This window comes from Pan troglodytes, chromosome 12 (genome assembly GCF_028858775.2).
Source record: "Pan troglodytes isolate AG18354 chromosome 12, NHGRI_mPanTro3-v2.0_pri, whole genome shotgun sequence".
Classification (NCBI taxonomy): Eukaryota; Metazoa; Chordata; class Mammalia; order Primates; family Hominidae; genus Pan; species Pan troglodytes.
In genome coordinates this window covers 112,862,338-112,925,677 of record NC_072410.2, presented here as the reverse complement: position 1 = coordinate 112,925,677, position 63,340 = coordinate 112,862,338, and the positions used below count along the sequence as shown (strand labels likewise).

The following is a 63,340-nucleotide window of genomic DNA, read 5'->3' as shown; positions in this document are numbered from 1 at the left end:
TCTATGTATATACCAGGCACCAGGAACATAAAAATGAAGGTGGTACAACCTCTGCCCTCTCTGGAAAAGCTCACACTTGGTGGAGACAGACACAAACAGGAAAGCCCATAAGACAAACATGGTGATGGGCAATGCAGAAGGCGCTGTGGATCCCACAGGACACCTTGTCCAGCCTAGAGGGTTGGGAAGGCCACCTGGAGGAAATGAGCCAGGCTGGAAGTTGAGTGGAGTGGGCCAAGCATGGAGGGAAGGAGCAGGGAATGGGGGGACGGTGCTTGGGAGTGAGCAGTAAGGGAAGTGCTGGGCCGCCAAGGGGAGGCTGAGCTCAGGAGTGTGGACTTTATGGTGAGTATAACTGAGTGACAAGAAATCTGTGTTTTATAAAGGCCACTCCAGTGGCAGTGTGGAGCCGGGTCAGAGGAAATAGAAGAAAGGCAGGTAGAGGGACACTGTTCCCAAGTCAGTCCCTTTGGCACCACCCTGATGACTTGTACCCTATTTGGGACCATCTGTGCTGTTATTGACTAGCATTTTTCTTAAATTAGCGTGCTTAGAAAACATAATTGATTTGGCAGGGCGCGGTGACTCATGCCTGTAATCCCAGCACTTTGAGAGGACGAGGCGGGCAGATCGCCTGAGGTCAGGAGTTTGAGACCTGCCTGGCCAATTTAGTGAAACCCCATCTCTACTAAAAATAGAAAAATTAGCCGAGCGTGGTGGTGGGCGCCTGTGATCCTAGCTACTTGGGAGGCTGAGGCAGGAGAATCGCTTGAACCCAGGAGGCAGAGGTTGCAGTAAGCTGAGATCACGGCACTGCACTCCAGCCTGGGCAACAGAGGGAGATTCTGCCTCAAAAAAAAAAAAAAAAAAAAAAGGAAAAGAAAAAAATAATAATTGATTTAAACAGGAAACTAGTGATAAGAACAAACAACAGGCTGCATGGATCCTGTGCTGGGCCCGGGGTCAGAGGACAGAAACTGCGAAGGGCGGTCTCAAGTGAGGCTGCCGATTCCGGTCCCTGAAGGCCTTGGACCAGGGCACAGAGGAGGGGCTGCTGGCTGCAGGAGGGCCCTGTGACCTCATGCTGCTCCTCACTTCACCTCCTTCCCTTGGCTTCCACGCTTCCATTGCTTCCGACCTCGGTGTCCCCGTCTTCTGTCTCCTCCACTGGCTCTTCTTCCCAGCCTTTCTGTGTCGGAGGCTCCTGGATCCAGCATGGGTCCCATCCTCTTTCCTTCCTGCCTTCTCATGGCTTTAAATGGCCTCTAGACGTGGGCGGCGCCCAGATGTGAGCTTCAGCCCAGACTTCTCCCTTGCACTCCAGCCTCGTACCCAGGAGCCCACCTGATTCATGGATTTTTATCTCCCATACATCTTGAGCTTAGCACGTCCAAAACAGACTCTTGTTCTCCCCCAAATCTTCTATGCCCCAGGTCTTCCGTATCCCAGGGGATGGCAAATCATTCCTCCAGTTGCCCAGCTGGAAACGCTGTAGTCATCCTTGATTCTCTCTTTCTCTCACACCCCATATCCAATTTTCAGACAATCCTGCTGGTCCCACCTTCAAAGCATATCCAGAATTCGGCCACTTCCCACCACCTCACTCTATTGCCCTCGGCCTGCATCATGGCAATGGCCTCCTACCTGGTCCCCACCACGCAGCAGCAGAGAACTATTTTAAAATGTGAGACCCTGTCACTACCCTGCTCCAAGCCCCTCCAAGGCGTCCCCACCTAGCCCAGAGGCAAAGCCACAGTCCTTACGGAAGCCGGCAAGGCCCTGCTCAATCCGCTCCCCTGCGCCCACTATCTCTGACCGCAGCTCCCGCCTCCCTGTGCCCCTCCAGCCACCCGGGTCTCCTCAAGGGTCACAAAACACACCAGGGTCCCTGCCTCAGGTACAGTCCCACCTTCGTGGCCCCTCATCTCCTTCAAGCCTGAAAGCCTCGCTCCTCCCCGCCTCCCCAGGGCCTGCCTGCTTTACCTTCCAACCAGCCACACCATTTACTTGTTTTTGTATTGCCCGTTACCCCAACTAGGAAGGCGAGGAGTTGTGTCTGTTCTGTTGACTGCCCTGTCCCCGGCGTCTGGGGTCGCGCCTGTCCGAGGGTCAGGTCCGACGCTGGGCATGTGGGGACTCAGTGAGCAGACCCTGGGAAAGACGGCAGCTCGGGAAGGACAAGTGGGGGCCGTCGCGGTGGAGTGGTGCCCGGAGCCGGCCCGGGGCGCGCGACTGCACGGGCAGCGTGGGGCGGCCGCGCGGGGAAGTGGCGCCCGGGAGGCTGCGGGGCACAGACATCGCGGAACCCCAGGGACTGCCGCCGAGGGGACCGCGGGAGCTGCGAGGGCAAGAAATCCTAAAAGCGCGCGGCCGCGGTGGGCCAGGAGAAGGGACATTCCGGAGACGGCTCTCGGGGGAAGCCACGGGACTCGGGCGTGACAGCCTGCGAGAACCGAGAGGTGAGACGCGCGACCGGGGAGCGCGGCGACCGGCAGAGGCGCCCCCGCCGGGCGAGCGCAGTGGCAGCGCGGGGCGCTGGGGCCGGAACAGCGGGCAATGTGGGCACGGGGCGCGGAGGCCTGAGTGAGCGAAGAAGGAGGCGGCTGTACGGCCGGGGCTCGTCGCGGAGGGGATGGCCGGGGACGGCGGGGGCGGTGGCGGGGCGCGAGCGGGGGCGCTCTCGGTGCGCGCGGAGGTTGGCGGGTGCGCGCCGCAGCCGCAGCGCTCCCTCTCCAGTCAGGGCAGGCGCGTACGGCCGCGAGCCGGGCGCGCAGTCCCGGGAGCGCAGTCCCGGGCGCAACCTCGCGGAACGCGCGGCCCCCGCCCCCCGCCCCTCGCCGCTCGTCCCCGTCAGCCCCGCCCCGGCGCTCTTCTCGCCGACCAATCAGGAGGCGCGACCGGCCTCCCAGCCCCGAGGCCTCGCCCCCAGCCGGCGCATCGCCAGCCAATGAGCGGCCGAGCCCGGCGCCCAGTGCGCGCAGCCCGCGCGGAGCCGGCTCAGAGCGAGAAAAGCAAACCCAACCCGTCGGGGCCGCCGCTCCGGACCCGCAGCCGCCGCCGCCGCCGCCGCCTCCTCCCCCCGGATCGGGTGTACTGTCCCAACCCGAAAGTCCAGTTCTGCGGCCCGGCAGCGGCGAGCGGGCGCGATGACACAGGAGTACGACAAGTGAGTGAGGCGCAGGAGTCCGGCCGCCGCGGGGGGGCCGCGCTGAGGGGCCGCACCTGCAGCGAGCGAGCCGGGCGCAGACCCGAGGCCGCGCGGGCGGGCGGGCGCGGGGCGCGAGCCGGGGGCCGCTGTCCACTCCACGCCGCCACGGCCTCTGCCCCTTAGCCCTGCCCGGCTCTTTGTTCGGTCGGAGCCTCGGGAGGAGAGACCCTGTCCTAGGGGAAACTCGACACCGGAGGGGCCACCCTCCTCCCCGGCCAGGTTGGGTCCCCTCGGGCGCGCACCTTGGGGTCCGGGCCCCCGGCGCGGTCGGGTGCGGCGCGAGGTCGGGGCGCAGCCAACGCCCCCGGGCCTCCCCGCCCCCCTCTCCTGCCCGGTCGGCCTCGGGAGCCTGGTGGGGCTCGCGCCGCGTCGGGACAGGTGGACTTCTCCAGGTAATCTGTGGTCTCAGGCTCGTCACTCGGCGACCTGCTGGAACCTCCAAAACAGAAATGTAGGGAAAGGTTGAAGTGCCCCGATGTCCGGGCGTTTTCTTTTCCCTGGCTGGCGGCATGAGTGGGAAAACGGCTGTAGGAGTTATTTTGCCACTTGCATCATTGATGGTAATTACAGATTACCGTGTTTTTAGTGCTCGAGAGAATCAAGAGGATGAAACTTTGAAATCCGGGTGTTAAACGAGAAAGTACTGTACAAGCTAACATGCTTTTTAGAGTGTGTGATTTAAAAGCGTATTTCGACAAATGTGAGGTGGTAGTGTAATAAGGCATGGGGGATTAACTGGGCGAGGGAGTTTTCTGTATTTTCTTTGCAGCTTTTCTGAAAATATAAAATTGTCCTAAAAATTTTAAAAACTTACTAAAGAAAAAAAGGGAAATCGCACCAGGCCAGTCAGTATATTTCAGATCAGTAAGTTTAAGGCAGATAGGTACCCCTCCCAGTTTCTTAGTTATTTGTGAAGGATCGGTTTTTGTCAGTGTGTTCTTTTTCTGGATGAGATAGATATTTTGTATGGAGTATCTTAAATGGATTACTCTTGTGTTGTAGAATATGCAGTTAAATTATTGCCTGAAACATATTTCAGAAGTCTGGGAGATCGCAGACGCGGAGTTTAAGGCTCACCTGAAAGTGATGATGAGCCTTCGGCGACTGAAGCCTACTTCCTGACTGTCATGAGGAAGTAGACTAAGAAAGGCAACTGGTTTTGTGTTTATTTCTTGACGTATAGTTTAGATAAGGCAAATTTTCCAAAGCTAACATTTTGGCCTTAGGCAGGCTTTGGAAATATGAAACACCTTCAGGGTGATTCCAAACATAAAGCCATTTCTTTCTCTGTTTTCTATTGCTTGTACAAATTTGGGATGTGGGTGGGAGAAGAAGGGAAGTTGAAAACTAGCATTAAGGGAATTGAACAGCCAAGTGCTGTCATAGTCTTCTGGAAGTAGCTATTACGCTATTAATTATAGCTTAGCAGTACATCAGTCAATCAGTCCATGGCACCAGCCGTTCAGTAGCTGTTGTACTCTGGTCCTGATGGCTCAGGGAATGCCACTTTGTATATTTCTTTATTTTCTTCAAAGTTGAGATTTGTGTAAGCAATCTTCTCCATTTTTAGACAAATGATCTGCTGGCTTTGAACAGTCTTTTATGTTTGTTTTGTGTTAAAATAGTATACCATGTCAAGACTTTCTTACCAAATGTAACATTTATGCCAAAACGTGAGTAAAAACATTGGCTTTCAAATAACACTTCATTTTGACTGAGGATACATTGTTGGATTTTTGTCCCCGTTTTTGAAGATGCTCTCCTTTTTCTAAATCTGTATCTGTTCTTAAAGGCCCTGGGTGACTCCCAAACGCTAACCTTTGTTGATTACTTGAAAAGATAATCAGTCTTTCTACATTCACTTTTAAAATAGGTAGGTCACCTTTAGGCCATTTACATATTTCATTTGTGTGTTGCAATGAGAGCCAGTCCTTCAATTTGCTTGTTAGAATTGTAATAATTCAGAGGAGTTCCAAACATTTAAAATTTATTTTTCTCCTTGAAAATAAACTGCTTTGTTTTGCTAGAGTCAGTGTTCCATTTTTTCTCTTTATTGACTTATTAAATAGTACCAACCGAACAGTTGTTGAGACTGTTTACATTTCAAGTTTTTGGAATTAGTAATGTTTGCTTTAATCTTTTAAATTAAATCTTCTGTAAGGTTTCACTAAGATCGCCATTGATTTTTTTGGATTTTTCCCACCAAACTACAGTGTTAAAATGAAACAGTTCTTGTGCAATGTGGAAAACTAGCAAAGATTTTTTAAAAGCCAGATTTTCCCACCTATTTTTTTTTAAACTTTTTGTTCAGTGGCTTCATTTATTGTTGGATATCCTTAAGTGTTTATCTCTAAGATAAACAGTTAACTCCCATGCCAGAAAATTATGCCTCTTTATTGATTTACAGTCCCCTTTGGCCACATTCCATGCTCAATCTGCTGGTAATCAGTAGAATATTCTGGCTTTCTCATATACCCTGGAGGATTGCGTGAAGGATCCCTTTTTCTTTCTGCTGCTTCTCCCCTCCCCACTCTGTTCAGGTAGGAATTTTTAAGGCATGGCAGCCACAGTAGAAAGAGGGAATAACATGTAGCAGTGTGATGAACGGCACACGCTCTTCTCAAGAGGGGACAGTCCTGATTGTGTGTTGGAAGAGAACAAGTATTCTCTTTTCTTTACTGTGTCCTTGTGTTTGTTTATGGAAAGTATTTGAATAGCCTGGCATTTTCTCGGGGATGGTTTTGTTTCGCTTTTTTGCCAAATAGTATACCCTGGGTTCCACGTGTAGGTGAACTGCCAGTTCTCTGGCTGCCTAGATACTTTATGTCTTACTGTGGGACCCATTGGTCTGCACTTACGTGGTTTGTCTTCTGGTCTTGTCTTAATTTGACTTCCTAGGGTCATTGATGGAACAATAGGCTATTTTATAGGAATGTCAAGGAATTGGTAGCTTATGATGCCTTGCAGTAGAAAAGTGTGTGTTTTTGTTTTTGTTTTTAATTTCTCTGAAGCAAACGGCCAGTGTTGGTTCTTCAGAATGAAGCACTTTATCCACAGCGGCGGTCCTACACTAGTGAGGATGAGGCCTGGAAATCCTTCCTGGAAAACCCTCTCACTGCAGCGACCAAAGCGATGATGAGCATCAATGGAGACGAAGACAGCGCCGCTGCGCTGGGCCTGCTCTATGACTACTACAAGGTGGGTTTGCCTGCCTTTAAAACCCTTAACAGCAGTCTCCAATGCACTTGATTCAGCAGCATAGAAACAGACATTTGCTGGTAGAATGCCATGCAAGTTGCTTCTGTAGTGACTATAAATAATTTAATGAGTACTTTGACTTACTGTGATTCAAAGCTAAAAATCTGTGATTGTAGAATCAAAGGGTTGTTTTTAAAACTTGCAAAGCGGTCAGCTGCTGTGGCTCTATCCAGAAGGTGAAGCTGCCGTAAAAGAAGATGCTAGATGTGCCTTCTTGGGTTTGAGCATCTCACTGAAGGTGGTTCTTAGTGCCATGGAAAGTGGGCAGGGGTCATTTACCTTTTCACCTTTGTTCCTGGGTAGTCAGGATGATTTCCTTTCCCTAAATGATACTACAGAGCCTTTGAAATCATATTCTGTAGTCTAGGACTGTCCAGTTCCAAGATCAGGATATGTTTTGTTGCCTGTTTCTAGAGATTTGGAGTACTCTTAATTAAATATAATCTATACTCTGCATGGAATTTTACATGATTTTCATTATCTGGAAGTGACACTACTGATTTGTCTCATCATCATTGTCCTGATAACACTAGCTGCCACTATTATGCTAGACATGTTACCAGCCTGTGTGTGACTTCTCACTCAGAGGTCACAGCTAGGATGTGTGCATCTGGGGCCCTAGTCTGGTCCATGGCCGAGGCCACTGTCTTTCTAATGCAGCGTGCATACTGCTCTCCTTCTGGATTCACCTCTCCATTCTTCCTTCTGACCAGAAACACACATTTGGGGGTGGCTACGTCTTTAGGGTGCTACTTAAAACAGCAGACTGAGTTGAAGCACAGCTTTGCCACAGGGCCTTTGTCTCATTGTCACTCTGTGTGACTAACTTGTGTAATCATTGTGTTGTCATCAGTACCTGTATAAAAACAGGATCTGTTTGGGATTACCAGAAGCTTCTTAATGACAGTGTCTTCTCATGAATGTAGTGTATTTTTTTTACAGTTTATTTTTGCTATCTTTTTGTTTTAAAAACTTTCAAACCTACATAAAACTTAAAATAAGAGGATAATTAATTCCTGAATACCTTTACCCAGAATCGCCAGTTGCTAGCCATTGGCTACATTCTGGCACTGTATTCTTTCCTTAATATAAGAAATACAGAGGTGAAAGAAGCCTAGGAGATAGTTTTATTATTAAAATTAGGGTGATTAGCCTGAGCAACATGACGAGACCCTGTCTCTACCAAAAATAAATAAATAAATAAATACAGAAATTAGCCGGTTAGTACACATGCCTATAGTCTCAGCTACTTAGGAGGCTGAGGTGGGAGGATCACTTAAGCCTGGGAGTTGGAGGCTGCAGTGAGCTGAGATCATGCCATATCACTACACTCCAGCCTGGGTGACAGAGACAGACCCTATCTCAAAAAAAAAATGGGGTGATTATTTCCTAGTATGAGGCCATGTGTCTAACTAAGTTGGGGCTGAGGGATTGAGGTAAGCTCTTTTTTCTTTGAATATGAGCAGAAACTTGTGTAATAACTAATGATGCTAGAAGAAACCCTTACCAGGGAAACATAGCCGTGAAGAGTTCCTTTGAAGTGGAAATTATTATATATCTGTTCTTATAGCTTGTTTTATTGACTTATTATAAATTAAGTTCCTAAAACATTAATTATGAAGTTATATATTTTTAACTGAAACTTTTGAGAATGGGAGAAACTCGTTGGTACAAGTTTTGTGCCAGAAAGGCCCGTGTGATAACACTAGGTGTACTACTCCTGCGTCTCAGAAGCATATAAATCCTCATGTCTGTCCATGAAGGGTGATGATTTTAGTGGTACTTACTTGTCAGACTTCTTGTGATAGGTGTAAATTTATTTTCTTCTTCTTCTTTTTTTTTTTTTTTTTTTTTTTAATAGAAGCAGAGTCTCACTCTTGCCCACGCTGGAATGTGGTGGTGCAGTCATAGCTCACTGCAACCTCAACCTCCTGGGGTTGACTGATTCTCCTGCCTCAGCTTCCTGAGTAACTAGGATTATAGGTCATGCCTGGCTAATTTTAAAATTTTTTGTAGAGATGGAGTCTCACTATGTTGCCCAGGCTGGTCTCAAATTCCTGGCCTCAGGTAATCTTCCTGCCTTAGCCTCCCAAAGTATTAGGATTACGGACGTGAGCCACTGTGCCTGGCCTATTTTCTTTTTCAAATAAACTGAATTATTTGTTTCAGGTCTTTGGCTGTATAAGCATCAGTCATTATTACATAATAATTTTGATAAAGCTTGAAAAGCATATTGTTAATACATGAAGCAGTATTTTTTTTTTTATATACAGAGTCTCGCTCTGTTGCCCAGGCTGGAGTGCAGTGGCGCAGTCTCAACTTACTGCAGCCTCTGCCTCCTGGGTTCAAGCAATTCTCCTGCCTCAGCCTCCCGAGTAGCTAGGACTACAGGCGTGTGCCACCATGCCCGGCTAATTTTTTGTGTTTTTAGTAGAGACGGGGTTTTAACAGGATGGCCTCGATCTCTTGACCTTGTGATCCACCCGCCTCGGCCTCCCAAAGTGCTGGGATTACAGGCATGAGCCACCGCGCCTGGCCAGCAGTGTTTTGTCTTTAATGGTGAAAACAAGGATGCAGGAATAGAATTTTCACGCTGAAAGCCATTTTTAAGCACCTTAGCCATTTTGGAGTGCGCAATGGGGTTAAATCTCAGTTGAGTTATTTCTACAGGACACTCACTAACATTTGCCTACTTTTCACTTCCCTTGCAAAGAAAAGAACCAAAAAAGGAATAGAACACTGAGTTAGACTTGTCCTTTGGGTGATGGACGTATGAATCCCAGCGTATCTAAAGACAGTGATCATATGAAGCCCTCATTTGGATCTTAGAAGAAATGAACGGTTAACATGGCTGTTCCTTCTGCTTTTGCATTTGATCTGAATGGAGGGTGGTAGGAAAGAGCACTGAGAAAGTTGGAAGAGCTCCGTTGTGTTTTCAGTAGCTTCTTCTCTAATGTTGTGTAGATAAACGAGTAAAACCAGGGCAGAGGTATTTCTTTTTTTCTTTTTTTTTTTTTTTTTTGAGTCAGGAAGGGTCTTGCTCTATCGCCCAGGCCAGAGTGCAGTGGCGCAATCTCTGCTCACTGTAGCCTCTGCCTCCGGGCTGAAGCGATCTTCTCACCGCAGTCTCTCTTGTGTAGCTGAGACTACAGGCACATGCTACCACGCCTGGCTAATTTTAAAAATTTTTTTGTAGAAATGAGTTTCACTGTGTTGCCCAGGCTGGTCTTGAACTCCTGGGCTCAAACAGTCCTCCCACCTTGGCCTCCCAAAGTGGCTGGGATTACAGACATGAGCCACCAGCTTTGGCCAGCGGAGGTATTTTTTTTTAAGAGATGAGACCCAAACTCCATGACAAAATAAATTTATCATGCCCTGAGTTTATTTGGCACCTCAATAACAGTTGCTTTTTACATATCAACCAGATGGGTGACTAGATTTTAAGCTCGTTGAGGGCAGATATTATTCTTTGTGTGTCCCCATAGCCTGGTGTTTGCTAGGCAACCAGTAGATAAATGAATGATTGAATTTACTGAAAAATAAAAGGCTGTATCTTTGGGTAAACTGCACTTCACTGGATAAGAGCTAAATTCTTTTCATGTGTGCTAATATCAGGTTCCAAGAGAGAGAAGGTCATCAACAGCAAAGCCAGAGGTGGAGCACCCCGAGCCAGATCACAGCAAAAGGTAACATTCAGTGCCTAACAGCATAAAGAGTGCAGGGGGGAAATGCCACGTTTCTGTAACAGCAAAATGGGAGTTTGTTTAAATGAACAACCACTAGTGAAAGAGATAGGTAAGTTGGACTCTTACTATCTAAATTCAGATTTCATCACTGATTTGCCTCTGTTGCTCTGAAATTTCCTTTTTTCTTTGGGCGTAGTAGTTGCCTTTTCTAGGATGAAAGCACTAACATTCTCCTCCTCCAAAGGGATAGTTTTAGTAATAACTTCAGTATTTGCTTATTTGTTTTTGAGGTTTTCTTCAGAAGGATGTGGCAGTGGTCTGTTAGAAAAATTAAGCACCAGTGACTCTTGAACAACTGCCTGAGTAAAATTGAATAAAGCAAGTTAAATTGTATTCAAATTCCTGTTGAAATTATTTGTGAAATATTTTAGATTAAAACTTTCAGAAAATTTAATTAACGTTTGGCTAGCCATGAAAAACTTTAAAAAGACACCTTTTAAATTGTCTTGTGTTTTATTATCAATCAAGGAATGAAACATATTTAAAGGAAGAATGATCATCACCCAGTATCCCATTATCGTGATGATTGCTTTATTCATTGTTTTGATGTGTATGCAAATTTTATGTAGCGTAGTTGTGTTCACAGATAGGATTTGGTAGTGTACTTTCTTCTACTTAGTTTGTTTCATAAACATTTTCTCTGTGTTTTAATCTTCATAATTATCCTTTGGAAGAGGACTTGTGGCTTTTATCTTTTACTTTTCATTATGGGCATTTTCAAACATAATAAAAATAGAAAAACAGTATAAGCCCACATGTATCCATGACCAGCCTCAACAGTTATCAACACAATTCCTCTTGTTTGGTTTGTTCTTCCCTCTTCTTCAACTTTGAGATTAATTCCTGGTTTTATTTTATTTATTTTTGCTGGAACATTCTGAAGCAAACTAAATATCCTTATAATTGCTGCTATATCTAGTTTTCACTATTATGAAGTCTTAAGGAACAACTTTCTAGACTTTTTCCGTTTTAGGATAAATTCCTGGGAGTGAATTTATGGTTCAGGGTTCAAACAGTTTTATTGATCTTGAAATGTACAGAATTCTCAATTTGCCTGTTTCTTGAAGCTTCAGCCTATATGATTTCTGGGGGCTTTGAAAATTCATTCATTTTACCCACTGGAAATCATCTTGTATTGCTCAAATTATTTATCAAACCAAAATTTAATTTTATAAAAAGCAGATGTGTCTACTGATACAATGTAACAATAGGTTTTCTTTGGTGAAAGAGAAAGCCAGGCCCGGCACAGTGGCTCACGCCTGTAATCGCAGTGCTTTGGGAGGCTGAGGCAGGTGGATCACCTGAGGTCAGGAGTTCGAGACCGGCCTGGCCAACATGGTAAAACCCAGTCTCTACTAAAAATACAAAAATTAGCCAAGTGTGGTGGCGCGCACCTGTAATCCCAGCTACTCGGGAGGCTGAGGTGGGAGAATCGCTTGAACCCGGGAGGCGGAGGTTGCAGTGAGCCTAGATCACGCCATTGCACACCAGCCTGGGCCATAAGGGCAAGACTCTGTCTCAAAAAAATAAAAAATTTAAAAAAAAAAAAGGAGAAAGCCAAATGGCATAGGTGGTAGGAAAAGTGGTGACCAAGTAATAATAGCTCATACTTCTTGAAGACTGTGTGTCAGGCATTATTATACACCTTTTAGTGTATCATCTCATCTCAACCTGATGAGAATGGATGCCATTATTGTCCCCATTTTACAGATGAGGATTCAGTTACTAAGAGATGAAGTAACTTGCTCAGGTGACACAGAACTTGAACCCAGGCAATTTGACCCTGGCGTCTATGCTGTAACCCCAGTTGATCAGATCACATAGCTTCAGGTTTCTAGTAAAACACAGTAATTGTTTTTAGGATTATGGAAAGTAAAGCTTGTTAGAGGAGAGCTCTGAGCCCTTAGTATTTCGAATGAAATTTTACTTAATATGTTTGGATTTTATTTGACCGATAACCAGAAAGCCTTTTTCCCTTTATCTAGTAATGGGTAGTTTCGATGTTTTCTGTTTATTCTGTCAAGTGTTATTGCACAGGACCCAACAGCCCAATGCCATTAGGAAAATAAAAATTGTCAAAGAACTACATCAGCATCGTGTTTGAAAGCAGTTTTCTTTTCTTAAAGAAACAGCATACCAGTTGTGACAGAGCAGCCCCTCATCTCTGCTGGAGAAAACAGAGTGCAAGTACTGAAAAATGTGCCGTTTAACATTGTCCTTCCCCATGGCAACCAGCTGGGCATTGATAAGAGAGGCCATCTGACAGCTCCAGATACGACAGTCACTGTCTCCATAGCAACGATGCCTACCCACTCCATCAAGACAGAAACCCAGCCACATGGCTTCGCTGTGGGAATCCCCCCAGCAGTGTATCATCCTGAGCCCACTGAGCGGGTGGTGGTTTTCGATCGGAATCTCAGTACTGACCAGTTCAGCTCTGGTGCTCAAGCCCCAAATGCTCAAAGGCGAACTCCAGACTCGACCTTCTCAGAGACCTTCAAGGAAGGCGTTCAGGAGGTAAGGAAACAAAAACATCTTCCTAAGACGCCTGCGTGTTTGTATAAGTATTGGGTTCCACCTTTTCCTTGTTACGTAAGCGTGAAACTCAGCCTGAAATGAATGGATTAGGAATAAAAGATTTTTTTTTTTAAGAGAAAAGGCCCATGGGTATAATTTGTAAACTAAACCTATACAACCAGAAGTTATTATCAAGGGTGCGAGGCTAATCTTACCAGCAGCTGAGTTAACAATTATGATTTCAGCTAAGGGATTTGCTGGAGAAAGAGAACCCCATACATAATCTTCTGTTGACCACAGGTAGATTCTCCTAGTCTGTTTTCAGCACTTCTCCCAGTGCCAAACAAGCTCCCTGGAGCTCATATAAAATGAGTTATTATGTCTTTGCTTGGTGTTTCTTGGTTGGTAATATAGTCAGGGAGAGCACAAATGCATTGTGTGAGGTTTACAAATTAATTCCAAATAATTCTGGGGGTTTTATGGTGATGAATACCTCACTCAGCTAAAAGTTAGGGACTAAAGGACTAAAGAAACCATACTTAGTGACTTGGTGGGGTAAAGAGCATCCATCTCTGTGTATGGAGTTAGGGGCAGAATGTTAGCCTTTCCTGAGAAAATGCACCACATCTCTTCAGCTGTGGTGTGAACTTGATGCTGTCTCTTAACTTGGTATAATGATAGGGTGACTTTTAAAAGTCATGAAATTTTGGTTGCAGGTCCTCGTGTTTGAACAGAGTTGGGATGTGTGTGAAAGACAGAAAAGGGGGTCGTGAGTCAGAAGCACTTAGTGGGAGTACCTACACAGCTTGTTGTAATTTACTTGAGTGGCATATAAAAGTGGATATTTTCTCTGTTTTAATTTTTTAAGTATTTGTAGAATCAAAATTTTTACTCAAAAATAAATATGGAAAGGATAGTGGGTTGCTGTAAGCCACATACTTTTATGCGGTACCAGAGCTTGGTCTTTAGTAAGCATGATAACCAGTTAAATAGTTGTGGCTTATCACATTGATATTTCAGGTTTTCTTCCCCTCGGATCTCAGTCTGCGGATGCCTGGCATGAATTCAGAGGACTATGTTTTTGACAGTGTTTCTGGGTAATAGATGTCTTTTAATTTGATTTTTAATTTGCAGCTTTTATAACTTATTCCTTTCTTGTTAACTTGATAAATCAAAGGTGGCTTTAGCAGGCTTTCCCCTTATCTTACTACTTTTACTGTGGTACAGTCTTGGGTAGAGGGCATCTGCTTCAGTGCTTTTAATTTTGAACTCTTTGAACTATGTTTCAAGTTTCCTTAATTCTTGGTGTTGGTGCTTTTTCTTTCTTTTGGATTCTTTATGTGATGGTAGTAGAATGGAATCTAATAGGAGAGATGAGGGGATTAAATTGGGTCTCTGAGGTCCTTTCTGTTGCCAAATATATATAATTAGGTGAGAATTTAGGAGTAATATCAAGTGATAAAAGCTTTTTTTTTTTTTTAAATGAGCCTCACTAATGATAAAATAAATGAAGTCAACTTTTTTTCTGAGCTGACAACTTTCTTTTGACCTCACAAAATTGTATCTCACTCTGGGAGTATGAATATTTTCCAAGTTAATTAGGAACTCATATTTTGTTTTATGTGTCTTTTTACATGTGTTATATTTTACAGTTTTAAAAGTGTCTAAGATTTTATGGGAATTGAGACTTCCCTTATAGATCTGCCTCAAGATGCAGGAGTCCCAAATGGAAATACCTTTAGGGTTTAGGATAGGGGTCAGCTAACTTTTTCTGTAAAGACTCAGAGAGTAAATATTTCAGGCTTTGTGGGCCATACAACCTCTGTATGTTTTTGCAACTACCCCGGTCTGCCGTTGTGCAAAAGCAGCCATAGGTAATGTGTAAACAAATGATGTGGCTATGTGCTAATAAAACTTTAGTTACAAAAATAGGTGTAATCTGCTGAGCCGTGGCCTGGGAAGGTTCTTAAACAACTTTAGGGGCATATATGGGTGGTAGTGTTAGGTAATAGGTAATGTCGAGAATTGTGGAGTGCCTGCCTATTAAAGACATTTAAATTACAAGTAGGAACAACAAAAAAATGCTATATAGGCCAAAAGGAATTTAGTCAGAGGAACACCAGCCACCTGTCTGAAACCTCTGCTGGATAAATATCAGATTGGCAGCATGTCTTGTGAGAAGTTCCTTCCAAAGTCCTTTCCACCTATCAGTATCTTTAATATCTCGAGCCCTCAAACTCAGGATGTCCGATTACTGACATCCATCACGTCATAGAATTTTTAATCGGCAATTTGTACTTCCACCTCTGAGAGACTTGAGAATTTTTAGCTGCTGAGTACTTTTGTTTCAGATTTTCTTTAAGTGAAAAAGATAGCAAATGCTATTTATAATATGATGTATAGCAAGCTTCCACGAGAGTAGATTTAGAGACCTGTGACTTTTTTTGTCCTTCAGGAACAACTTTGAATATACCCTAGAAGCTTCAAAATCACTTCGACAGAAGCCAGGAGACAGTACCATGACATACCTGAACAAAGGCCAGTTCTATCCCATCACCTTGAAGGAGGTGAGCAGCAGTGAAGGAATCCATCATCCCATCAGCAAAGTTCGAGTAAGTTCTGCTCTTAGTCCTGTTCTCTAGGAAGGCTAGTCAGAGCCTAACATTTCCAGGTCTGAAGCAGCTCTGAATGACCGCCTGAAATTGCAGCTTTAAGCCTTCACTGTAAAATATAATACTAAATACGTTTTCCAAAACATACTCACCCTTTAGTGTCTTTATGTTGTAATGCATTCTCTTTCACAGAGTGTGATCATGGTGGTTTTTGCTGAAGACAAAAGCAGAGAAGATCAGTTAAGGCATTGGAAGTACTGGCACTCCCGGCAGCACACTGCTAAACAAAGATGCATTGACATAGGTAAGCAGCTCAAGAGCCTGCTTTTATTCCCAGAGGTGCAGCCATCCAGTTTTCTAAATCCAATTATTTTTGGCAGTGATCAGCTTCCTGCCGAAAGCATTTGAATTTTTGTGCCAGCTACTGATCTGTTCCAAACACTGTCCTCGGCCTCCTGGAACCAGTGCTCTCACCATTGCTCCCATGCAGTAATGGGACATGTGCCCACGTGGTGGCTTTCCAGAGGACACTAGGGCCAGAAGCCATGTAGCTGGCTAACCTGAGAATGTCCCCACTGTTCAGTCTGCAATTGCTTTAAGGGGTAATATCTTCTTTAAAAGATTCTGATTATTATTTGGAGATGATGGAGGTAGAGAAAAAAACAAGTAAAAGAAAGATATTGCTGCTGTGCAGTTGCCTAACAGTCTTCCCTAGTCACGTGCTAAACCGTGTAACTAACCTCTCTGTGGGCTGTAGTGGCAAACCTGTGCAAATCTGTATTTACTGAAGTAGCGTTACACAGACCTCTGTTCTTGCCATGTATGTAATTTTCATGTAAAACCATTGTCTGTATCACAGATGGCTGTTTAATATTAGTGTTACTTTTTTTCTTTACCTTTTGTAATGCTCTTGTTTCCTTTTCAGGAGAATGAGAACTCAGTTCTAATCTTGGTTCTACAGAGTAGTTTTGTGACCTTGGGACTGTTATTTAAACTTTTTAGACCTAAATTTCCTAATTGTGACATAATGAGATTGAATTAAATATGTCTAAGCTTGCCTCTATTACAAAAACTCTGTGATTCTTTTTCTTCGTATTTTGAACTTCTTCTAATTGAACAAAATGTTAATTTAAATTGTCCAGAGGTGATAATGTTAAAAACTAGATCTTATTTTGAACTGCTGGGATCCCATGTTGAAACTAAAACTCATGCGTTTTCATTTTCTCTTCCACCGCTTCCTATAGCTGACTATAAAGAAAGCTTCAACACTATCAGTAACATCGAGGAGATTGCGTATAACGCCATTTCCTTCACGTGGGACATCAACGATGAAGCAAAGGTGGGTGGTGAGGTCTGGGCGCCTTATGTCCAGCCATTTGAGAAATGGGAGGAGTTTAATGATTTCACAACTGATTTTTTGTTTTTCACAGTTTTATGTGTTTCATTCTCAGGTGTTATGAAACTATCCTCTCCCCTTTTTATTCTCCCCTCCACCAAAACAGACCATTTTTGTTGCCATCCTTTGCACAGAGTCCAGTGTGTGAAACATTGAGATTAAGTTGCACTCTGCCACTCCTGCCTGTTCAGCCTTGAGTCTGACTCCTCATTTGCTTTGCCTCATTTCCTCATTTGCACAGTGGAGGTGATATCTGTCTCCTCCCTATTCAAGGAGGTGTAAGGAGTAATGAAACAATGCCCATCAGACTGTTGGAGTGGCTTTGAGAAAGGCTCTTAAATATAAGTGATTATTAGTAGTACTCTGTTTCATATCATCACCTTGTAAATATGACTCTGTGTTAAGATTCTTCTGTCTTGGGCTTTTCCCATTGAAGAGTTGCCTCCAGTTCAGTTGGAGTAACTCTAATTGGCTAGAGTTACTCCATGTGGGCGACTCTAATGGGAATTTTTGTGCCCTTTAAGAAAAATTCAGCATATTCTTAAGTCCTTTCTGCCTTGCCCCTGCCTTCTTCCCTGTGAGTGTGATCCTTCTCCACTCAATTATTAGAGTTCCTGTATTTCTTTCTTTCTTTGGATTACTTTAAAAACTGGGAGCTCAAGAAACTGAATAGAGGCCAGAAGTGGTGGCTCACACTTGTAATCCCAGCACTTTGGGAGGCTGCGGCGGGTGGGTCACTTGAGGCCAGGAGTTTGAGACCAGCCTGGCCAACATGGTGAAACCCTGTCTCTACTAAAAATACAAAAAGTAACCAGGCGTGGTGGCACACGCTTCTAATCCCAGCTACTCTGGAGGTTGAGGCAGGAGAATCGCTTGAACCCGGGAGACGGGGGTTACAGTGAGCTGAGATCACGCCACTGCACTCCAGCCTAGGCAACAGAGTGAGACCCTGTCCCCCCCCAAAAAAAGAAAAAAAAAAACTCAATAGAAACATAGGTGATTTTTCAGACAGTTGTTAACAGAAGACTGATCTTTAGTTTTCCTTACAATATTAGGTATAGCATTCTCTCAGAGACCTGGTAGAAAGAAGTGATGTTCATCTTCTTGTCCTTTCTCAGTCTCTGTTTTTTACTTTTTCTTTTATTTATTCAATAAGAATTTTAGTAACTTTTAGAATAAGACACTGTATTAGGTGCTGACTATTAGGGTTTCATTTTCTCCTGCCCCAGAATGCTTTTGAAAATCATGTGACTGGGTCTTGAGAGCCATGTTCTGCTTGTATTATAATTGCTTTTCTTTCTTATCGTTGTCATCATGTCCAAGACAAACGTGCCTTTCAGGCTGCAGACTCTAGGCAGTTGGGCCCACCAGGCAGTGAGGAAGCTTTAGGTGATTGTGGCTTTAGAAGGGTTTTCCTGCCAACCACCTCAGTCACATACAATTGTCAGGTGGCTGCATAGTCCGGAGTTTGTTGCTTGGCTAAGCAATAAATAGAGAAACTTTCCATTTTATATAATTGTTGTTACAGTTGTTTTAAAATTAAATATCATAATAGGACTCAGTCCACTGGCTACTACGAACAGCCTATGAAAAGTATTGGCCTTGTGCCCCAGGATGCTTTTATTCTTAAAGCAAACTGGAGTGTTACTTGCTGTTTGCCATTGGGGCCTCACTGAGAAATTGTGGAGGAGGCGATAAAGAGCCCATAAGTCCTGAGTTCCCTTTTCCAACTTATCCATGACCTTGGGTTAGTCCTTCAGTTCACTAGCTCAGTCCTTTCCCCTTGATCCCCCAGGAGAGTCACGAGGTTAGAGTGGCCAGCTCTTCTTCGTTGGGTGTGGTCAGGATTAATAAGCGCTTGTCATAGGCTTGGAGATCTTGGCCGAAAGGCCCAGCGCATGGGCAGGGCGCTTTGTTTGATGTGTCACTCTTTGGGGTGGGAGTAATGAAAGCCAAGATGACGGCTAGGGATAATGGCTTGTTTTATTCTGAAGGCCTGCAGCATATTTGTATTAGAAATATTGTTGGAGGAGTGGCTTAAGTAGCCTTAATAGCATTGCTAATTGATGTAGGTAAACTCAGTTTCATTTCCCCTTTCAGACCCCCAGCACTGATGTGATTTTAAGCCTTTGCCTGCCGCCAGAAGGGTGTTGTGCCATTTCTTAATGAGGCTGCTGTCTTTTGAAGCTGATATCAGGCAGCAACTTCAAGCATGTGTTCTAATTAAGTATCGAGGTTTTTTGCTTTCCCTGGCCAACTTGATGTTTTCTGTTTTTATTCTTAAAGTAATTAATGCCTCAGGGCAGCAAGAGTGAACAAGTGTACATGCAGAATCCTGTATAGTTGGTTTTTTTTTTTACTGTTTTCTGAAAATATCTACTTTCTTTGCCCACTTTCTTGTTCTCATTTAGGATGCGTTTGTTGATTTCTTTTTTTAATTTTAAGGTTTATACTTGGCTCATAATAATTGTACATATTTATGTGGTATTTGTTAATATGATTTCCAGTTCTTTCTCCCTCACAAACATAAGGGTTTATTGGAGCTATGTGGCATTTCCTCCCCTCCCCTTTTAGTGATCTCTAATGTACCCTTTTGGCCATGCCAGGATGAGTAAAACTGAAAATCTGGCCCAGTGTCAACATCTGAATCTTACCTGTAGCTTCTGCTTCTCCGTTTGGAAATGATGATAGTTTGAGGATGTTTTGGGTTGAATTGTGAATGCTTTGGCTTACATTCCACTTTGGGAAAAACACTGACGAAGCTAGGACCTATCTTACACTGGCCCTATGTGCACTCCATTCATCACCATAAACATATGTCTGCCATTGTCATGGAAACTTTTGGAAGTTTTGGAACTTGTGAAAATTTGTTCGTTTTCAAAGTGGTGGAAGAGAAGGAAGTTGCTTTTTGAAAAGCAGAAATGTCTCAGAAACAGGCCGTTAGTGGGATTTGTCTGCTGTGTAGACGTATTTCATTCCTTTTATTGTCCTTCCACAAAATTAGATTTGTTTGGGTAGTTAAGAGTCAGAGGTCTCTGGACAGGTTAAAGGCCATCAGGCGTTCACATTTCATTGTGAAATAATCAGTATTCTTCCTGATGCACAGCTGAGATTAGCTGCTTGAGGTAATTTTTGCAGAAAGAAGAAGCAATTGCCTTTGAAGCATTAAAAGATGGAGCTTTGGTAAGATGCTGAAGTTTAGGATTTGCAGGACAAGATGAGGGCACTGGTCTCCTGCAGAAGAGAGGCCTAGGAGCTGAGGGGAGGGGTGCATACAGCGAGATGGGAGAAAGATACACATAGACTCAGCGGATCAACATTTTCTCTGGAGCCAGCGATGCAGCTTTGCAGGAATTCAGAACTGAGCCCAGCACATATCCGAGAGCCTGCTGTGGACAAGGCGTGGGCTGGATCTAGGCTCCTGCCACTAGTTCTGCAGGCCAGATAGATAGTGGCATAAGTGTCCCCATTTGTGGGGACAGCCTGAGATCTTAAATATGACATCATGTTTTCTTAGGAAAAATGTTTTTATCCCACTTTAAAAATGAACTTTGGGAACGCAATTTATAAATTGGGGCTATTTGTTCTGCAACAATTTCAGTATTTCCAAACCAAGCGAGTTTAGAATAGGCTGAACTGAATGGACTGCGCATCTTGGCCTAGAGTGTAATTTCTTGCCTGAGTTGTAAATCTTAAGAGTCTACAACAGCATTGAGATTTGCTGAGTGATAAGAAGCAAGGGCCTCTCGAAGCCTGAAGATCTAAAATAAACAGAGGAAAAAGAAGTTAGGGAGAGAGAATTAACTTCTTTGAATGCCTGTTATATGCTAGGTGCTGTGCTAAGGTGCCTCACCTATGTCCATAGTTAGTGGGGCATGGCTGCCTGCCCAGCACCCATAAAAAGCACCCAGTACTCCATGCTATTACGTGCTTGGTGCTTGGACATCCAAATGAGGCCTTCTGAGGAAGCTAAACTCTAGACCTTGAAATGGATAGAAAACATTCTTGACAGGGAAGATTACTTAAAAATGTAGGTATTACTATTAATAGAGCAACATTATGGACTCACTAATATAAATAAGAGCACCTTTGCTAGTAAGAAATAATTTGTGTTGGATTATATTATAACGTTTGAGTTGGATGAGTAACATTTAAGCACAGAGGAGAAATTATAAACTAAAAAGCTGCTGTATTGGAATCCAGTGAAAACTGGGCCAGCCAGCTCTGAGGGAGGCCTGTGAGCCAGTAGGCACTAAAGGAGGGGATGTCTGGGGGTGGTGTAGGGACACCTTTGAGAGAGTCAGCTACCCAGTATGGTAGATGGGAAAACAGCTGCGGTCAAAGGAAATTGCAGGATTTCTCTGATCATCTGTGCATAGGTATGACCTTCATGAATAGTTAGCACACTTTTTTTTTTTTTTTTTGAGACGGAGTCTCGCTCTTTCGCCCAGGCCGGACTGCAGTGGTGCTATCTTGACTCACTGCAAGCTCCGCCTCCCAGGTTCACGCCATTCTCCTGTCTCAGCCTCCCGAGTAGCTGGGACTACAGGCGTCCGCCACCAGGCCCGGCTAATTTTTTTGTATTTTTAGTAGAGACGGGGTTTCACCGTGTTAGCCAGGATGGTCTCGATCTCCTGACCTCGTGATCCACCTGCCTCGGCCTCCCAAAGTGCTGGGATTACAGGCGTGAGCCACCGTGCCCGGCCAGTAAGCACACTTTTAAAGGATGTAATGAATCCTGGGAATATAAAATAAGAGGTTTTTCCAGTGGTAACATCTAAATCCTTACACTGTAAGGTGAATTATGTTGTAGCTTTCATTCACACATTTAATTTTAAAAATAGTTAACAGCAAGAACTTTCTGCCAGACACGCGCCAAGCTCCTGCTGGAGTAAGTGGCGTCAGAGAAGTAGATAGATGTAGAGTCTGACTTGGTTTTACTGTGTTGTGCGTTCCACGCTAAAACACCCTGGAGATTTGGGCATTTCTCCTGAAGAACTGTTTTTGGAACTTGGTTGCTTTGGAAAGTCTTTATCAGACCTTCGGAAGGAAGCTCTTTGTCCCAGTTTGTGAGCAGGTTGCTCGCAGAGAGATGGAACTGCGTCTTTTTCTTGATGGTGTGATCTTATCTCTGGGTGTGCCAGAGCCAATTTCAACATACTTTTGTCTCTTCCCAGTTCAGTCCCCGTCCATTTTTTCCCTTCAGTGTGCTGTCTCAGCCTGTGGAGAAGGGGAAGGGGCAGTCAGAGACAGGACAAAATCAGAGCGCCTTGTTCCCTGGGGGAAGAAAACCCTGTCAGAACAGAGGACGCTGTGCTTTTCATTATAATCTATCAGCTATAAGAAGGAGCTCCGAGGCCTTTGGAAGGGTTGTCCTTCAGAGCCAAATGGTTTATGTCATGGAAAGGCTCATGTTACAAAGGAAAGAGGATTAAAGTAGAATTTGGAGCCCAGCTAAGTACCAAGAAGCTTTTCCATGAGGGAGCCTGTGTTTGGATGGGAAATCGGTATCTCTCTGTTTTGTCTCCTTGTCTCAGCAAAAGCTGATGGAGTTCTTCGTGAGGGATTACTGAGGCTTGTAGAGTCCATTCTGTAAAAGAGGGGTGTAACCATCCTGGTAACCTGAATGTAAGTCTTTCTGCTTGTGGGATGCAGGTTTATGGGTTTAATAAGTTTGTTGTTTTGTCTAAGCATAATATTTGGAATTCATTGTGAGAATAATTTTCAGTTTGTTTGGACTGAACATATCGCTTGCATTTATAAGAATTCCATTCTAGTGAAGCATCCGTCAAGTCTGCCATTAAAATAAGGTGTTGCCACGTTTGGTTCCATTAGGCAGGGACAGGTTTGGTTTGTTTCACAACTTTAAATTTCCAGTGTGATGGGAGGAAGGAGCGGGGAGAGAAGTGAGTCAAACATCCTACTTGCAATTGCAAATGAAGGCAGGAGATTTAAAACTAAAGGGCATACTCCCTGGCCTAAATAGAAAAAGATGTCAGGAAGCACTGTTACTTTTAAAATGACGGAGAAGAGGCTTTTAGTGTCTAGGCAGATTACAAAGCTAACTAGACTGAGATGGATTATTCATGCATTTCTATCCTTAGACCCCAAGGAAAACTCAAGGTATAGCTGTGGAGGCATCTGAATTGAGATTCGTTTGATCTCAGGGATTTTTTCTTATGCAGTTTAGCAATACATATCTATTAAAATAAACAATGAAATGTTTTTGTACCAGAATCGAGATAGTCACATTCCTTTATAGGGAATGAATAGTCTTTAGAGTTGTAGCTTGACCGGTATTGGAAATAACAAGAAAACTTCCTTGATTGGAAATTTGTAGAGAATGCCTTTAATTAGCTGATACAGAATAAAGCCTTTATTTAGCAATTGGACATTTTGCTTTGACGAAGCTGCTGTTCTGGGGGTGATTGTGAGGATGATTTCTCCTAGAAACTTCTAATTTTTTTTTAAAGCTAAGTCTGTTGGACTTTGGCTTGAAAACATGTTCCATGCAGATGTAAAATAAGTACATCGAACCATGGCAGAACTTGGAATCCACAGGTAACAGAAGCGTACATTTGTCATCGCGCAGGCCGGAGGGTAAGGGCCAAGTGGAAGCTGTCTCTGGACCAGGGAGGGACTTGGCAGCTGAAGAAAGCTTTAGTTTGGTAGTGAAACTTGCGTTTTGTGAAACAGGTTTCAAGCACCCATGTCTATGTAGCCTGCATCTGGGCTGTCGCTTGAATTCCTTTTTCTTTTTTTTTTTTTGGTCAAATTTTTCCCCTTCCTCCACCCTGTCACTGTCAAGAAACAATTGACTCCTCTATAGAACTTTCTTTTTTGACAGCTTGTCACCTTAACCCTCCTTCTCCTAGGTCCTTCCTGGAAATTCTGTCGGTGGTAGCTTTCTCAAACTGTCTTTTCGACCAGTTTTGCTACTTGGAAACTAAAGCAGATTGCTGGACTGTGACCTGCCATTATTAGTAGTAACTGAACTTACCCAGCATAGCAATTTCAAGGTGGCATGGGGGCTTGGAGTTCAGATTTCTTTTATGTGGAGCTCTTCTGCCCACAAGACCCTCAATCCTTTAGTAAATACAGGGCACTCCCTACATTAACTTAGGGATTTTGCTTTTAGCTTTTCCTTGTAAATGAAAGAGAACTTCTGATTGGAAGGCAGCCTGCCCGCCAGATCTTCCTTTCTGGCCCATGGGCCTGCCTGCCGTGTTCCGTGCCTGGTGAGGATGGAATGTGGCCTGTGTGCCTTGTGTCACACCTGCATCCAGTTCTGCATATTTCAGAGCAAACATTGTACTTGTTTGGAACAACAGGTGCCAAATCACTGTATATGCCAAGTGTCCTTAGGTTCACCAGCTCCTGCTTACAGGACCGTGACACAGGGGAGAACCGTGTGCAGGTACCTCCAGAGTGGTTTTTTTTTCTGTCTGTCTTTTTATCTCTGTGACTTTTTCCCTGGCTCCCTGCACTCCACAGAAACCAAGCCCACATGTGGGCGGTGTGGGAAGGTGGTGCTGAGGCAACAGCCAGGCTGCTGACTCGTCCTTGTTTTTCTTCAGGGAAACGCCCCACATAGATGTGGGAAGATTTCAAGTTAGTGCCTCTCTATTCCCACATCTCTGTCCTCCCTGCCCGCCTCCTGCCAATTCTTTTTCTTTTCCCTTGATGGTGATTGGATAGCCTGAGAAATAACACAAATGCTGGCTGCCGCTGAAAGTCTTTTATTTCTTGGGGGGTAGCATTCTGCCCTGGGAGAGGCTGGTCTCCTCCCACCATCAGAGCAGGCGTGTTGGGGTTCTCTCAGTGGGAATGGGTTCTGCTTCTGAGTCTGTGACTCAGTCCCCAGTACCTTCTTGGGCCTCACGAATTAATGGAGCCCGCACACATGGAGGACTAGCAGGGGACCACAAGGCCCAGACAGAAGGAAGGTCATCAGTGTTTGTTTGTTTATTTTGGGTTGGGGAAGGAATGCTATGATGATTAAGTGTCTGCTGTATCATTACTTAGTAAAATGTTCCTGGCTAATTCAACTTTGATTTGTTAGTTTAAACCATTTCCCACTCTACTGACTTCAGTTGCATTCTGTAACTGTATATAAATGTCTTAGAAAATGGTGATTTCATTCTCTTTAGTGCTGTTGGATTCGGAGTTAGAATAAACTACATTATGGACCTCACATTTTAATTTTGATTGTTAGATTTCTATGAACTGTCTTAGAGCAATCTTTTTGACTGATTTAGAGAATTAAATTAGAAACTTCCCTAGGGTTTCTACATTCAATTTAGTAGATAGGTTACTTTCTGAAATGATATGTCGGAATTTGACTAAGTTGAATTTAAATAAATACTAAGATGGGTTAAAATGATAAAGACTCCCAGAGGCAACTGGGCCTGTGTCCACGACCGCTGCTACTGTCTCATGGAGCCACATCACCAGCTGGACTCATGACTTGTGTGAAGTCAAATAGGAAGTTTGGAACAGCCTAGCTATTTGGTTCGAAATGTAGAGACCTTTAATTTCATGCCTCATGACCAAAAAACAACCTGCTCAGAACCATTTGGGGTTCGCCCTTTTCTCTAAGTTCGTCTACTTCACCAAACAATTTTTCCACAAGGTGCTTCTCTGGCTCTCTATCCGTCACTGTCGCAGTGTGGTTTTGAGAAAAGAGCCTTGAGGTTGGAGTCAGGAGACTTGGGTCCTGGCCTTGGCTTTGTCACCTGTTTAACTGTGTGTCTTTTGCCATCTATATCTTCAAAGCCTGAGGCTCAATCACAGCTTGACACTGTCTCTTGAGTTCAAAGATATTGAAAGCCAGAGACTACGTGCTGTGTGATATTCTCGTGAAAGGTGAATGTTTTTAGGGTAGGCAGTGAGGATAAGTGCATTTTGGGAATGTAAAACTTTTTTTGGTGACCAACTTTCTGAAGCATCTTCCACAGTTAAATCAACCTACATTACTTTTTTCTTTTCTTCCTTCTAGCAGATATTTTCTTGATATATTTACCAGGCAGTTGGAACTCACTTGAAGCTTTTTAGTTGGGCGTGATAATACACACATGACAGCAGGCGATACTGACGTGGGCCAGCAGGCACTCTGAGCTCTACGGGCTGGTGCTTCCAGAAGCCTGCTGTGGATCACCCTCTGATTCACAAAAGCAAAACACTTCCTCAAAGTTTTTATTTTCTCTCTCTCATTATTGACCAATTTGACTGTTTTCTAACATCCAGGAAATTCTATGCAAGGTGATCACTCTGTTGCTACCCTGTGGAAGAACTGGCTTAGGAAGTCATGTTGCAGGGAGTCAGCTTCCCGAACTATACATTCATTCATTGAGCGAATTGTTCATTGCACTTCTCTATGTAAGCACTGCAGAGGAATAAGAAAATGACTGAAGCATAAAGCCTGACCTCAGAGGAGATTACACTGTGTATTCTGGTCCATATTGTAAGTGACGGTAAAAACATGCTCTTAAGATTTCCAGGGAAATGGACTTTCAGCTGAGGGAATCCCCAAAGTCTTTGCTGGAGCTGCAGAATATTTTTGCAAAAGATGTTTGATTGGGTCTTATTTCTTTTTCCTTATCTTTCCCCTCATAGAGTCGCTGTTGTGAATGTAAGTGGAAAAGGGGCAGCTGGAACAGCTTAGTCTGAGGAGGTGCTTTCACCTTCTAAGGCCTGTGTAGTACAGAAGCAACAGCTGCAGACTTGTCTTCTGCAGCCCTAAGTCACAGAGGAGTCTGAAGTCACGGACATTACCACATCTGTAAATGCACCATTGAAGGGATAAACCTGTATTTATCAAATAAAAATTGTTAGGTACCTGCAGCTTCTGTAACAGAAAGATAGTCACTGGAGATAGCAATTGAAAACTAAAAGTGAATACACACAATAGAAAACCAGGTCATAGCCTGTGAGGTGGGTTTATCTCTACCCTGGCACTTACCTTGTATATCTCAGTGTATCTCAGGCAGTCTCTAAATACTATAATCTTTTCTGAAATGATTCAGGGGATATAAATAGTCAACTTAAGTATTCAGCAAATATTTACTGTTCAGTATGTGTAAAATACTGCTTGGCATTTTGGATTCTACCCAGATGACCTAGGAGTTCAAGTCAGCTTAAAAGAAAGATATAAACACAGGCCGGGCGCGGTGGCTCTTGCCGGTAATCCCAGCGCTTTGGGAGGCCGAGACGGGTGTATCACCTGAGATCAGGAGTTCGAGACCAGCCTGACCAACGTGGTGAAACTCTGTCTCTAGTAAATACAAAAAAAAAAAAAAAATTATCTGAGTGTGGTGATGCGTGCCTGTAATCTCAGCTACTTGGGAGACTGAGGCAGGAAAATCGCTTGAATCCAGGAGTTGGAGGTTGCAGTGAGCCGAGATTGCACCATTGCATTCCAGCCTGGGCAACAAGAAAAAAAACTCCGTCTCAAAAAACAAAAAAACAAAAAATAATAAACACAAATAACTTGTGGATTTGGACAAGTTACCTAACCTCTAAGTCTTGGTTTCCTCATCTATAAAATGGGTCCAAAATAGTACCAATTTCATAGGTGTTTTTGAGGGTCAAAGAATGGTATAAAAGTAGCACAAATACCACAGCAGCATGTAGTTTTATTTGGCTGGAGTTTAGGAAAGTGAGTCATTCGTCCAGGAAACGTGTATTTCTTATTGGCCAGGCACTGCCAAGATGCTCTTGGAATGGAAAGATGAGTAATCCATGACCCAAAACTCAGAACTCAGTGGGAGGATTGCACTCTAGTAAGCGTAGGGGTGCAGGTGACACGAAGGAAGGGAACCTCACTTGGAATAGGAAGATTTGTCACACTTCTCAAGTGACCCTCGGCGGGGGTGGTGGGGGGGGTTCCTAAAGGATAGTGGGAACCAGGCTGGCATGCAGAACCCAGAATGAGCTGTGACCTTTGATGTCTTCTGAGCCAGGAGTGGTGGGGACTGCAGAGGAAGGCCCTGGGGTGCCCTCGCAAGGAGCTTGTCTCCAATCCGTGGGGTCTGTGGACCAAGGGTCTTGGGGTTGGAGGTTCGTTGAGGCTGTGTAATGTTGTGACCCCAAGGGTCTTGGGGTTGGAGGTTCTTTGAGGCTGTGTAATGTGTTTTCAAGTCAGTGATGAGACTTTTTAGTCAGAAGCATATCCTGCATGCCACCAGAGTCAAATGCTGCCAGGAGACGTCAGTGCCAGGGTGTGCGCTTAGGTTTGGGGTTGAGGCCAGATAAAGGCCACATGAGGTCTTGGGGTGCTGGGTGATCAGACGTTTTGCAGTCATTTGAATAGAGTGGCATTTCTCAGACTCAGATCTGGGTATATTTTTAGGGGTGAAGCAACTTTTGCCTTTTAAAGAGGATGTGTGTAGTATTCACATTTGGGAAATAACGTTACAGGTGGGGTACAAAGTATGGCTGGAAAGGTGGATTGGAGTCACATAAATAGCTTGAATGCTAAGGAATGTTGTCTTTTTCACATAGACTGTGGTAAGCTACTGCAAATGTTTAGGAATACATTATTAAGATTCTGAAGTGACACTAATATTTGGCAATTGCCTAATATTAAGTAATCTGTCTCTTTTTCATTTCATTGCCTGATTTGTAGCCATTTTATTGTTTAGGGGGTCCTCTACTAGAGGTTGGAAGAAAATGTTTAATTTCTGTAACTTTATATTAGCTCTTTTTATTGTTTGTGTTTATTTGGTGGGGGGGGCACTGTTATGTATTTAAAGTTTTATGAGGATTTGAAACTTGTTGAAATAAGATTTGGAGACAGTATGTAGATTTTGTATGCCCGTCGTTTTTCTGTCTCTCATTACTAGTATTTAATTCAGTACCATTTAATAACAGATAATAATAAACACTGGAAGAAATTTTTTTTTTCAGACGAAGTCTTGCTCTGTCACTCAGGCTGGAGTGCAGTGGCATGATCTCAGCTCACTGCAACCTCCGCCTCCGGGGATCAAGCAATTCTCGTGCCTCAGCCTCCCGACTAACTGGGATTATAGGCATGCGCCACCTCACTCAGCTAAGTTTTTATATTTTTGTTAGAGACAGGGTTTCACCATGTTGGCCAGGCTGGTCTCAAATTCCTGGCCTCAAGTGATCTGCCCGCCTCGGCCTCCCAAAGTGCTGGGATTAACAGGCATGAGCCACCACATCCAGCTGGAATAAATTTTTAAAATGAACAACATCCCTGCCTTCAAGGGACCTAGGGAACTTACTAACTGCAGTGTTACAGGGACAGGAGTTAAACAGAGGTGAATGTTAAGGTTCTCACTCCGTCCTCCGTGTCCTTGATCTGGGTGATGACCTTGACCGAGGCAATGAGAGTATAGAGAAGTGGCCATTTCCCTAAAGAATCTCATAGTCTGGTGTATTAGTCCATTTTCATGCTGCTGATAAAGACATACCCGAGACTGGGTAATTTATAAATAAAAAGAGATTTAATGGACTCACAGTTCCATGTGGCTGGGGAGGCCTCAAAATCATGGCGGAAGGCGAAAGCCATGTCCTCCATGGCGGCCGGCAAGAGAGAATGAGAGCCAAGCAAAAGGGGAAACCCCTTATAAAACCATCAGATCTCATGGGACTTATTCACTACCACGAGAACAGTATGGGGGAAATCGCCCCCATGATTCAGTTATCTCCCACAGGGTCCCTCCCTCAACACGTGGGAGTTATGGGAGCTACAATTCAAGATGAGATTTGGGTGGGGACACAGCCAAACCATATCATCTGTCCTCACAGGGAGTTTGAGGGAAGGAAAAAGCTACTTAGTCCAACTTGGTAAGTGGTAAAAGGGAGCTGTACATAGAGTGCAGTGGACACAGCTGAGAGCGTGAGGGATTCCCTTTGGGCAGATGAGGGGATGGTGATGAGAAAGGGTGTATCCGTTGGTGCTGGATCTTTATCCATAAGGGAAATGTATGTCAGTAGACGATGGAGGAAAGGGTATTTTAAAATTCAGGGGCAGAGAAAATGAAGATCCCCAGAGTTTGGAAGTGCCTGTAAAGGAGATGTGAACGAGAATGGACATTTGGAGCTGGATTTTGGAAGGCCTTGAGAATTTGGATTCCTGCCTTCACACTGCAGAGAACCATTGAAGGCTATTAGTGGTTTTTCCTAGCTAGGCTCTTTCATTTTCCCAAGCACTGAGATGATGCTGCCTCGATGAGCACCTGTGACATCTCACTTGGTCTGATGAACTTACTCTATTTTAGTTTGAAAATCAGGTCTTTAAAAAGGAAACCAGCCGGGCATGGTGGCTCATGCCTGTAATCCCAGCACTTTGGGAGGCCGAGGCAGATGGATCACCTGAGGTCAGGAGTTTGAGACCAGCCTGGCCAACATGGTGACGCCCCATCTCTACTAAAAATACAAAGATTAGCCAGGTGTGGTGACGGGCACCTGTAATCCCAGCTACATGGGAGGCTGAGGCAGGAGAATCACTTCAACCCGGGAGGCGGAGGTTGCAGTGAGCTGAGATCGCGCCATTGCACTCCAGCCTAGGCAACAAGTGCAAAACTCCCTCTCAAAAAAAAAAAAAATTCAAAAATTAGCCAGATGTAGTGGTGCGCGCCTGTAATCCTAGCTACTCAGGAGGCTGAGGCACGAGAATCGCTTGAACCCGGGAGGTGGAGGTTGCAGTGAGCCGAGATCGCGCCACTGCATTCCAGCCTGGGCAAGACTCTCTCTCAAAAAAAAAAAAAAAAAAAAAAAAAAGGAAACCTTATCCAAACTGTCATAAAGTTGCTTCATATTAGTCTTAATGGATCTAAATGTTCAATTTTTTTTTTTTTTACTCTAAAGACAGGGTCTCACTCTGTTGCCCAGGCTGGAGTGCAGTGGCATGACACAGCTCACTGCAGCCTCTACCTCCTAGGCTCAAGCCATACTCCCGCCTCGGCCTCCCAAGTAGCTGGGACTACAGGTGCACACCACCATGCCCAGCTAATTTATTTTATTTTCTGTTTTAGAGACAGGGTCTCGCTATGTTGCCCAGGGTGGTCTCAAACTCCTGGACTCAAGCAATCCTCCCACCTACAGGTGTGAGCCACTGCCTGGCCAGTGCTCAAATTTTGAAATTGTTTTATTCTACTCAGTTGAGCAAACTATATTATGAAAGTCTTATGGAAATTATTTTCAGCATCATAGCAGCAATGTTACAAAACCATGTAAAATTCTACCTAAATTTCTCAGTGGAAAAAAAAATTAAGACTAATATTTGGATGTTGGATTATTTTCTTATAGGTGAATGATAATACAGAATGAGTATTACTGTCATTGTGGTAATTTTTAAAGAGTAACAGCCTTTTTGCTAGTTCATGAAAAATACCCTGATATGTATTAAACATTTGCATCCCTTAGCTCCTAACTTCACCACTTGATGTTTTTGTAACTTTTGACTCATGGACTCCAAGTGCTTTGTTCATGCATTCTTCTCTGTGAATTAGGAGATTTAAAAATATTTCTATAATTTCTCTCCACAAATTAAATTCACTTGTTAAAGTTCACGTTCCTGACTACTCTCTTTAGACTAGACAGTTAGCAAGCTTTACTGGAATTTTGTCTTGGTTTGCGGTGTTGATAAAAGCTCGAAAGGAGTGGGTGTTGGGGGTTTTATAGAATTGATTCTCAGTTACTTTCCCTATACCTGCTGTGCAATGAACCTCTGATGGTGATCTGTGTTTTGAGCACACTGGGTTTGGTGGTTTTTTTTTTTTTTTTTTGTCTTTTTCCTCCTTGTTTTCTCTTTGAGGACTAACTTGGCAGACGCAGCCAGGTGTGAACAGCGCTTATGTGGCTGCCGCGGTGCTTCCTGGAAGAATCATTATAAATTCGTTCAAGATCTGATTTCTTGTTGGTTTCTGTGCTTGTGAGCATTTAGAATAAAAGTCTGTATCAGTTAATCCTTTGATTATGTAAATCATTTTATTTTGTTTTCCTCTCATTTTCAAACTGAGGTTTGAAAACCAAAAAAAAAAAAAAGAATTAAATATTTTGAAACATTCTAAGTGCATAAATTCTTGGTCAGGAATGAGGAACTGTCCTTAGAAAAATGGGCTAGACATTTAAAAAGGAATCTTGTAGAGCACCTTGGCCTGTTCAGCAGTTTATGTTTGTGGTTAGTTTTTTTCTCTTCCAATAATTTGGGTGGGAATAGTAGTTGCTCATCTTTTGAGATTAATGTTCTAATTATTTGAATACAAATGTTTTCTCTCAAAATAAGTGGGAAGGAAGTATGAAAACAGAAAAGGTCATCTTTTGAGTTCTTAAAGTTTTATGTCAGAGATCTTCACATCTTTCTAGAGAAGAAAGGTTGTAAATCATTCAGCCTACTCCGATTCTGAAATGGGGCTTTTTAAGCGTGAATGCATTCCCGTATGTTTTATAGAGGAGGAGCTGGATGTGTCCTCATTCATCTTACTTTTTACCTCTTTCCCATCCTCTGTAAAGATAGTGGAGTGTTTTCTGTAATCACAGTGATAATTTGTCTGCAGGATAGGAATGGTCCGAGCCTGGTTTTACCTGGATTTGGGTGAACAGCCCTGTGGTCTTGCTCACTCGGGGCTGCCCATTAGGTAGAATCCATGGGAAGTGTTAAAACTGAGGAACAAAGTGTGCCCATCTTGTTGCTCCCACTGGACCCAAGGGAGAGCTCTGGCTTGTGTTTCTACACTCGCCATATGTGTATGCCAGCAGCTTTTTAACATTAAACAAAACTGTTCAGTTGCAGACTAAAGAAGGCCACCCTCCTAACCGTAAAGCTCCCCGGAAGCTGCACTTCTCCCTCAGAACTTACCTGGTCCCCTCCATGAGTGTGGGCTGGGCTGATAGGGACAGTGTGTTTCCACAGGCGAGTGACGCATGGGCACAGCACACACTGGATGTCTTGCCAGGAAGTCGCTTATGCGGAAAGTGGAAATACTCAATTACAAACAGGGAAATACACCTCCTCCCTATTTACTCCATCGTGATGATGTAAGGATAAATTAATGTCCAAGCAACTTAGAGGATGGTTTAGATCACTGGTCAGCAGACGACAGCTCTGAGGCGCGGGCCAGCTAGCTGCCTGCTTATATAAATCAAGTTTTATCGAAACACGACCACACTCATATCCGTGGCTGCTTTTACACTATTACTGCAGAGTCGAGTAGTTGCATATGACCTACGGATGTGAAAATAATGTCGGGCCCTTTACAGAAAAATAGTCGCTTCTGATTTAGATAAGGGTATGAAAAGATATTTTATATATCTACATTTTACTTATTCTTAGCTATACTTACTTACTACCCAGTATGCATTTTCCTCCTTTTATTAAAAGCATGCGATAAGCATATGTTATGAGCCAGGCGTGAGACATAGAGATGATTAAGACAGGGTCTTCTCAAGGACATTGCCATTTAGTGAGGAAGACATCACATCATGCTTTGTCCTGTGGTTCAGAGTTACAACTTCAGCCTTCAGCTGAACACACAAGTTCATCCACAAATGCAAATCCCTATGAAATCAAACATAACATGAGTAATAAAAATAAGCGGGAGAGTTTAATGTGTGTGTACTTGTTTATTTTTGTGGTTAATATCTTAAGAACTCTTGAGTATTTGAGGATTTGCATGACCTTATTGAATAGCAGGGTTGAACAAAATGGCTTTAACCTAGATCTTTCTGTTGATTACATGAATATTCTTATTTGATAGGGCTGTGCCTCTGTAAAAATTTTGTTTAATGTTAAAAACTTGCTGGCATACATATAAATACATATAAAAATATCTTAACTCTTTAAGGAAAGGAAACCATGTATTGGAACTTGCTTTAATAATCTCAGAATTTTGGAGCCAAGGTAGACCTTTTGTGGATCACAGTGTATAAGCAGCTAGAAGACTAATCACGTTACCGCAGTGGTTTCTATCTTGGCCAATCACTCGAATTACTCGAATTTGGTAGGAAGCACCAAAAAAACAGTCCCAGCATCTCAAACCCATTCCAGGACAATGAAATCAGAATCTCTGGGGTGTAGCCAGGACATCTGACATCCGTATGTTTTAAAGTCCTGCCAGGCGATTCTAATTCAGTCAGAGTTGTGAGGCACTGTTGTACAGACAGGATTCTGAAACTTTAGTGTGCATAGAATTAGCTGGAGAGCTTGTTAACCTCCCGCTTCACTCTCCCTGAGTTTTCGGATTCAGTGAGTCTGGGGTGGGCACCAGGATCTTCATTTCCAACAAGTTCCCGCGTGCTGATGCTCCTGGCATCACACTTTGAGAGCCATTGCCGTATGAGATTCTTAAGTTTTACATAAGTAGTTATTGTGATGACTTTAACTGGCAACTTACTTGGTATTTTTAAACTAATATGACTTATAAAAAGTTGATAGGTAAATGTATTACACAAAATTATTGTCACCAGTAAAAACAGTATGGATATAGGATTCATCCCTTGTCAATATAAGTATATAATCATAGACGTCCAGAGGTAGTCATCTAGAGATCCACGAACTCACCCTGCCCTTTGACAGGTAAGGACCCTCGCACTGGGTCGCAGGGCTAGTTAGGGGCCAGCTCAGATGCTTTGATGTTCAGACCTAAGCGGCTGGGCACGTGGCTCCCCTTGTAGACTTTGGTTGAGGGTGAAACCCAGCACGTATGTCCCCTCCACACCAGCATATCCCCTTGATCATCTGTGTTCTTACCTGGGATCCTTTCCTAAGAGCAGGGGCATCGTGAGCACCGGCCCCATCTTCTCTTTGGCATCTTCGGCCCACTGTTCTTGTCTCTCATGTTCCTGGCCTGCAGTGCTTACGTTTCACAGCTTTGTCACTTTCTCCTGGGATGTTTGTGTATTTATCTAGGCAAGGTAGCATTTTTTTTTTAATGCTGAATTAGGACCATTGTAAACTTTCTTTAATACATTTAGAAAACTGCCAAGTTTGGGAAGAATTGATTTTTTAGAATAAGAGAGAAATGTGTATCAGTAAGAGACTGCAAATCATCATGAATGCACACCAGCATGGGCAAAGCTGTGCCGATGCTCCATGTTTGCCCCGATCCTGGGATTTGGCCCCTGCTCATTTCTTTTTTGAATAGAAACTTGAAACTGGGAAGCAAGGGGAGGTTAGGTTTCGGGCTGGATTACTGTGAAATCTTCTTGTAAAGGGAATATCACTTCCTGGAATCGTGAGGATGAAGTCGAACTTTCCCAGGCAGCTGTTTTTGAACTAGGAATTGAGCCACGTGGCCTAGAATGACAGAAAAAATTCGGATTTTCCATTGGTTGTAAATTGAAAAATATATGGTGGTTTAGTTACTTTGCTTAGTTGTTTGCATGGACTTTTTTTTTTTTTTTAAACCTGAATGCATTCCACAGACTCTCCTTACCTCTGATTTGTGGATTTAGAGACTGTACTTGAAGTGTTTAAAAAAAAAAAATGTGGCCGGGAGTGGTGACTCACACCTGTAATCTGAGCACTTTGGGAGGCCGAGGTGTGCGGATCATGAGGTCAGGAGTTCGAGACCAGCCTGGCCAATATAGTGAAACCCTGTCTCTACTAAAAATACAAAATTAGCCAGGTGTGGTGGTGCAAGCCTGTAATCCCGGCTACCCAGGAGGCTGGGGCAGGAGAATCGCTTGAACCCGGGAGGCGGAGGTTGCAGGGTTGCTGTGAGCCGAGATTGCGCCATTGCACTCCAGCCTGGGCAACAAGAGCAAAACTTCATCTCAAAAAAAAAAAAGTTACTATAGCTGCCCCCCAACCCCATTATAACTTAAATTTTTCCCCATCTGCCCTAGTTCAGCCAGTGACATCCAGTGCTGCTTGTGGTGGACCCATTCTTGGCTGTTGACCCAGGGGCTAGAAGGAATCTTCCCCTGTCAGCTCACGAGGTTGGGTCTGAAATGGGCCAGTCTTAGTTTTAAAAACTGTAATTCCAATAATGTCCACTATGTGGTGCACATGCATCCGCAGTAAATTCTAAAACTAGTTGAAAGGGAGCTCAAAAACATTTTTAAAATCCACAGTGATAAAAATAGTGGGGAAATGGCACATGTTTATTTGCTGTACACTGGGTTCCTCTTAAGTAGCAGCTTCCAATGTCATATTCATAATGTGACTCAGCTTATTTTAACTTTTGAGAAAATGTGCGGGAGATAACTGATTTGGAGCCCAGGAGAGGAGAGAAGGGTGTGACATCTCCTGCCTTCCATTTCGAAGGTGGGGGATCCCCCTGGATGGGTTCTCGCCAGCTTAGTGCATTGCTCAGGCACATGCTAGCAGCTGGAGTGAGTGTAGCCGGTGCTAACCTACTGCACTTGGAAGTCATCTTTAAATATTGTCCTTGTGGGCTGGGTGTGGTAGCTCCTGCCTGTAATCCCAGCACTTTGGGAGGCCAAGATGGTAGGATTGCTTGAGCTCAGGAGTTGGAGACCAGCCTGGGCAACATAGTGGAACCCTGTCTCTAAAAAAAAAAAAATACGAAAATTACCTGGGCGTGGTGGCGCACACCTGTGATCCCAGCTAGTTGGAAGGCCGAGGTGGGAGCATGGCTTGAATCCAGAAGGCAAAGGTTGCAGTGAGCTGAGATCACACCACCACACTCCAGCCTGGGTGACAGAGCCAGACTGTCTCAAAAAAAAAAAAAAAAAAAAATTACTCCTGTGGGAAGTGGTGGCTTGGGCACTGATAGGAAAGCAGACTTTTGAAACTGTGGGTTGAGAAGCTCAAAGTCTGGTTTAGACAGTTTCTCTGAAGTAATTTCATGATTAAATAGTAGAACTGTTGCTTAAGGAATTGGATTCTTCGTTTCTCTCATGGAAATAGACCCACCAGCATAACATCTTCCCGGGTTATTCTAGGGAGTTTTGACCACATCTGTGTGGAACTTCTTGAATGAGGAACACATTCCTGGGTGTTTAGTGATCGTTAAGTTCTCAGCCTATTAACAAACGTTACCACTTTTGTCTTAGGTTTAATCTGGGCATGTAAAGAATCCAGTTATGTTTAAATAAAAGACCCTTGCACTGATATTTCCATACCTAGAAAGGAGTATGGAAATCATTGTAAATTACAAATCATCCCTTGAACACTGGGCCCAATGTGATTTGATAACCAAAAGATTAATAAGAACAAACTGGAAAGAAATGAGGACTGTTTAGTCTGCATGGGCAAAGATTGAGAGAGAACTTTATTGGAATCTTATAAAAATTGTGGATTAGAGGAACACTGATGTCATAAGTTCTAAAATATGAGGACACAGAGTACTACAGGTTATCCTAAGAGGTGGTGTCAACGCAAATATAGGTGGATTCCTAGGAAGTTTTTACTAAGTTACAGAACAGCTGCAGAGGGAGCTATGCTATTGGTAACTTTGGAAAATGACATCAGGAAAGCTAACCAGTCTCTTCCCCTGTCCTAGCTGATATTAAATAGGGATTCTGGAAGGAAACATAAGCAGAGGTTCAGAGCTGCCGACTCTTCCTCCTCTTTAAGGTCTGCTATTTCTATGACCAAAAGCAGTTTTAAAATAAACCCCTGATCACCTCTTTTTAAAAACCCTTTTTTAAAAAATGAGAAGCTGAGCTTCTCATTTAAAATAGACGAGTAATTTCAGTGATGTTAATATTTTCATGAGCTGTGCTAGGTTTGACTTGGTGCCTGTTGCTTATGGAACCTTCTCTTCCCTTGGCAGGTTTTCATCTCTGTGAACTGCTTAAGCACAGATTTCTCTTCCCAGAAGGGAGTGAAGGGGTTGCCTCTTAACATTCAAATTGATACCTATAGTTACAACAACCGCAGCAACAAGCCTGTGCACCGGGCCTACTGCCAGATCAAGGTCTTCTGTGACAAGGTAAGGTCGGCAGGGATGCTTGGAACAAGTGTTTGAGACACACTCATGGAAAAAGACCAGGGTCTCTTTAATATTTAATGTCAAAATGAGAACATAACTGCTAATATAGAATAACTTTTAAAATTATTTTTATTTATTTATTTATTTATTGTTGAGACAGAGTCTCCCTCTGTCTCCCAGGCTGGAGTGAAGTGGTGCAATCTCGGCTCACTGCAATTCTGCCTTCTGGGTTCAAGCAATTCTTGTGCCCCAGCCTCCCCAGTAGCTGGGATTACAGGTGCACACCACCATGGCCGGCTAGTTTTTTGTATTTTTAGTAGAGACAGGGTTTCGCCATGTTGCCCAGGCTGGTCTCCAACTCCTGAGCTCAGGTAATCTGCCCACCTCAGCCTCCCACAGTGCTAGGATTACAGGTGTGAGCCACCGCGCCCAGCCTTTATCAGAGATGAGGTCTCACTCTGTCATCCAGGCTGGAATTTAGTGGTGCAATCACTGCTCACTGTAGCCTCAACCTCCTGGGCTCAAGCGATCCCCCAAACTCAGTCTCCTGAGTAGTTGGGACTATAGGCACATCCCATCACACCCAGCTAATTTTTTAATTTTTTTGTGGAGATGGGGGTCCTGCCATGTTGCCCATGCTGGTCTTGAACTCCTGTCCTCAAGTGATCCTCCCATCTTGGCTTTCCAAAATGTAAAACAGCTTTTTTTTTTTTTGAGACAGAGTCTGGTGCTGTCGCCCATGCTGGAGTGCAGTGGCGCAGTCTCAGCTCACTGCAGCCTCTGCCTCCCGGGTTCAAATGATTCTTGTGCCTCAGCCTCTCCAGTAGCTGGGATTACAGATGCGCACCCACCACGCCTGGCTAATTTTTGTATAGAAACAGGGTTTCGCCAGGTTGGCCAGGCTGGTCTTGAATTCCTGGCCTCATGTGATGCGCCCACTTTGGCTTCCCAAAGTGCTGGGATTACAGGTGTGAGCCACCGTGCCTGGCCTAAAATAGCTTTTAATTATTGTTTTGGCCTTGCAAAGACACATTATGTAGAGATTTTTGAAATTACGTTTTAACTGATAGATTAGAAGGGTTGATAAGTACGTTTTGTTGGGCATGTCTGATAAGTAAAGGAGGTGCACACAGGACCCTCTGAGCCCAGCTGCTGGAAGTGTAGGCAGTCACCCCTGCACGGGAGCTCTTCCTTAGCTGTGTCCGAGTGGCTGAATCACAAAGTGCTGTGCCTTCACAGCCCTCTTCCCCAAAGGCCCTTCAATAAGCATGGGGAAGGAGAGGTGCGGATTCTTCTCTACAGCCACAGGGAGGCGCCTAGAAGAAAAAGTGCAGGGCCCAGAGGGATCTCTGCATGACCTGTTTTCCCTGGTGTGGCTCTTTTTTTATCTGGAGAAGAGAGGCTTACTTTTGCCCAGTGCAGAGCCAGGGGCTGAGCTGGATTCAATGCAGGGAGAGTCTGGAAGGTGCGTCGAGTCTTGAGGGGAAAGTTTGTGCTGGCTCGAAACTGGGGAGCAACCGTGGATGAGTGGACATTCCATTGAACTAAGACAGCAAGATCTTGAGTTTTTCCTACTCAAAAATATTGGACCTATTTTTGGCAGGGGACGGGGGCAGTTCTTTTCATCCTATTAAGGGAGCTTGTCTTTTATTGAGATTTTTAGAGGGGCTAGGTAACTGGAAGTATGTTTGCTGTCAGAGGCCTGGTCTGTCACCCTGGCTTTTGCATCAGGTACACAAAGCACAGTGGCTGAGCACAGTGAATGAGCCTGAGGCCTTTTTTGGATTTTTTGGATGATGTTTACTCTTTGTGTGGCATTTTGGTGATTTTCACCTTCCTGGGTGCTCGACATTTTTGTATTATTGTGAATCTCCTTGAATTTTGTCCTGAAATCTGGTTAAGTTGCTTGGAAACCATCTGCTCGTTAAGATCTTATGTCTATGATTTGCTAGGCGGATCTGGAGCTGTGCTCAGTGTAAGGCTAATCATCCCGCACTCCTGAGCAGGATTTTTCTGAATATTCTACCAAGTGCCCTGCTCATTACAAGTTTTTCCAGTCACATTACTTCCTTGTAATAATCCTCATGACAGGGATTTCCAGTCCATCCCATATGGTGGGAACAGGTACTGTTTCTGGCTCTGTGTGAGTTTCGGGCACTGTTTCTCTAATCTTTTCGGATGTCAGTTCCCAACCCTGACCCCCAGCCTTGGGCAGCTTCCTGGTACCTGTGTACCTGTTGGTACCCGGCCACGTACTGGAGTGGGGCTCACTGAAGATCTCGGAGCTCTTTCCTCTTTGGTACTTTGTCCTGCTGCCTTGGTCTCTGTGGACTTCCAGCTCTGTCTCCTCAACCCTGGGCACCTGGACTGAGAATACATGAGAATTCCCATGCCATGGCCTGGGAACTCTGAAGGCAGCAGCCAGCATGGTTTGAGGACTTGCCGCGGGTTCCTGTCTCCCAGGGATCACTGTTCTTTAGTTGCCTGCTGGTCAGGGCCTTCTCGTTCTTGTTTCTGCATTTCGTCTGGTTTTTGTTGTTGTTTCAGGGTGGAGGGTAAATCTGATCTGTGTTACTCCATGTTATGTAGAAGCAGAAATGCCTTATTCTTTATAGATACACAGATAAATAAGGAGGGACAGTCCTATTTTGTAATAGGACTGCACCCTCCACCTTTTGGAGGAGGGTGGTGTTTATCGTCAGAATGAAGTTATGGTTAGACTTGTTAGAAAGGACAGAGAGACCCAGACCAACTTCATACAATAATGGCTAGGAGATTGGGGATATTTACCTGTTTTTCTGTGTCAGGGAGGGACTGTTGTGTCAATGTTACATAGCAATTTTTATAAGCAGGTTGTATATTTACTATGTTAGTATGCTACCACCTTCTAGAAAAGGCAGAAGGTGGTTTTATATTCTGTTTTTAAAATGTGGTCCTTATTATATAATAATGCTAATAAGATCAGTGGGATTTTTATTGCCTCTTTTTGCTATCAGCAAATTTATTTAACAGAAAAATAAGCTACCAGTTCATCCTTAACTGGAGCACTATGTAAAGAAATCTGTACCATCCAGAAATTAATTCCAATAAGTCAAGCAAAATGATTAAATGTAATGTTTTTAAATATGCTTCATTGCCTGATTTTGGGCCGTGTTTGTTACTAATATGGTTCTTTTGAACTTTGTTGTTGTGGGTTCAGCTGCATGGTACTATCGGTCTTTGAGCAGTTGATATACAGAGTACACGAGTGTCTTTTTCTAGGACTCTGAGTACACTTTTTCTCTTTTTTCTTTGAGGGAGTCTCACTCTGTCACCCAGACTGGAGTACAGTGGTGCGATCCCAGCTCACCGCAATCTCCACCTCCCAGGTTCAACTGATTCTCCTGCCTCAGCCTCCCGAGTAGCTAGGATTACAGGCATGCATCACCACGCCCGGCTAAATTTTTTGTATTTTTAATGGAGACAGGGTTTCCCATGTTGGCCAGGCTGGTCGTGAACTCCTGGCCTCAAGTGATCCACCCACCTCGGCCTCCCAAAACGCTGGGATTACAAGCGTGAGCCACCGCGCCCAGCCCACTTGTTCTCTTTAAGTGATGATGCAGATTTCTAGTTCCATCTTCACTTTGTGAATTCTGCTTGGTTAGATCTGCCACATGGTTGATGCCAGGCCCTTGGACTGAATCACAGCCTTCAGTGATAACCTTGGCCGTATAGGAGAGTATACTCAAGAGTAGGGCCAACTTGGGTTTTTTCTTTCATTTCCTTTTCCTGCTGGACAAAGGGAAAATACCCTTGTGTCTTTGCAGGCATGTGGTATACTCACAGATTTTCTCAGCTTTCATTTAACACGACCACATCCATTATAAGGAGAAATTTTGCTTTTTTTTTTTTGAGACAGAGTTTCGCTTTGTCACCCAGGCTGGAGTGCAGTGGTATGATCTCAGCTCACTGCAACCTCCACCTCTCAGGGGTTCAAGCAGTTCTCCTGCCTCAGCCTCCCAAGTAGCTGGGACTACAGGTGCCCGCTACCACGCCTGGCTAATTTTTATATTTTTAGTAGAGGCGGGGTTTCACCATGTTGGCCAGGCTGGTCTTGAACTCCTGACCTCAAATGATCCACCCACCTCGGCCTCCCAAAGTGCTGGGATTACAGGCATGAGCTACCGCTTCCGGCCGGAATTTTGCTTTATTTGTTTTTCAAATAAATGTTGTTCCCTGTGATTTCATAGAATTAAAAATAATTTTAAGACTAATCTTTTTAGAAGAAACTACTATGATAAGCCTCATGAATATAGTAAGTAATGGGGTTCCTGTCCAGAGAAGGGAGAAAGGCTTCTTCTTCCATTGGTCAGGATAAGAGTTAAATATTTTAAAGAAGATTGGAAAACAGAATCATATCTTGTCTTCTCTTAACCTACAGGGAGCTGAGCGGAAAATCAGGGATGAAGAACGAAAGCAAAGCAAAAGAAAAGGCAAGTGTCCTGACCCCAGCTCCCAGTTGAATGCCTGTAAGTAGAAATGTTCCCGGCAAGCTTCAGACCTTTTCCATTGAGAATGGTGGCTGGAGTTTGCACGCAGAAGACAGTGGGTGTTCTTCCTGTTCTGCAGTGTGGCACTGCCTCTTCCTCAGATCAGCAGCAGATGCCAGCTCAGCGGGGGGGTTTTCCTGGGGATTACAGGATAGATCCCCGGGTTTTCCCGACCCCAGCGTTTTTGGCTCTCAGTTCTAGTTCAGACATCTGTTTCCAGTCTTGAAAAATGACAACACGTTCTGCATGAATCACTGTTAAAATTGGGACTTATCTAGATTTTTTAAAGTAATAATAATGGTCTTGAGAATTCAAGATGTCTTAACTCCAAGTAAGATCATATTTTGTATCTAAAGTATAGTATTTTAATATTTGCAGAATCTATAGGGCTTCTGTTTGGACATTTCACCAGGAAGGCTTTGTTTTCTTTTTTTTTAAATTGTGACCAGTATTCATATTCACAAAATCTTGTATCTAAAATGAAGAAAGTGCTGCTCTGTGCCTGTAGGGTTCCATCTGTAGTACATGGGCTTCTGGCAGCTCTTTTGAATGGTCTGTCTGGCTCAGCAGACATTTGCCCTGCAACACCTTAGTCAGGATTCTCCTACTGGTATCAAAGTGCAAACTCCCAGTGACACTTCAGAGAGCAGCTGACTAACTAGGAGACCTCATTACTGAGTACTTCAGGGCCAGCCAGATCATTGGGGAAGATGGAGTCTCTAACTTACTAAATTAAAAATTGGATGGGCATGCTTACACTTCACCTCATTGTCGAATTTCTTGATATGTTCTGAAGTCAATGGGTCCATGAGTGTTGGAATGTAAATTATTTAATGAGGACAGCTGAGGTGAAATTTCTTCCAAATTATGTTTACACAATTATAAATTTTAGCCTTTCCAATGAAAACTAAATACGCTCTGCCTCTGTCGCAAATCTTCTGTGGATATGCGTCTGTGTGTGTTTGAAGATACCTTTTCCCTTTTGATTTGATAAGACATTCAGTTGATTTTAGTGGAAATACACACAACAAATTCCTTTACATAAACTGGGATTCTTAGGCAGGCAGCGTGCCCTGTTGTATCTTACAGAGTGCTACACTTGGAGTATCTTACGCAGAGGCGAGCACTCCGTGGCCTGCATCCAGTCTGTATGTAATCCTTTGACCTTGGCTTCCTCTTTTTTAATTTTTTTTTTTTTTCAGTTTCTGATGTTAAAGTGCCACTGCTCCCCTCTCACAAGCGAATGGATATCACAGTTTTCAAACCCTTCATTGATCTCGATACTCAGCCTGTCCTCTTCATTCCTGACGTGCACTTTGCCAACTTGCAGCGGGGCACTCATGTAGGTAACCAGGATCCCAGGGGAGGTTACCAGGAAGGAAGGCATGGCAAAAGGAAATTCTTTGGCATTATTCATGGGAAACAGAAGCCAAAATTGAGTGAGGTTTGACCAGTTAGTCAGCTCTTTGGAATATTCTGCTGGGGTGACATGATGCCCGTGCAATAAAAATGGTAAGCATCGTTGATTTGAAGGTGCAGTGCAGCCTGTCAGCTTTATTCTGTTTGTATTCATTCATTCATTCGTTCGTTCTTCATACCTACATATCCTAGCTCATTTAAAAGATTCTAGAATAGTAGCATAATTTGGAGTTTGAGCCTGTCATCTTTTTAAATTTAACTTGGGGCAATACCTAGGTTAAGGAGCTCTTATAACATAAGAACATCCGAAGGCTTTTCTCACAGTTCCAGTTACTGAGCCGTCCTTGCCACGTGTAGTTACCAACGGCCATGTCTTGGCAACTAAAAGTAAATTTTAAAAAATAGTCACGCCCTGTTTTGTGGCAAAGGCTTACAAGGGATAGAAACTTCAGTAGAATGAAGCATGGTTTTATGCTGAGTGCAAATAAATATCAAAAAGACAGTCTTTCATGCACTTTGTGGACAGATTTATAAGGACTAAAGATTCGTCAGAGTTCTTGGGGCTGTGGCCAGTACATTTAGTTTCTAATGGGAAGCTGGAGGTGAGCAGGGGTTAGCACACTGTTTTTGTGAAGGGCTGGGCGGTAAAGGTTTTCGGCTTTTGGGGCCCCGTGGTCTCCACTGTGCTGCTCAGCGCTGCCGAACTAGTGCACACATGGCCATAAGCAGCATGTGAATGAATGAGCGTGGCTTTGTTTCAGTAAAGACTTTATTTACATGAACTGGCTTTAGACCAGATTTGGCCCAACCACTGAGTTAAAGGAGTTCAAGACATCTGTAAGAATCTGTTATTGAAAACTAAGGCTAAAGGATTTTATATTAGATTGGTGAAATTCAAAATTATTTCCATTTTAGGAATAATTCATTTATGGTCAAACATTTTGAGCATACATTTGAAAAGCAATCTATTCCTTTGGTCTTAGGTCCTTCCCATTGCCTCTGAAGAATTGGAGGGTGAAGGGTAAGATTTATGTTTTGTTTTGTTTTGTTTTAATAATGGAAATGATTTCAAACTTGTAGAAAAACTGCAAGTACAGTACAAAGAACTCATTTTTCCCTGAGCCATCAAGGATAAGTTGCCAGCCTGATGGCCCATCACTCCTGAATATCGTGGTATATATTTCCTACCAACAAGGACATCCTCCTGTGTCACAGGCAAGATTAGAATATTAACATTGCTTCATTAGCACCAATAATGTCCTTTATAGCAAAAAAGGATCCAGTTCAGGATCACACATTGTAGTTGTTTGTCATGTTTGTTGATCTTCTTCAGTCTAGAACTAAGCCACTCCTTAACTTTTCTGACCAAATATTTTTGAAGATTACAACCAGCTGTTTTGTAGACTCTTCTTAGTTTGCATGTGTCTGCTGCTCTCTCATGGTTAGATTCCAGGCTTGGCAGGGATGTCATAGAGGCCAGGCTGGGTTCTCCGTGTGTCCTAGCAGATGGCGCTTGATGTCAGTTTATCTGTTACTAATGGTGTTCTTTGGTCACTTGATTAAGCTGGTATCTTCCAGCTTCTCCACTGCAAAGTGGCCCCTTTTATAGTAAGTGTTGTCTGGGGAGGTGCATTGTAGCTTTGTAAATATCTCATTCCCCATCAAACTTTCAGTTTACTCATTCATTTATTGCTATCAGTATGAACTCATAGTTTCCTGTTTTATTCAATAAGCTGTGATTCATTAGTCATTTACTTTGATGCTCAGGTTGTCCCAGAATTGGGCTCTGCCTTCCTGTGCCGGGCAGCCCCCTACTCATGCTGCCTAGTGGAGGGGAGCTGACGCTACCCCTCTTTGGGCTATCAGAACCTTCTTGATGGCTCTGGGACTTTTTCAACAAGGCAAAGATTCTTTTTGTTTTTATTTCATTTTACTTTTAGAGACAGGGTCTTGCTCTGAGGCCCATGTAGGAGTGCAGGGGTGCAGTCACAGCTCACTGCAGCCTTGAGCTTCTGGGCTTAAGTGATCCTCCTGCCTCAGACTCCCGAGTAGGTGGGACTACAGGCACATGCCACCACACCCATCTAATTATTATTATTATTGTAGAGATCCTGGTCTCAGGCAATCCTCCCGCCTCAGCCTCCCTCTTTCTGTTATCTGCCCTCAGAAAGGTGCATCCTGATGGAGAGAGCCAAGATTTCCATGGGAAGTTCATTCCTCAGCATCCCTCTTCCCTCATCTTCCATCCATTCCCAGGGCTTAAACCGTCATACTGGGGACATTCATGCCCCACACGTTACCCATCGTGCCTCTCTTTGAAGGCGAGGCCTGCGCTGCCCCTTTGATTCTTAGTGTTTCAGGCTTGAGTCCTGCCGGCACCTTCACTAGACGGCTGCGGTGTGCTAGGAACTGAGATGGCAGAGTCTCGGAGGCTCAGCCCCTGCTCCTGAAGTGGCCATTCTGCTCCAAATCCAGCACTCCCTCCCTTCACTTTCAGTTATTTACCTCTTCTCTTGCTTGCCGTGACACCACCTGCTGGACCCTCCATGCCAGGTGCCCCTGGTAGCCAGGCGTTCGTTCGATCTGAGTTTTTCTCTCCTCAGACTCTCCTTGGTCTGTTCTCACCTTTTGGCTTCCATGATACCACCATATTTTAAACCTGTGGAATCCTGTGCTCGGATTATACCAGCCTCCTTCCCCTGGTTTTTCTGCTTGAAGGTCCTGGGGTCCCCTCCAGTCTTGACCACACACTTTGGGTACCAACACACTTTGGGTACCACACTCAGTCTCACAGAACTTTCAACTATTCCCTCTTCTCTGCCATGTAAAATTTAATTCCTTAGAGCTGAATGATCAGGACATTCACGGTAGAGTCGGCTTCCCGAAATTTCTAGATATGGCTTCCTGTGGGCCATTCTGTTTGAGCCAGGCTGGCCCTGCGTTTTCCTGCTCACACTTCCTCAGTGTTTTGAAACATCATCTCCTTTGTCACTGCCTGTACAAGGTTATCTCAGATCCTACCTCCTCCATAGAGTGTTTCCTGAAAAGAAGCACCAGACAGCCAGGCGTGGTGGATCATGCCTATAATTCGAGCACTTTGGGAGGCCAAGGTAGGAAGATCGCTTGAGCCCGGGAATTTGAGAACATCCTGGGCAACATAGGGAGAACCCATCTCTACAAAAATAAAAAAATTAGTTGGGTGTGGTGGTGTGCGCCACTTGGGAGGCTGAGGTGGAAGGATTGCTTGGGCCTGGGCGGTTGAGGCTGCAGTGAGCCGTGATCCATGATTGCACCACTGCACTCCAGCCTGAGCAACAGAATGAGACCCTGTCTCACACACACAAAAAAAACCAAAGCGCCTCATCTTTGAGAAGGCAGCTTTATCTGATGAGAGTGCAGATACCTGCAGGGAACCTGAGTGTGGTCCCATGTCTGCCTGTAAATATCCATGAGCCCTGGAGTCAGGATCTTCCTTCAGCCTGATTTTTCATCCACAAATAAGGAAGCTGGACCAGATAAAGAATGAAAGTCATTTTAAATCTAGTTCCATGACAGGCTCTAAAACACCTTAATGTTGATGCAGCTGGTTAAGTTGAATCACTAACGGCATATTTTGGATCACTGCAGCTCTGTCTTGAAAAGGGGGCCGTACGGCACAGAAGATGACTTTGCTGTCCCTCCTTCTACCAAGCTGGCCCGGATAGAAGAACCAAAGAGAGGTGTGTTGGTTTCCATTTCTTAGTGGGAGTTTTAAATCAGAAGTGAGTTCAGAATCTATCAAAAGCATAAATGGTTCAAGCACATTTTTCCCAGTTTCACTTGCTTGGGAATTCTTCCATCAGACTGACATCTAGCTTGAGCTAGGACTTAGAGCAAAGTTCAGAGAAGCTGAAACCTGTGTTCCTTAAGACAGAATTGATATTGGCTGATGCTTGTCATCCTTGATGTGAATGTGGTTTTTATTTTAGCTGGTACCGTGGTCTGTTTTCCTCTTTTGCTCATGTGAACTGTATCCTTTTTTTCCTCTCTTTTCCCTTCCTTATTCCTGGTTGGGGATTGATTAGTGCTGCTCTACGTTCGAAAGGAGTCAGAAGAAGTCTTTGATGCCCTGATGCTCAAAACCCCATCTTTGAAGGGCTTGATGGAAGCTGTAAGTAGGATCAACTCTGTAATCCCCTGTACAAAATGAAAGGACAAGTACATAGGATTTCATGGAAACACTTTATCAGATGATCCAAATCCTTTGTCAGACCTTCTGGAATCCCTGACACCTTTCTCGAGTTGTCGTGCGTCCCACGTTTTATCCTCACCCAGGGGTCTTAACTCACACAGTCACTCAGTCACACCTGTTCCACTGAAGTGAATGCATCTGTGATGGCCTATGAAATGTTTAATTTTTATATACGTGGTTAAAGGGAGATTGCCATTTAGCAAGCCACTTAGAAGCTAACAAAAGTGATTTTTAATCAAGTACAATCTTAAAAACTTCATACATAAAAACAGTGGCTCCTCAGTCTACCTTTAAAACTCCCAATCCTAGGAAATTACTGAACTTGTATCAAGACCTCACTACAGCCTATTGCAGAGAAAGTAGACGTGTAACCAGTGATGGCCGTAAGTCCATCTTACAAGGATCTCAGCACGAGGCTGGAATAAACTGACCCCATGCTCCCTGTGGGGATATCAGTAAGAGAGGAAACATGGAAGGCTGCTGTGTTAATTTCCCGTTCCAGCTGTGCCCTGGAAAAACGCATGTCATCAGCACTGAGTGCAGATATTTACCAGCCTGTCTCCTAGAGACCGTAGAGATCTTTAAGCTCAAAGTGTGTCCATAATTGGGCTAAAAGCATCTCCCCCAGCTCCCTCTGATGACTGTAGTGTGTTGAATTCATTTAACACATCTTGATAAAGGGCTTGCTTCATGCCAGGCACTGTGGCGGGCACTGGAGTTATGCGCGTCAGTGACACAGTGCTGAATGGAGTTTATTTTGTAGTTAGGAAGACACAGACACCAAAATAAGCAAAGAAGTTGAGGTCATTTTTCAGGTACTGATGAGTGCAATGAAGATTAATAAAGCAGGGAGATGGGGCGTGGGTTTGGGGAGCTGCTGTGTGGTCTCTCAGCCAGGCGCCCCAAGTCCACGGGTGTCACTCAGTGCATCCCTGCCTGCCCACAGCACAGGCAGCGCCGTTCCCACTGTCACTTCCTGCCTCCTAGGATGTCCCCTGGGTTTCTCTTTTCTTGCCTTTTGATGACCCTTCATCATGTCTTAAGAATCATGCAAACTGGCCAGGTGCAGTGGCTCACACCTGTAATCCCAGCACTTTGGGAGGCAGAGGCAGGAGGATCACCTGAGGTCAGGAGTTCGAGACCAGCCTGGCCAACATGGAGAAACCCCGTCTCTACTAAAAATACAAAAAATTAGCCAGGCTTGGTGGCAGGCGCCTGTAATCCCAGCTACTCGGGAGGCTGAGGCAGGAGAATCACTTGAACCAGGGAGGTGGAGGTTGTAGTGAGCTGAGATCCCGCCACTGTACTCCAGCCTGGCATAGCAAGACTCCGTCTCAAAAAAAAACAAACAACAAAAAAAAAAACATGCAAATTCTGATTACAGGGAAAGAGGAGAGTAAAGAGGATGCAGAATTACTGGGCCAGCATAACTGTTCATGGCTCACAAGGAACTCATGACAGGTCTTACATGTCAGAACACAAAGTATTATCATCCACTCGTACAGAAAAGAAAAAGGGTTTGTGTGGTGAGAACTCGGAGCTGGGGTCTGGTCTGAAACACGTGTTTGGAAGGTTGGCAGGATCTGCAGGTTTGCCACCTGAGGCTCTGTTTCTCAGCGCCACCTTGAGCTTTGCTCTGTGGCTTGAGGTGAAGCTGGTGATGCCAGCCTGAGGATGGTCCGGATGACAAGTGTAATGTTTGATCTAGAGTGAATCAGCTGTTTGTCCTTGGAGCAATTCACCCATTCTCTTTAAAAATATTAAAAATAGCCTCTATGTCCCGAAAGGAAGACAGCCACAGCTCCCCAGAAGCTCATTACAGTGAGGGGCAGCCGGGCTGAGGAGAGGTGGAGGCCCCCAGCACACGAGCTAGGGCTTTTCCATGTCTTTGTGTCTGCGTTTTTGAAAAACAAAAAGTCGAGTGACTATGCGTGTGTGTGTGTGTGTGTGTGTGTGTGTGTATATATATATATATATATATATATTTGTTGTTTGGTTTCTAAAGCCTTGATACAGGGTTTTGTAATTATTTTTCTTTCCTCTTTTAGATCTCAGACAAATACGATGTTCCCCATGACAAGATTGGGAAAATATTCAAGAAGTGTAAAAAGGGGTAAGCAGCCACTGCGTCCTGTGTACCTCGGAAAGTGCTGATGCCCCCCGCAGTGCTAGTGTGACGCACCCCCCAGTGCTGTTGACACCCCCCAGCACCATGTAACACACCGTGCATGCTAGTGACACCCTCCTGTGCCAGTGACACACACCCTGTGCCAGTGTGACACGTGTGCATCGTGCCCAGTCCAGAAGCAGCCAAAGAAACCTGGGTGCTGGAATGTGGCTTTTCTAAATTATATACGAAATTACTTAGATAAAATTGATCTGCCTTGAGGAGATCTTTGTGTATTGTTTCTCCAAGTCACCTTCTTTGCCCTCCACATGCCTGGCAGCAGTGCCATGGCTCCACACTCCAGGGTGTGTGGCCAGCGCCACTGAGGATGGCCAGGGCAGCACCTCCGTGTGTCGAGCCCGTTGGAGCCGGGCACTGGGTTGGGCACGTCCCACGGTGCTGCGCTTGGTCTTCACGTCTTCTTTCTGAGCTGGTCTCAGGGCTTGTTCATAGTTTATAGACAGGCGGCTGAGGCTCAGAGTTCAAGAGGCTTTTCGGGGCCGTGGTTGATATTCCCTGCCTCTGCAGCCCGTGCCCTGCTCTACCCTCCTGCCCAGGATCCTATTTCCAAGTTATATCACGTTGCTGCTTTGTCTAGAAATTAGTAGTTTTAGTTCTTTTTTGTCTGTCTATGATGTTTGGCATGGATAAGCAGTGGCTAGCATAAGAATTTTTTGGCTTAGTTTTAAAACAAATTCTAATGGGAAATTTCTAGATGGTTCTAGTGGAAAGAGTTGGACTTAGTAGTTAATTTATTTTTGTTTATTTTCTTGTTTTTGTATTCTTTATTTTTTGTTTGATAATAGTAGTTCATTTAAACTTTGAGGCTCACTTGCTGGAGTGTGTAATTTGTCAGGGGGCTGTGACTTCACATCATGTAAGTTAGTGTTATTGATGTGCTTTTGCTTTATTCATTTAGAGATGGTTTCACTCTATCGCCCAGGCTGGAGTACAGTGGTGCAATCAGAGCTCACTGTACCCTTGAACTCCTGGGCTCAGGCCATCCTTTCACCTCAGCTTCCCAAGTAGCAGGGACTACAGGCATGTACCACCATGTCCAGCTAGTTTTTAAAATTTTTCTGTAGAAATGGGATCTTGCTATGTTATCCAGGCTGGTCTCAAACTCTTGGGCTCAAGTGATTCTCCTGCCTCAGTGTCCCAAAATGCTGGGATCACAGGTATGAGCCAAGTACCATTTACTAAGTGACTACTATGAAATACATGCTGGAAATAATAATCATAAATAAGCTAGTATATTTCATTTTCCAAATGCTATGATATAAATATATCACCTGATTTCCTCCTAACTCAATTCTCTCAGCAATCCTGTAAGATGGGTACTATTATTATCCCCATTTTATAGATGAGGAAGTTGAGGCTTAAGGAGATTTAAATAATTTGCCTCACATGCCGCAACTAGTAAGTGGGAGAGCTAACAGGTCAATCTAGGTCTGACTCCAGGACCAAGTGGCAGTGAAGTTGGTTGGTCTTGTCCCTCCCCATCCAGGATCCTGGTGAACATGGACGACAACATTGTGAAGCATTACTCCAATGAGGACACCTTCCAGCTGCAGATTGAAGAAGCCGGGGGGTCTTACAAGCTCACCCTGACGGAGATCTAAAGGCCTGCGGGCCACAGCTCCCCAGGAGTTCAGTGCAGGTGTTTCTAGATCTTACGGTTTGGCAAGTGCAGGTAACTCCAGTCAGCCATGTCGCCAGCACAGGTCTATGTCAAGGGAAGGGGTTCCTTGCAGGTTGGAGGCGGGGCTGCATCTGGCTTGGTGGTAGCATTTAATCTATTGCATTGGCGTTTTTCAGATGAAAGAGAAATCCATATACCATTATGTTTGAATTTCCTGATATATACAGGATTTAAAGTGAAAACTTTATTCCAAGAGTTAACAGAGTCTCTGGGAAGCTTTAGGACATCTGCTACGTTATTTATCAAAATTTTGGGATCTCTGCCTTGTGCCTACAATGTCGTGGGCCTGCTCGCTAGCAGAAGTCAGAAAAGACGATAGGCTTGGCTTTAAGGATTTCGTGCCCTTGCCTGAATTCAGTACAACTCCACTGCCTCACGTTAGCGGGAGCGCACCTGAAGAGTACAGGGGGGAGCCCTCTCTCCCTTACCCTCTCACTCTCCACCAGATGTTTACTAAACAGGGCATGTTACTGAAATCTTCCTTTGCGACTTTCTCGGACATATCAACTGCCTTTCTCATGAAGAATTTTAATGGGTTACAGTATGAAATCAGTTAAGATAAAGCTGCATTGTATATAAGTGCAATATATTTTTGAAGGTCTGTAAATGTGTACATACATGTCTTATATAAATATATAATATATAAATATGGTGTCTGTGTACATATAGTGAAGATATGCAGTAAGAGCTACCTTAAAGACTTTCCCTAGACAAAGGTTAAGTTATTTTTGATCGTGTATACCAAGCAGATAGAATACTGTGCTTAGTGGAACCCGCTAAAAACCTTTTTCTCTGTTTTTCCAAACACAGGCATTCCGTAGCATAGCAAAACCTTCTCAAATGACAGAGATTCTGTTTGCTGTTGAGAATGTTGTTATTTGGATTTCTGCACTGTTTAACAAATGAAGTAAAAGAAAAACACTACTGCAATCACGTCTTTTGTTATGCTAGTATCAGTCAGATGCACTTAGAGTGAAGAAACACTGTAATTACAGCACACAGATTGCAAGTATTGCGTACCAAGTGATACAACTCGAAATGCAGTTCTCATCTTCCTGTTTTGAGAAATGATTATTTTATCACGCATCAGAGCCTTCGTGCTTTGGTTATCTTGTATGTTAACAATTCTAGAAAACATTCATGAATTCACAAAAATACGTTACTATGGCAGGGGAACATTTTGTACACATTTAAGTATATAAAAATACTAAAATATGTAATTTTATAACAAAGTCACGGGTATCTTTAGGTTCAGGGAACTAGACTAGGTCATTCGTGTAAATGGACTGGTAGTTACAGTCTTAGGTTAAAGTATTCTAATGAAGTACGGGAACTAAATTGCTGGTTTTCTAAGATAAGATATGGGATATGGGTCATATAACTTTTATATTTTTTATGAAATTGATTTTGTCTTGTGTGTTATTTTTAATTGTATCATTGAAGATGTATTTTAAACCAAAGGGATTAAATTTTATATGTCTATTTCGTAATATGTCATTTCCTGTTTTTCAATTTGACTTTGCATTGCTCAGTAAAACATGAGAGCTGAAAAGCATCTCATTGCTAGCACTTTCTGCTTATTTCTTAATGTGTGCGCTTAGGTTGTTTTCTTCATGTTAACTTTTCCTTACTGATGCCTGAAATGATCCACGTAATTGTTAAGTCAGGGATCCCTGAATGATTTTCCAATTCTTACCAAAATTTAACCACTAAAGCTGAAGGTAAATGCTTTCATACCTAAAATCTTAGTATTTTTAGTGTTTAAAAGCCTAACAGAAAATACTTAGTTTAAAAATTTACCAATATTTAAATCATTAGAATCTCTAAAACAGGCGTCCTGAACATATTCCAGGGTAATCCAGGGCCTAAATATGATAGACACTAGGATATATTTTTAATGGATACAAGATCAGATTAATGACGTAAACTCCCTGATAGGGCTCCTGGGACATCTGCACTTTTCACAGTAACCCTCGGGCCAAAGTGGAGACTCTCCTGCAGCCTGGGTTCCCGTTCACTCAGTGCTTCCAGAGTCCAGCTCCACACAGGAAGCCTGGGGACCCTGCCAGCGCATCCTTTCTATGGGAGCCCTTCCTCACACCATGGGTCTCCTTCACCCCCTGGCTTCCCGGGACTTACCTTTGCCTCAAAACTCATCTCTTCCCAGGCGTCCCCAGGGCCATTACCTCTGGTTCCTCAGCCCAGCACCCACTCCCTGCTCTCACGGCTCCAAGTACTGACAGACACCTGCTGGCCCTCTTCTCAGCCTCTCGTTTCCTGGAGAGCAGGTTTTGGTGTCTTAGCTTTGGATCTCTGGCACCCAACCCAATGCTGGTTACATAGTCGATGCTCAGTGAATGGTTCTGTAATGATAAAGCGACTAGTTTATCCTAGGAACTGCCTTCAAGTAACACAGTCACTTGCAAAACATCAGCAGGGAGCGTTTTTAGACATTACAGGCTCAGAAATCAGTCGGGGCTGGACTCGGACCAGTAGGCCACAGAGCAGGACCAGTAGGTGGAATTGTCTGGGACTCAGGTGTGTGCCACTGTGCCTGGATTTCTGGCCTGGATCTTTGCAGTAACCCAACTGGACTCATCGTTTCCATCCCTGGGCCCCTTCGTTTTATTCCTAATCTAGGAACCATGATGATTCTTCTAAAATATAAATTAGGACTCTGCTCAGAACCCTGCAGTAGCTCTCCACTTCACTCATAATGTACACGGGATCTGTCCTCCGGCCACTGACCTCAAATTACACCATAGCTGAAGGTCCTGCAGAGTTAGGCCTGCTGAGGTTACGCGATGTCGACAGCAAATGTCGGCATTCCGGTAATAAATGCCTTTGACTCTTAGTTTTCCGTTGCTGAAAGTCATGTTGGAGACGTTTGCCCAATCTTGGTCATGTTTCCAAGAAGAAAGACTCGTTTTATGAGCCTCATGGGATATTGATGGTATTAATAACAAGATGAGTTGAAGGCTGAGTGTCAGGATTGCCATTCTTAGCAAATACTTCTTTCTCCCTATTAAAATTCATCAGAAGCAGTTCACTTGCAGCTGGCAGGGCCAACGATACACCTTCAGTGTCCCCCCTCGGGCTCTCCTGGATTCCTCAGCCCAGCACTCGCTATGTGAGGGGGTCTGGTCTGCAGCAACTGTGGTCAGCTTTCCAGCCCACAGGGCATCAGTCAGCCCATCCCATTGCTGAGAGTGCAGGAAAGACCGGGAGAGCAGGGGGTAGCATCTTCCCCAGACAGCGTTAGGAGGTTACGTGAATGTCAAACGGTAGAAAAGAATCCCTGCAAAAATGCAGAGCCTGCCTCAGTAACATTTCTAGGGGACCAGCAATCTGGGGCATGTAACAGATCCCCTCCAGGGTGAAGGACAAGTGCTGCGTGGGCCCTCCACCCCCTACTCTCCAACCTCCTTCACCTGCTGTATTTTTTCCCGTCACATTTATCATTCTCTAACCTGGTATCTATTTTACTTGATTATTGTACTTACTGCTTGTCATTTGCCTTCCTTTGCTAGAATATTCCCTCCACCAGAGCAAGGTTTTTTGTCTGACTTGTTTGCTGACAAATCCCAAATGCTCAAAAAATGCCTGGTGCCTTGTAGATACTTGCGTGCATACCTTCTACTGGCCCTCCAGGTCCTCTCCACTCCTCTCCCCGGGAGGCTCGCCTGTGGGGCCCACACCAACCCCTGTGGGTTGGGGAGAGATGGAAGGAGAGCGAGGTCAGGTCTTGATTCCCCACCTCTCACAGGCCTCTCAAGCAGGGTGTTCCTGAAGCCCACTGTGCCTCCTCTGTAGAACTTTCCCTCCATGTCCTCGCAACCACGTCCTTATCCCCTCAGGAATTAGCTGCTGCCTGCTGGAGGGTAGGACACTAGCCCTGCAGGTTCCCCTCCATTCCCATCTTGGGAAATAGTCCCTTAAAGAAGCCCTTCTTGAATTATCCTCTTTTGAGTGTGCCATCTGTTTTTGTGTCGCAATCCTGGTTGATACATTGGTCAATACATTTTCACCGACTGAATGAATGAATGGTGTAAGTTCTGGTCTGAGTCCAAAGGTCTCTTAGTGCTGAGTGTCTTCTATTGGCCCTTCCAGATCCCCTCTCCACCCTTCTCCACGAAAGGCTCACCTGTGGGGACCACACCAACCCAGAGACTAAAGGCCCCTTAGTCTATCCCACTCCCCACCCAGTTCTCAGGCCTTCAGACTCTGACACCACCAGCTTTCCCGGTTCTGCAGCTTGCTGACAGCAGATCTTGAGAGGGAGGGACTTCTAGGCCTCCAGAATCATATGAGCCAGTCCCCATAGTAAATAAAACATATTGGTTCTGTTTCCCTGGAGAACCTAGCACAGATGTGGTTCCAAAAATGGCTTCAGAAGAACAGAAGTTTTCCAAACTGGTTCTGAGGTTTCCGGAACTGGCTCTCTAAATGGATTAGATTTAAAGGTGCTAATGACACCATTTCAGTTAGTAAAGAGAACACCAGTAGTCCATGCTGTGAACTGTTTATAGTAATACACAAAATCTGTATTGAATACTCCTAATCAACCACTTGTAAAAAGCAAGAAGCTAAGTGATTCTGTGGATGAGAACTTCAAACATTTTCTTGTAAACTAAGAAATATAATGGCATTGGTTGGTCGGTCCTAATGTCACCGGACAAAGTGGTGAAAGAAGAAGATGGGCTCAGGGATTGAAATTCCCACCCCAAGCCAGCTAGGTTTCCCTCTGGCCTCCCCCTCCCATGTGTGTGTCCTGTTGTGTCCAGAATTGGTGGGTTCTTGGTCTTGCTGACTTCAAGTATGAAGCCACGGGCCCTCGCGGTGAGTATTACAGTTCTTAAAGATGGTGTGTGCAGAGTTCCCTCAGATGTTCAGATGTGTCCGGATTTTCTTCCTTCTGGTGGGTTCGTGGTCTCGCTGACTTCAGGAGTGAAGCTGCAGACCGTCGCGGTGAGTGTTACAGCTCTTAAGGGTGGCGTGTCCAGAGTTGTTCATTCCTCTTCCCGGTGGGCTCCTGGTCTTGCTGGCTTCAGGAGTGAAGCTGCAGACCTCCATGGTCAGTGTTACAGTTCATAAAGGCAGTGCGGACCCAAAGAGTAAGCAACAGCAAAACTTACTGCAAAGAGCAAAAGAACAAAGCTGCCACAGTGTGGAAGAGTACCCCAAACGGTTGCCTCTCCGAGGCTCCGGTGGCCTGCTTTTCTTCCCTTATTTGGCTCCACCCACATCCTGCTGATTGGTCCATTTTACAGAGAGCTGATTGGTCCATTTTACAGAGAGCTGATTGGTCCGTTTTGACAGAGTGCTGATTGGTGCGTTTACAAACCTTTAGCTAGACACAGATCGCTGATTGGTGTGTTTACAATCCTTTAGCTAGACAGAAAAGTTCTCCAAGTCCTCACCTGTCCCAGCAGCCCAGCGCGCTTCACCTCTTACTGTCACTCGCCGGGGACTCTGCGGCACCTAGCCCAGGTACTCCGGCAGCCCAGAGGGAGCTCGTCCCCGACAACCAAGAGGAAAAGAGGGGAAGCGAGAAAGACGGAGACCCGCCATCGTGGCCAACGACCCCGTGAAGAGGGAACGGCGGTCCACGCACGGGACCCAGCCTCCAATCAAGCCCAGCAGGCGCCAGCCGGCCACGCCTAGTGCGGGGGCCCGCGGGCCCGCGTCCACCCGGAACCTGCGCCGGCCCAGGAGCGCCGCGCGCACCCCTGGCTCCCGCCCGCGCCTCTCTTTTCACACTTCCCTGGGAGCAGAGGGAGCCGGCTCCGGCCTTGGCCAGCCCCAGAGAGGGGCCCTCATAGCTCAGCGGCGGGCCGAAGGGCTCCTCGAGCGGCCAGAGCGGACGTCGAGGCCGAGGAGGCGCCGAAAGCCAGCGAGGGCTGCTAGCAGGTTGTCACCTCTCACCGTCGGGTCTGTGTGGGTTGGTGGAGTCCCTCCCCTGTCACTGCAGACGGAGCACAGGGAGAGCGTGGCAGCCAGCAGGGTGGCTCAGTTGCCAGGCGCCCACACGAAGCACTTGGCTCTGTTCACAGGGCTCGTCTTGATAAGAGAAAGCAAATGTCCTGCGGGCCGTGCAGGCTGGGGGTGAGGCTGCCAGGCTGCCAGGCTGCTCCTGAGACCAGTAGCCCCTCTGGAAGCATCCCCTGAGGGAGAGACCAAACAAGAGGAGAACCCCGCCCTCAGGCTGCTCCGGCACCTTCAGGCAGACAGGGCAGGGCTGACCAGGCAGGATCGTCATCCCCAGGGCTGTGGGCAGTGACTCGTCACAGCAGCAGACAGAGTGGCAATCTCTCGACTGTCCCCAGAGCCCTGCACGGTGTACAAAGGCTGTGCCTTTCCAGGTTCCATCCCACACCCAATACCCAACTCCCCCCCCTTTTTTTTTCCGCTCTGTCACCCAGGCTGGAGTACAGTGGCGTGGCCATAGCTCACAGCAGCCTTGATGAACTCCTGAGCTCAGGAGATCTCCCGCCTCAACCTCCCAAGTAGCTAAGACTACAGGATCAAGCCTAGCTTATTATTACTATTATTATTATTATTATTATTATTTTGGAGGGACAGGTTCTCACTACGTTGTTCAGGCTGGTCTCAAACTCTTAGCCTCAAGCAATCCTCCTGCCTCAGCCTTCTGAGTGACTGCGATTACAAATGTGAGCCACTGCGCCGGGCTCTTTGTCATTTTTGTTATTTTGGATCTATCCTTAAAGCAGGGTGTGCCCAGCTCAACAGTGCCTGAGGACTGCCCCCTCTGCCTGAAGCCACCGCCTCCTCGGAGGCCAGGCTGACTGCTGCTTTCATTCCAGCTCCCTTGGACTTGAGGGGGCTCCTAGTGCCTCCTCAGACCGATTTCTAATCTGGTAGCTGTTTGCAGGCAACTTTTGGAGGGTGGGGTGGCTCTGGCCTGCAGACGCAGAGGTGCTATGCAGTGAGATCATCGTCCTCATATTTTAATTCTTTAGACATGCTTTCCTTTAGTTTATTTAGCATGTTTTAAACAACAGATTTAACGTCTCTGTCTAATAAATCCAGTCTCTGGGATATTTCAGGAGGTTTCTGTTGATTTCTCCCCTGTGCATGGGCCATAATTTTTTGTTTATTTGCATGTCTGGTAAGTTTTTGTTAATAACTGGACATTTTAGGTAACATAATGTGGCTACTGTGGAAATCAGATTCTCCCTTTACCCAGGTTTTGTGGCTGCAGTTTTGTTTGGTTAGTGACTTCTCTGGACTAATTCTGGAGTCTGCTTTCTGTGTTGTGTGTGGACCCTGCAAACTCCATTCAGCAGTGCGATGGGTGGCTAATGATTGGACAGAGATGGCCTTCGACGCCAGAGCTTCCCAGTCCTTGCCAAGGGCTCTGTGGGGTGATGGGGGTACCTTAAACACTCAGCCAGACCAGCAGCATCTCTGCCCTAGCCTGCACTTCCTGCTGCTCAGAGCGTCAAGGTCACCCAGAGGTGAGATCTCAGCTGCCCCAGGTCCTTGCTGAGCACTTCCACAGCCCAGGAATGTGCACAGCCTCCCGGGTGCCTGGGAACGTGCACGGCCTCCTAGGAGCCCGGGAACACGTTGGAGCCTCTGAACACACCTCTGCACTTTTCACCGCCCAGTTTTTCCTCCTAAGCCTTTTGGTGAGCCCACTGTCTGCTCCAACGGCCATGTGCCTCCTCAGCCATGAAATTAGGCAATTTCTTCCACATCATTTTTGACAAATCCCCTTGAGAAAGGCTTTTCTTACGGGGGGAGCTCCCAGGCAGGTCAAATGAGGGCAGGCTTGCAAGTAGGGTTCTCCAGGGAACCGCCAGACGGCGAAATAACGACAGTTCTCAGGATTAAGCCTTCGAAGGAGCTCCAACCCCGATCTGCCACTCCCGGTGCTTCCAGGCTGCTGGGTGTTGATGTGATTGTGGCTTTTGGTTTTCAAGGCTCCCGCAGGAGCTGAAGAATACAGTGGATACCACTCAGCAAGAGAGGAACAAACCACAACCACACAGAGACACGAATCTCAAAATAACTGCGGAACTCAAGAAGCCGGACCAAAAGAACACATTCCATGTGACCCATTCATCTACAGCTCTAGAAAATGCAAACTGATCTATGGCGACAGAAAGATGGGGTGGGGCGGGGATGGGGGCGGGGCGGGAGAGAGGGAGTAAAATGGGGCTTGAAGAACCCTTTGAGGGTGATGATGGAGATGTTCGGTATCTGATGTGAGGACAGTTTCAGGAGTGTAGATGGGAGAACTTACCAAATGGTACACTTGAAGTAGGTGCAGTTCATTGTATATGAATTTTATCTCAATGAAGCTGGGTTTTTTCATGAAAAGATGACCTGGATCTCTCTCTACCTGAAAACATCTGTCTCCATCTCCTTCTCCTGGCTTCCCCCAGCTCCAGTCTGCCTGCATCCAGAGTTGGCAGGACCCTGTCTCTGTGTGAGATGGCAGTTCCCAGTGGGTCCCTGTGGACACGGCTCTGCCCTTGCCCACCTCTGCCTGCACAGCTCCCCGGCAAGAGTGCCCCCCTCGCCCTTGCCCTGGTGAACACCTACCGACTGCCAGCCAAGCCCATGCGCACAGCCCCTCCTGCTCTCCCTGTCCAGGGCTCGCCTCTGGTTGTTCTGGAATCCTCTGTGTATGAAACTGCTTCTGTCCGCAGCAGGTGGCTTTGGAAGGGCACTGGGATGCGGTGGCAGCAGCCGGGCTTCCGCATCTGCTGTTGAAACAAACTCAGCAGCAATCTGGAAACAACCTAGAAGCCTGGCGGAGCGTCCTGCACCTGTGTTCGGTGGGGGCTGTGCAGTCCTGGCCGCAGCCTGGAGGGGACAGGCCTAGCTGAGGGATGAGCACAGTCCGCTGCTCTCCTTCCTGCCTCTGTCTCTCTCCTCTATGAGCCCCTGCCCATGGGTGAGGAGGGCCGGACGGTTAGCAGGGGCCCCATGGGGGGGCCCCACAGCCACCAGACCCCTGTCCAGCCAACTCCTCCCCTCCAGCCGTCGCACCCTGGCATGGCCCCAGAATGCCCTCCTGTTGGGACAGCAAGGGCTGGGGCCTGGAGGAGCCTTCCCAAGCAGGAGGAGGGAGGCACCACCATGGGGCCTCCTCTTTCCACGGCCCTCCCTCCCCACGCTGGTCTGCACCTGCCCTGGAGACCAGAAGCCGGCCAGGCCTGTCCGCAGGTCTGTGTAGCCGGCCCAGGTGGCTGGCGGCCAGGCCAGGGCTGGCCTATGGGTGTCTGGCCCGGCTGGCCACCGGCCACCTTTCTCCCACTGGCCTTGGCCACAGCCCCACAGCTGGCGCGACGCTGCGACCTTTCCCCTACTTCCAGCTCTGGCCTCCAGATCATTCCAGGCCCCTGAAGTTTACATGAGTCACATGTCGCTGGCAGGCTCCCACCCCGTTCCCTCTTCTTGCTCTGGGTTTAAAGGGCCACACTGGAGAGCAGGCATGGGGCCTTGTGCCCCTGAGCAGGGCCAGGTGTGGGACCACAGCCTTCGTCGTGCCGAAGGCCTGCAGGCCCCAAAAACCCCAGCCCCACACCATGCCGGTGCTCCCAGCTTTCCCTGAATGTCATTCGTCATGAGGGCTGAGGTTCAGTCACCCACTTACTCTGGTGGCCGACAGGATGGTGTCCGTGGGCCACACCCCTCCCACAAGAGACTCTGACCTCTGCTCCCTGATTACTGCCCACAACCACCACCTCAGCCACTTCTCTGCTCCCTGCAGCATGGCATGGCCTCCCAGACATCCCCTCCCGCACACCTGTCCCCAACACAACAGTGACAGGTGGGCCCCTCGTGTCTGCCCTGAGGAAGCCTGAGGCCCAAGCAATCTTCCCAGAGGCCCGCAGCAGGGACACAGGGCTGCCCGCCTTCAGAGCAGGGGTCGGCCCCACTGCACCACATGGGTCAGATGGAGAAACTGAGGCCCAGAGGGGGAAGGCTTCCTGAAAGCAGGGACAGATACATGAGGCCCTGGTGACCCCCAGTCCTCGCTCTGGATCAGGACTTGCGGACCCAGGGGCACAGAGCTGAGGGTGGGAGGTGTAGGGGGAGCTGATGACTCCACACCTCTCACACCTGCCTGAGGGTGTGGGGCAGGAATGTGGGGAGGTCATCTTGACCCTCCCCTGGCGTTAGGGAGGGAAGCAGGGTCCTGGGCAGAAACCACTGCCTGCCATGGAAGCCTCCAGACACCACGTGCCTCTGCCTGGCCTCTGCGTTCTGAGACCCTCCCTGTCTCCAGCCTGGTGCTTTGTAGACCTTGGGCAGAAGATCCCCTGATCGCATGTTGATTGCCCGGTAAATGGCACCAAAGTCGGCTCTCAGCTTCTTGCCACTCTCCCCTCCCTTCTGGCGACTCTTGTTCTTCAGGTCTGGGGCAGGACACAGTAAGCAAACTTGGCAAGTGGCATCCATCAGGCCACCCGAAAGAGCCTACCGTCTGCTGCCAGGTCCTTTGGGTCTGTGCCCTTCCCAGGCTGAGGCTCCTCGGCCTCCCAGCAAGCAGCGGGTCCACCTGCACCTGCCCAGCTCCTGGAATGGGCTCTCGCTACTTTCCCGTCCCCTCGGGAGATACCCCATGGGCACACAGGTTGCAAGAGGTCACTGCAGTCCCCAAGAGGAGCCTTTCTTATCTAAAACTCACAAGGACCACCACACCTGTGTGAGGAGACCCCAGAGCTCAAGGGCCTGGGACAAGTAAGAAAGGGAATCTAACCGTATTTCCAGAGGTTTTCCCGAGCCTGCAGAAAGAGGCAGGGAGGTGGCCTGTCTGCCTGCTGCACTTAGGCTGTGTGACAGGTGACTCGCTGCACCCCTTCTGAGCTTCCATTTCTGCAGTTTGAAAATGGGAGCCATGATGAAACTGACTCATGGGCTAGCGTGGAGATGGAGATGGGCGCACAGAGCATGCGGAGCCCATGGGTGCTCGGTGCAGCTGAACGAGGGTTGCTATGGCAGCACTTCTGAGCACGAAGCACAGGCCTCAGGCTTCTATCCAGAAATAACATTGGCTACACACGGTGACTCATGCCTGAAATCCCAGCTCTTTGGGAGGCCAAGATGGGAGGACCACTTGAGGCCAGGAGTTCGAGACCAGCCTGGGCAACACAGTGAGACCTCATCTCTACTAAAGATTTTTTAAAAATTAGCTGGGCATGGTGGTGTGTGTCTGTAGTCTCAGCTACTCAGGAGGCTGAGGTGAGAGGATCGCTTGAGCCGGGGAGTTTGAGTTTGCAGTGAGTTGTGATTGCATCACTGCACTCCAGCCTGGGCGACAGAGCAAGACACTGTCTCAAAAATAAAAGAGTGGGCCTGTGTGTGTGTATGCACATGTGTGCACCCATGTTACTGTTGTGAGTGTGTGTGGCTGCTGTCTCAGGTGCAGGGAGACACTCTAATAAGAACAATCACCCTGGTGCCCAAATCTTGGCTTCTAAGTGTCATTCTTCACTAAAAGAAACCAAACCTCCTTGGAAAAATGGCTGACTCCAGGGACAGGGCAGGGAAAGGAGTAGGTGGGCCTGGAGTATCTTGTTGAGCCAGAAAGCAAGGACTTGCTGGAAGAATGATGGCACATGTCAAAAGGCCGCAAGAGCCAGGGCGAAGGGGCTCTGTCTTAGTCTGTGCGGGCCTCTATGACACAATTCCATAACTTGCTGGCCTCTG

The 63,340-nt window shown here is 45.5% G+C and overlaps 1 protein-coding gene and 1 long non-coding RNA gene across 6 annotated transcripts; one reads left to right on the top strand and one right to left on the bottom strand.

The window, feature by feature from the left end:
• Window positions 1-2,983: 2,983 nt before the first annotated feature.
• Window positions 2,984-53,142, top strand: GRHL1 (grainyhead like transcription factor 1). 4 transcript variants are annotated; one of them, XM_525685.7, is made up of 16 exons: window positions 2,984-3,166; window positions 6,220-6,406; window positions 10,082-10,152; window positions 12,339-12,729; window positions 13,750-13,826; window positions 15,185-15,341; window positions 15,534-15,645; window positions 16,586-16,680; window positions 37,446-37,604; window positions 42,025-42,076; window positions 43,336-43,475; window positions 44,536-44,573; window positions 47,180-47,271; window positions 47,617-47,702; window positions 49,832-49,896; window positions 51,458-53,142. In XM_525685.7, exons 1-16 carry the CDS (start codon window positions 3,147-3,149, stop codon window positions 51,570-51,572), a joined length of 1,857 nt encoding a protein of 618 aa, XP_525685.3. In that variant the 5' UTR covers window positions 2,984-3,146; the 3' UTR covers window positions 51,573-53,142. The 4 variants fall into 4 exon arrangements, 2 of the variants coding, with proteins under 2 accessions (XP_525685.3, XP_009440267.1); XM_009441992.4 differs by having other exon boundaries at window positions 3,006-3,166; window positions 42,025-42,112; XR_677928.4 differs by lacking the exons at window positions 44,536-44,573; window positions 47,617-47,702; window positions 49,832-49,896; window positions 51,458-53,142 and having other exon boundaries at window positions 3,006-3,166; window positions 42,025-42,112; window positions 43,336-43,645; window positions 47,180-47,266.
• Window positions 51,800-56,880, bottom strand: LOC134807834 (uncharacterized). 2 transcript variants are annotated; one of them, XR_010149195.1, is made up of 4 exons: window positions 55,286-56,876; window positions 54,401-54,674; window positions 53,792-54,015; window positions 51,800-52,779 (listed from the first exon to the last, which is right to left on the bottom strand). It is a non-coding gene; the product is annotated as an uncharacterized LOC134807834 (long non-coding RNA). The 2 variants fall into 2 exon arrangements; XR_010149194.1 differs by having other exon boundaries at window positions 52,511-52,779; window positions 55,156-56,880.
• Window positions 56,881-63,340: the final 6,460 nt, after the last annotated feature.

Bases quoted from the DNA above. Each gene is read 5' to 3' on its own strand.
- GRHL1 (XM_009441992.4), top strand. From the start codon at position 3,147: ATGACACAGGAGTACGACAA. The intron at 15,342-15,533 runs GTAAGTTCTGCT...TCTCTTTCACAG, and splicing joins ATCCCATCAGCAAAGTTCGA to AGTGTGATCATGGTGGTTTT. The intron at 15,646-16,585 runs GTAAGCAGCTCA...CGCTTCCTATAG, and splicing joins ACAAAGATGCATTGACATAG to CTGACTATAAAGAAAGCTTC.